This window comes from Miniopterus natalensis, chromosome 3, assembly GCF_054644295.1.
Source record: "Miniopterus natalensis isolate mMinNat1 chromosome 3, mMinNat1.hap1, whole genome shotgun sequence".
Taxonomy (NCBI): Eukaryota; Metazoa; Chordata; class Mammalia; order Chiroptera; family Miniopteridae; genus Miniopterus; species Miniopterus natalensis.
In genome coordinates this window covers 24,856,076-24,928,164 of record NC_142083.1, presented here as the reverse complement: position 1 = coordinate 24,928,164, position 72,089 = coordinate 24,856,076, and the positions used below count along the sequence as shown (strand labels likewise).

The 72,089-nt window shown below is 45.7% G+C and overlaps 1 protein-coding gene across 1 annotated transcript; it reads left to right on the top strand.

The window, feature by feature from the left end:
- The first annotated feature begins 22,268 nt into the window (after positions 1-22,268).
- UBE2QL1 (ubiquitin conjugating enzyme E2 QL1) lies at positions 22,269-61,844 on the top strand. The gene is made up of 2 exons (XM_087815062.1): positions 22,269-23,056; positions 61,345-61,844. The coding sequence occupies exons 1-2, from the start codon at positions 22,295-22,297 to the stop codon at positions 61,474-61,476; spliced, it is 894 nt and encodes a 297-aa protein (XP_087671188.1). The 5' UTR covers positions 22,269-22,294; the 3' UTR covers positions 61,477-61,844.
- The last annotated feature ends 10,245 nt before the right edge of the window (positions 61,845-72,089 follow it).

Genomic DNA, 72,089 nt, shown 5'->3' with positions numbered 1-72,089 from the left:
CAAAGGAGATGAAATCCCTGGTCAAGGGCCTTCCTAGCTCTGTGGACCTCTTCTTCCTGTCACTCAGGAGTCTGCAGCCATTGATCCCAGGGTGATTTGGTTCTTCTCTGTCCAGCGAGGACATGCCAGCTATGGGATCCCTAGGATTTGCCCCAGTGGCTGGCCTGATTATCAAGTACAGAGAGGGCTGTTTCTCCTACTCCAAAGAGCATGGGTCCTTTCTCCCACTTTGGCAGCCTCCTCCCAAAAGGTGGATACACTACACATGGAATCAAGAGTGACATGGGGAGCTCAACACCTGACAGGGAAGCTTAAAAACAGGAGTGGGAGGAAGCTGCCATTTCAGGAGGGCCAGCTGCACAGACTGGTGGGGCTGTTTGGTTTCGCTCTGCTCCATTTTGCATTGCTTTTGCTCAAGATGATCAAATGCAAACCAGGGGAAATGCCACAGTTTCATTGTCCACAGACCCCCCCAACAAGGCCTTATTTAAAGAGAATTGGAGTTCTTTCTCCTGATTTCTTTTCATCATTGACTGTACCTTGAAAATTCCTGGACAAGATTATAATCTTAGCATTTGTCATGGACTGAATTGTGTTCCCCAAAATTCATAAGTTGATACCCTAAACCCCTGTGTGACTATATTTGGGCCTGTGAGGAGGTAGTAAAGATAAATGAGGTCATAAGAGTGAGGTCTTAATCTAATAGGATTGGTGTCCTTATAAGAAGAGAGACACAAGATGCCTCTCCCTCTCCTCTCCTCTCCTCTCCTCTCCTCTCCTCTCCTCTCCTCTCCTCTCCTCTCCTCTCCTCTCCTCTCCTCTCCTCTCCTCTCCTCTCCTCTCCTCTCCCCTCCCCTCCCCTCCCCTCCCCTCCCCTCCCCTCCCCTCCCCTCCCCTCCCCTCCCCTCCCCTCCCCTCCCCTCCCCTCCCCTCTCCCTCCCTCCACACACGGAGAAAAGGCCATGTGAGGACACAGCTAGAAGATGTCATCTGCAAGCTGAGGGAAAAGGTCTCACCAAAAACCAACTCTGATATCAGACTTCCAGCCTCCAGAGCTGTGAGAAAATAAATTTGGTTGTGTAAGCTGCCCTATCTGTGTTTTATAGTTGTTACAGCAGTCCTCACAGACTAATGCAGCATTATTTACTCCTGTTTTATCAATAACCAGGTGTTTGATTTCATCATGTAAACCTGAAAAAAATAAACAAGGTGACCAACTTCAGAAAGTGGAATTGCGCAATAACACGTGGACTTGATTGTCAGCACTCCAGCATCGGGTATTGTGTGAGCAGATAAGAGTTCACTCAGTTGTCCTTGACTCTTTCTCCTTGCATAACTTGTACCCCCCTTCCTATAATCCAGTGGTGCTCCACTGGGGCAATGTTGCTCTCACCAAGGGTCACTTGGCAATGTCCAGAGACACTTTTGTTGTTATAACCAAGTGGGGTTGCTGCGGGCATCTAGTGGGCAGCGAGCAGGGATGCTGCTAAACATCCTTCAATGCACAGGACAGGATGACCCTGTCCCAGTGTTGACAGTGCCGAGGTTGGGACCCCTGCTTTAGTCCCCACACACTCTGGTTCTAAGTTGTTACAATGTTTTCAAGCTCCAGATTCATTCAACTAAGGCAATCATTGTTAGCTGAAGTATGTAAATAGTTCTATTATAGAGACCCAAAGAAAGTACAAAGGAAGGATACAGGTGGTCATTAGCATTCCAGTCAACGTTCATCAAAATTGAACAATCGATCTTATCACATCATAGTGCAAATGAAATATTAGTACCATATCAGGTGAGTCTTCCTTTTGACGCTGACTTTGTCACCTTGGCATGTTTTCTGACTTGTCTCACATTAGTAACAGTGGCAACAGCCCAGGTGACATGGCCCTGTAAATACAATGTCATCTGAAGGAGAGGCACATAATGAGACCCACAGGAGACCCGGCTTTCTCAAGCCCGTGTTTTCCCAGCTTCACATTTCACAGTTTAGCAATATCTGGTATAACTGTACATTGTTGCAGCATGTGATGTTCCGGGTGCACTCAAAACTCTTCTTCGGGGGGATTTTCCAGTGGCTGTGCTGCACCCAAACGCTTCCCAATCTTCAAGATGTTCCAATCTTTTTATAGCTCTAACTAATAAAAATAGAGACAGCAGCAAGGCAACTGCTAACACGGCATCTTTATGCTGAATGTCTGTGTCCTCACTGTACCCAGTGTCCTGGCGTTTAAGGAGGTGACACTTACCTTGCTCTGGGCATCGTGTGAATCATACAGTGAAAACAGTCCCCAACTTGTGCAACATAAGCTCAGTCTGTGCACTGAACCCCGCTTTTGTCACACCCCAACCCCCATGTATGAGTTTCCTGGGGCCGCCGCACCAGAGTACCACAAACTGGGTGCTTAGCCAGCAGCACTCTATCACTCATGGACCGGAGGCCAGAAGTCTGAGGGGGAGGGGTGGGCAGGCCTGTGCTCCCTCCGAAGGGGCTGGGCAAGGACCTGCTCCAGGCTTCTCCCCAAGGCTTGGAGATGGCTGCCTTCCTCTCTGTGCCTGCCCATCTCCATATCTACATTTCTTCTTTTTATGAGGTCATCAGTCAAATTGGATTAGAACCTACCCTGATGACCTCATGCTATGGACTGACTGTTTGTGTTCCCCGCAATTCTTATGTGGAAGCCTAAATGGTATTAGGAGGTAGGACCTTTGAGGAGGTCATGAAAGTGGAGCCTTCATGATAGGGTTAGTGTCCTTATAAGAAGAGACATGAGAGAGCTTGGTTCCCCTCCCTGCTCTCCACTATGTGAGGACACAGTGAGAAAGTGGCCATCTGCAAGCAGGTCCAAACCAGACACCGGATCTGCCGGCACCTTGCTCTTGGACTCCCAACCTCCAGAACTGTGAGAAATAAATGCTTGTAGCTTAAGCCTCCTAGTCTATGATAATATTTTACAGCAGCCCACACTGGCAGGAGACCTCACTTTGACTTCATTACCTCTGTAAAGACCTGTCTCCCAATGAGGTCACATTGTGAGGTACACGAGGTTAGCGCTTGAACATATCTTTTGGGGGGAATGCAATTCAACCCATAACACATTGCTTTTATTGGTTTGTTCCTTGATAAATGTGCTGTGGAGACCCATTTTCTGAGGGCCTTCTCAGCACCACACATCACACCAAGTTCTCTGTAATCATTCCCAAATTTAATCTGTCCACAAATTTATTCCCACTTGTATGAAATACCTGAGGGAACAGTGCATGATCTGCTATGTTCACACAGCGGGGTGTCTTAGAATCAGGCTTAACAACTGGCCTGACCAATTCTACAGGCCGTGCCCTTGCCCAGTCCAACCTGCCGCTTCCAATTGCTTCTCTTTATCCTTGTAATGAAAGTCAATTAGCTTTAATTGAGCTCTTATAAGTATCTAAGAGCCCTGAGGCTGCCCAGAGAACACCAGAAACCCTTGTGTGTCGCAAACGTGTCATCGGGAAACTTGCTTCTACTTCCAGCTTTGCAGTGATTTTTTTAAGTCTTGTTATTATAGCAACTGGAGATCCTGTGTCTGATTATTTGTTTTTATTTTTTCTCAGTACAGAATGTCTTGCCTTTGAAGCAGGAAGTGGCATTGCAGCAGCTCCGAACTCGGAGGGGAAAGTCAAGCTGTGATGGTGGTGAGGCAGCTCTAGGCCAGTGCCGTCCTCACAGGACTGCAGATGAGTGGAGACCCACGGGACCTGACTTGGAAGCAGGTGCCTGAAATCAGAACTCCAGGTGATGTCATTGCTCTTCCTTCACTGTCTCTGCTCACCTTGACCCAGTTCCACCTCCCAGTGTAGCCAAAACTGGAAGACTGTGTACTTTGCAATTTAAGACATTCAAATTCTGTCCATTTAAATATCCATGACATAATTCCGTATTGAAGGAGGAAAACCACTCTCATGCGAATCGGACGTAATTTATGGGACAGCAGCAGCACATGGAGGGCCTGTGATGTCATATGCATATACTTAGACACGTTGTGCTCACCATCTCTTTCTACGACTCCAGTCACTGTTTGCCACCTGTTTGCCACCTTCCATACAGGCATGCTTTTGAATTTTCTCTCACTTGTTATGGGTTAAATCGTGTCCTCAGAAAAGCTGTGTAAAAGCCCTAACCCATGGGACCTGTGAAAGTGACCTTGTTTGTGAATACTTTACAGATGTAATCCAGTTAGGAGGAAGTCATTAGGGTGAGTCCTAACCCAAAGACTAGTGTCCTTATAAGAAAAGGAAATACCATGTGAAGACAGAGGCTCACAGGGACGTCACCATGTGGTGACAGAGGCAGATTGGAGCCATGCAGCTGCAAACCTAGCAAGCCAAGGGCTGTTAGCGCCACCGGAAGCCAGGAGGAGGCACGGAAGGATTTTACCTGGAGTTTCTTAGGGAGCAAAGCCCTGCCCACGCCTGATTTCACGTGTCTGCCCTGCAGGACTGGGAGAGAATGAGCTGCTGTCACTCATGCGGGGCCACTGCAGCAGCCCAGGGGGTGAGTACACCTTTTAGTCAGTTGCCTTCCACGTAGGGATTCAGCAGGTCCACAGCTGAGACACAGACCAGTTAGTTAATTAAAATTCATCCCAGAGAAATTTTTCTAGTGGTAAAAAAACCCAATTCATTTTAAGGAAAAAACCACCTTTAAAAATTGCTGCTTGCCCGGCCGGGGGTGGCTCAGCTGTTGAGCGTCAACCTAGGATCCGGGTGATCAGGGTTCGATTCCTGGTCAGGGCACATGCCCGGGTTGCAGGCTCGATCAATGACTCTCTCATCATTGATGTTTCTGTCTCTCTCCCTCCCTCTCCTTTCCTCTCTCTGAGATCAATAAAGATATATTTAAAAATAAATAAATAAAAATTGCTGCTTAATTTTGCGGGCACCCCTTCCCACCCACCTGCTTTGCCCAGAGCTGGGGCCTGCCTGTGCCCAGCAAGCTGCTTTGGGGCTCCTCAGCCAGTGTGTGGCCCCAGAGGAGAGCACTGTCTACACCGGGCCAGGCTTTGGTCTAGCCACTCCGTCAGCCCGCCTTGTATGACACTGCCCACAGCACCGCCATGGGTAGGCTGGCCTAACGGAGGCCAAGCAGGCCTGGTGTCGCAGGGCTGCTGCTCACGAGGACTGCGTTCATGCAGGCCTGTGGGAGCCACGCCCTCCCCGAGCTGCTTCCCCCTTCAGGGCTGGCACTGAGTTAGAGCACTCAATGCAACAGGAGGTTTGTTCACCAGCTGTCTAACCAGGCCAGTGATCCCAACCTTGCTACTCATTACACCTGGGGAGACTTTCAAGTTACCTGTGTCTGAGCCTCACCCGAGAGGTTCTATTTCACTGGCCCTTGGGGAGCGGGCATCAGTTTTTCCTAAGACAGCTCTACACCCCCACCCAGGTGAGCCTGTGTAGCCAGGATAGAAAGCCCTCAGGTCCTTGGATTGCATTCTATTATTTTCTCTCTTCCTTTTCATTATAAAACCTAGCATGGTCTATCACATTTAATAAATGTTTCATGAATGAGTGAATGCACGAATGAAACCTTTATGTGGCTTCCTCAGGTTAAGAGGAAAATGCTGGTTCTGACTATGTGAAGGTGAAGGTTACTTTCCTGATATATTTTGATTCACTAGAATTTGTCCTTTGATAGGACAGAGGAAATGTGATGAAAAGAGAACAATATATTTTTCGCACCTGCAAAATTGACTAACAGCCGATCCCATTTGACTCAAATAAACAAGAGTAATTTAACTTTGGAATTAGATTAAATATGGCAAGTTGCAGAAAAAAGCCACAACTTGTGAAAATGGGAAGCAATGGACATGGGTGAGTAAAAGGGGATCCCTCATGAGACCACTGTGAGGGTAGCTGTGACATGGGTTGTGCAATGGCAGTGCCAAAACCTATTAAACTTTCCCATTATTTGTACAGGAAAAAGCCTGGGTAAATAACATCTCAGTTATCAAACTTCAAGCAAACAACATCTCATCCAATTCAACCCACTGGACTCAAACATTTACACAGCAGGGAAAAATAACCCTTCAGACAAGCAAGAGATTAGGAAATAATCTTGAAAATATGTAAGAAATGAAGGAAAGTAGGAATAAGTGAGGTGATAACAACCAACAGAGGAGTCCCGAATGCTTCATGGAAGGAAATCTAGCCAATATTTCTAACAACAGGTAGAAATGCAAGCGTTTATAAGTGGGTAAACAGAGGCTCAGCACAGTGGAATTGCTGCCAGGAAGAACATAGGGAAATGATTTTTCATAAGAAAAATAGCCTCTTTATTACTAATCCATCTCTTTACTTCACAGGAAAATGTACATTTAATAATGTTCTAATATTAAGTTAGCTAGTTTTTTGTAAAAATATGCTGTGCTAATTCATTCACTGTACTCCTTGGGAACAGGAATTATGTCTTCCTTCCTTCTAATGTGGAAGTTTTATACCTGATGCCATTTTATGGGGAACATATGCCTAGAGTATCTTATTCTAATTATATCATTTATAGTAATGCACGTATGTATACGATACATTAATATTGTATAATATACTACATGTAACTACACTTACATATAATTATTTCTATTATATTTAATTATATACAGTAACCATAATTTTATATTATAATTATTTATACTATATTAATTATAACAATTATATTTATATACATATATAATCTTTTAAAATATATCATATTGGAGACTCTAAAGTCCCTCTGAACTTGACTAAGTCAAATTTAGCCTCTTGCCTTTTTAGATAGGTCACCCCTAAACATCAAGTGAATGGATGGATGGATGGAGAGGTGGATGATGGATGAAAAGGAGAATTGATGGGTAGATGATGGATGGATAGTTGGATGAATGAAAGGACCTATTGAGATATATCTTGAATCAAATGACATTTGTAATATAGAAGCACTATACAGGTAATCATGCTTGGTACAACTACAGTTTATAAAATTATTTCAACATTTCTCTGGAAGCAGACTATGATTGAATGGTCAGAGGAATAAAAGATGCAGCAAATTCCCAGTGCATATTGTTTACTTTAGGGGTAGTTATAGCCTCAAACCATATGCTTTCACCCAAATCTCTAACTTAACACTTTGCAGCCACAACATCGTTCTGTGCAAAATGCCCATTCCTCTCTTGGAGGGACAAGGGAGGGAACTGCAGTGCAGGTACAGCATCTGGAGGTTTCTCTGGACTTACTACATGCCTGAAATTCCCTAACTGGAAACTCAGTCTTTTTAAGTTAAAGGAGTGGTCTCAACCAGGGGTGATTTCACCCCTGGGGAACCCTTGACAATATCCACAGACATTTTTAGTCATCACAACTGGAGTAGGAGATGCTACTGGCATCTGGTAGGTGAAGACTACCCTACTAAACATTCTAGAATGTGCCAGACAGGCCCCACGACAAAGATTTATTTGGCCCAAATGTTAACAGTATCAAAGTTGAAAACCCCTGTGTTGAATCAATAAAGTTTTAGACATCTGAAATGAAAATAAAGCTAAAGAGGAACATTATTGATGTCTTTAGATCACTTAAGGGAGGGTCTACAAATATAAATTGAGTGACTAATACATGCTGAAAATTTGGAAAATTTATATCTAATACTTATTGCAATTATTGGGGGGTAGGTATTATTCTCATTTTATTGATGAGGAAACGTCAGTTTTACAGAAGTTAAATAACTTGCCCCAAATTAAGTAACTCATGATGGTATCCATAAAACCAGCCCAATGACTATTCACCTAATGCCTCTATGTATCAAATGGAAAAAGCTTCACCAACGCACAAAAGATGCTGCAAGTTTAAGACTAAAAGAAAGACAGCTTCACATGGTTGTGACTAAACTTATGGAATTCAGTACTCACATAAGTTAGTACAAGCTATATAAATGTACTAATAAAATTATGAATGGCATACTTCTGGGAAAGTAGCCTGTTTAGGGCCCATCTCTGAACCTCACATCAGAAAAGACAATCATATCCTTCTGGAAACTACCCTGAACTACTAGGCTTAATCCTGTGTCTCTTTCACAACAGTCAATCAACAATTGCTTGTTGAATTGATCTGAAATTCTTGGGGCTCTGGTCAAAGACAAAATTCAATTGAATGGATCATGGATTTTTTTTCATGCTTGATAATTTCTATGCTTAGGTGTTCTTAGCTCAGAGAAGGGAGGGGAGGGGAGGGGAGGGGAGGGGAGGGGAGGGGAGGGGAGGGGAGGGGAGGGGAGGGGAGGGGAGGGGAGGGGAGGGGAGGGGAGGGGAGGGGAGGGGAGGGGAGGGGAGGGGAGGGGAGGGGAGGGAAGGGGAGGGAAGGGAAGGGAAGGGAAGGGAAGGGAAGGGAAGGGAAGGGAAGGGAAGGGAAGGGAAGGGAAGGGAAGGGAAGGGAAGGGAAGGGAAGGGAAGGGAAGGGAAGGGAAGGGAAGGGAAGGGAAGGGAAGGGAAGGGAAGGGAAGGGAAGGGAAGGGAAGGGAAGGGAAGGGAAGGGAAGGGAAGGGAAGGGAAGGGAAGGGAAGGGAAGGGAAGGGAGAAAAGTAAGTTAAACTGATAGCCAATGAGTTCAGCTTAGGAAGTGACAGGACATCTGGAAACACATAAACAAGTCTCAGCCACCAATTCAGGGATATGTCTTTGAAGACAGGGCAATATTTTCAGGCATGGTTTCAAGATTTTCTCCAATGATGTATTGTTAGTCTAACACTATTTTTAAATCTGAATATTTTATTACTATTCCCAAATCTGAAGATTTTAAAAATGACTATAAAATTCAGCACATCCTAGGCCTTTAAAAAATGAGTTTTCACGTGTCTTCACTACCTCAAACATGGTGACGTTTGCAAATGGTCCTGAAATGGATCCCATTTGATGCTTTGAGAGCAGACGAGTTCTGTGTCACAGGCACAGCTCTTGTGTATTACTTTTTAAAATAGCCTGCTTTGGTTCCATGCCTGAGCTGGCTCATCGTTTGCGTCTGCATTTGTTTGCTTGGAGAGGTTCCCAGGCAGGAGGGCCTGTGGAGCTGTGTGGGAGCCTGCGGATCCCAGCCAAACCTGACACAGCCAAGGCTCAGGAACGCCACAGTCAACCAGAGGCCCAGGGAACTGCTCTGGTTTCCACCTCTGAAAACTTTCCACGACAGCGGTGCCACTTACAAGCCTGTCTCTGAAACCCGTGGGGTGGATGACATCTTTTTTCTGGGCCCAACCAGCTGGGAGTATGGGAGCAGGCAGCTTCTGGCCCAGGAAGCTGGCTTTCTCCGCCCCAAGGTGCCAGCCTTCACTCAGCTGGGTGGCAACGCCTTCCTGCGCTTGTTCTCCCTCCTTGCTTCCCTTATAGAGCCTTTGGGGCTGCCTCTTCCACCCTTCAATAACAGCACTGGGGGCAGGGAAGAAAAGAGGTTTTTCACTCTCTGGGTGAGGTTGCCCAAGGAAGGGAAGGAAAGGGCAGGAGAGAAGGAGAGATCCCCTCTGCCCCTCTACCCTTCATTGTGCACCCATCAGCACAGTCCCCAGGGACTTAGTGAGACCTGCTGGTGCCAGGTGCTCTGCTGGGCATCAAGGGCTAGAGAAAAGAAGGTGAGGTCCCTGCTCACAGGCACCATGGGCGGGGGGAGAACCAAAACCATCTGTTAAAATAACGTGCTTTCAAGCAGAGGCATGAAGACAGTACTGTAGGACTCAGCCCCCTCCCCTCCTCTACTCCACACTTGTCCCAGATTCCATCTGGGGTCTTGCCCAGCACTCCAGCCCCATACCCTGGGATGAGCCCAAGCTGTAGCTGCCAGTGGTGCCAGCAAAACAGAAAGCAAGTGAGCCCTTGGAGGCCAGACGTTAAGTGTGTATGTGTGTCTGTCTGTCTGAGGGGTTGTGAGAGAAGACACAGAATGACTAGGAAATAATTCCATATATTAAGGTTTAAAAGACCACTGTGGTCTGGGCATCTTATCACTGCACATAATAGTGTTTTGGGGACAAATACAATTTGTTCTCCAGCAGACTCAAAAGTGAGCCTTGATGACACGGTGCTTTCCAAACTCACTGGAGAAGAGGGTTGAAAGTAGAAGCCACAGCTGTCTAGACAGGGCAAGGAATCCACGCCCAGGCCTATCTCCCCTATGTATTTCACAAATGCAGACTCATCGCAGTCAGCACACTTCCCCAGGAGGGTGTATTGGTTTACTAGGGCCGCGTAACAAAGTGCCGTTGTCTCACAGTTCTGGAGGCTGGAAGTCTGAGATCAAGGTGTCAGTAGGGTCAGTTTCTTCTGAGGCCTCTCTCCTTGGCTAGTAGATGGCTGTATCTTCTTCCTGTATCCTCACATGGTCTTCCCTCTGAGCGTGTCTGTGTCCTAATCACCTCTTCTAAGGACACAAGTCATGTTGGAGTAGAGCCCCATCCATGCAATCTCATTTTACCTTAATCACCTCTGTAAAGGTCTTATCTCCAAACAATCACATCTGAGATATTAGGGGTTAGGAATTCAACATAAGAATTGGGAGGGAGCACACAACTCAGCCCAGAATAGGGGAAAATTGTGAATATGTGCCTTGGGGAGAGGAGAGAGAACAGCATTCCCCTCACCCCCCCATCCATGCTCACATATACCTGATTGAACAATTCAGGTAACTGAAGAAGGTGAGCAGGGGTGTCTCAGGCAGCAGTGAGACTCTGGAGCAAAGGTGGGGTCATTTTCAAGTACAGAAAACACAGTGGACAGGGTAGGAAACAGGCTGAAAGGAATGGCTGGAGGAACTGTGCAGGAGGGAAGGGGCAACTGGGCCACGGGGCAGAAATGAAGGCTGGATCCCACCTGCTTCTCGGTTAGTCAAGAACTGGCTCTGAAAGTTGGGTTAGGCCCATCATTCAAAGTACACATTTCATGTGAGTAAAGTGACCGATACCAGTCCAAAAAGATTCACAAGCAACTTGAGTGGTTCTTCCACGTCTCAAAAAATATCATTATATTTCCAAAAATGCTCTGTTTTGCAGGAGAACACTCTACATTCTGAATTCTTCTATCCAAAAACCAAAACAATGTTTATAAAGTGAGTTTGAAAAGGAAAGGAAAATATTAGATGTTCTTCATGAATTCTGATAAGGATATTATTCTGTCCAAAGGCATCCTAATTATAAACTACACAATAAACTTCAATTCCAGCAGAGTTGCTCTTCTCCATCAGGCAGACGGTAATTGCTTTTTTAAAAATGTATATGTATAACTCATGGCTTATCTGTTTAAGTTATCTGTTTGGAGGAAGTAATAGCTATCTTTTTATATGGCCTAATTTTTTATTCTGCAGAGGCTAACTCCGAATAAAATCTCTTTTCAAGAAAAATACCACTGCCTAGATGAAAAAGCAGCACTGAAAACTTGACAATTTTTGCAGAAAAGATGAGACTGAGGAGTAATAGATCCAGAGAGAGGTCTCGCAAGCCTTTGCTTTCAAGCTCCTTGGGACAGCAAAGAACAGCAGTGCAGAGTTTGGTGTTTGGCTGTTCTGTGCTCAGGCACACTGGGCAGGTTGGGGTGAGGGCTTGGCCACACCCTGGGGGGTGGAGAGAGAAAGAGAGTGTTCCCACCATTTAAGAATAGCCTATTGATTACTCCCACAGTCTTAGAGTACCATTCCCTTTCTTTAGCAGATGCCTTTATATCGAGTGTTCCAGTCATAGCCCAGGATTCCTACCTATAAAATGTTTCACAGAGAAACATGTTTTGTGGTGTGTGGGAGGAGAGGGGATTATATTTTTTCAGTGGAAGATGTTGTAGGACAGAGTTTTAACACTGCAGATCAAAGCCTAGTTTCTAAAAAATAAAATGATAGAATAGACTAGACTGGATTACAATAAGATAAATAAGAAAGTATCCCAGTGCCTTCCTTGCACGGAAGAAGGATATTCATGGCTGCTTAAACCTTTAACCCTTACAGGATTACATGACAGTTTATTCTAGATGTTCACTCTCTAGTCGACCACCCACTGGACAGAAATGGTTAAGGCTGCCCTGAGCCAAAAGGCACTGGAAGAGTTGGAAGGTGACTTAGATTAGCAGTTGTCACAGCTTCCCTATCTCTGCTTGCATCTTAAAGAACAACAAACAGACCAATCTAGTTCTGTTGACTCAGAGATAGTTTTAATAGAGAGATGTAAGTCTGAGACAAAGAAAAAAAGATCTTCACAACGTCAATGTGCACTGAGGCACACCTCCTTTCCAAACAGGAAAATGGGGCATATTAGACATTTTCCAAAAGGGCCCACTGACTTCTACGGAATTGCTATGGGTTTTTTTCTCATCATTGTGTGTGTGTGTTATAACCCACCCACAAGTCTCATGTATCCAAACCACATAAATTTCTTGCACAAATGTTTATAATTAAAATTTACATTTTTAACCAGATAGGACAAAATGAAACCCAAAGATGGGCTTAGAAGTATAGAGGGAACTTGGAGTCAGCAGTGGCAATCCAAAAATGTCATTGCTGAAATACATATTTGATGTCCTGAACCACCGGCATCATCCCCCAAATATGTTGCTTTCCCCAGATAACAAACACCCTTGCACCCTGGGGGGTTGCGGGATTCTAAAATCACGAGGAAACAGTAATAGCCACGCACCGTCATCACAGCCTCTGCATCCCATCAAAATCGTCCTCGTGTGTGACACTGGCTCTTCCCATCCCTTTTCCCTAGTTAACACTTTCTCTAAGTTAAGCAAGGATTTTGTGCACTGTTCTCCACCCCTAGCCCTGTCTGTGTATATAAAAGAATTCTATGCCAGGGCTCTCGTGTCCTCTGATTTTCTGTCGAGGGGGTTCTTGTCACACATTAAGGATAAAACCCTTTCCTAAGACCCATGTCAGGGATTCTGAGAAAACATCTGAGCTCAGTGACCCTGTGGCCTTGCCATGGTCTTGGCTGCCAAGGAGCAGTCGCGACTCGTTCCAGTGTGGGGCCATCCTGGTGCCTCTTACACGTGTTGTTTGTGCGGTCACATCCCTCCAATCAACATGGGATTTCTCAGGGGCAGGCTGCCCAAGCTGAGGCACACTGAGAATCAGTCCCCTGCTTAAAAAGCAAACACGGAAGGCTGTGGGAGCCATATATCACTACAACCAGAACTACAGCCATAGGACGACTCAGGTGAGACTGTCGCCCCTCCTCGCCTGCAGTGCCTGCCGTCCCACACAAGGAAAGCTGCACAGGCCGTTTCCGGCGAGGCAGCCTCACCTGTGGGGATTGCTTGGATCAGGACACAGGCTTTTCTATTTCAATACTCATTCCTGGATTAATTCATTCGTGCACGTGTTCAATCACTCAGTAGGACTGCATTCACCAATGTATCCACTGACAAAGAGCAGACCCAATTGCATCTTACATTGCTCTCGAAGATATTCGCTGTGTATATTAAAATCTCTTTTTTTTTTTTTGTTCTCCTAGCTTTGTTTCCTCAGATACTGGTTCTTTGGTTAGAGTTGCTTTTCCTCAAATGTTCAGTGGAGATTTATTCTCTGTGGCTATGTGATTGCTCAGGAATCCCTGCTCGCCCCCTGGAGAGGCTGATTCTGAATTTCTGGTGCTCCGTGATTGAGGATGAGGGACATGCTCCCACAGTGAACGAAGTGGAGCTGGTCATCTGGGTGAGCAGCTTCCAGTTCATCCTGGGGTCTCTAGCTGCATCCATGCTCTCTCCTAAGTTTGGGTGCATCTTCCAGTGCGGCCTATTGTTGGCACAGCCAGAATCATCTTGGTGACTCTCTGGAGTCCCCGTCCTGTTCTTTATCTCCTTTACTCCGAAATAGCTCCCACCTCTGTGGCAGAGCCTGCATCTGTGGCTTCCCTGGGATGCTTCCTCTGACAATCCTCTCCAATCTGCTCTTGTCTTTTGGGGATCCCTCCAAATTTCACAACTACGGAGGATTCTCTTCCTTGTTGACTAGCAGTTATGCCAAGGGCACGCAGGATGGAAAAGAGTTTAGAAGTTTCTTGTGAAGTTGAACAGGTGCCTAGCCTTTGATGCAGCTGTTGCACTCCTTGTCATAACTCAGAGAAGTGAAAACGTGTGTCCAAAACAAGTCACACATGAGTGTCCATCGAAGCTGTACATATCACAATATTCACAACTGGAAGCAACACAAATGTTCTTGGATGGGAAGATGGTGAAACAGAATGTGATATATTTCTGCGATGAATACTACTGACCAATAAAAACAGATTACTGACACACATGAGACATGACAAATCTCACCGTGAAATCACATGGTGATTATATATTGATTGACAGAGCCAGATATAAAAGAGTACATACTTGCATAATTCCATTTATATGAAGTTCAAAAACAAGCAAAACTAATTTATGGTAACAGAAACCAGAACGGAGGGTGCATCCAGGGGACGGGTGGGGTGGGCTTGACTGGAAGGAACATGGGGAAACTTCCTAGAGTGATGAAAATAGTCCATGTCTTGATTGGGGTGTAATTTACACAAGTGTGTACATTTTTCAAAACCCACTGAGTTGTGCAAGTAAGATCTGTGCACTCCACTCTATGTAAATTAATCCTCCATTTAAAATAATTGTGAAAATAAGATACTACTTTTGAGTGCCAAATTTGCAAAGTTTATTTTAATAATATTTTTTAAACTGCCATAAGAACAATAAGACATTTACTGCCCTATACTGCTGGTAAGATAAATAGCAAAAAGGTTCAGAAGTTTCCATTATATTTAAACACTTTAGAAATGCATAAGATAAATATAATACACCTTCTCACTTTCAACTAATTGTAATATTTCACTCATCACCCCTCAGCTGTGCCGGGAAGCAGAATTGACTTTCCTTTCTCAGAATACTATATTTGGACCTATATTTAGACCTCATATTTGAGGTAGCACTGAATAGAGATGCCACCTTGACACGCAATATCAACTGTCATTTCACACTTCCACACAACCAGAAAGTAACTGCCTTTGCCTCAAGCAAAGATGAAAAGGACAGGGGAAATGAGATTATTATCTCTGGAAATCTCTTTAGGACCAAACAGTTTCTTCTTCAGAAAAGAATGCATGACTCATCTCATCACTCAAGCACTCCTTCAACTGCCAGAGAAAATCTATATTCCATAATTACAAGAGCCATCTCAGGTCCCATCTTCTCTGCTCAAAAAGCTGAGGATAGCCCAAGAGGAACCCTTCAGAGGCTGTCATGGTGATGGCTCACACAGGTCCTCCAGGTGGTCCACGTGCTGACCCAAGGTGGAATTGGACCGCCTGACTTTGGAGGTCATAAGTTAACAGAGGAGGTATGATGTCATGCTAGCTCCTGACAGTGGCTGCAGTGACGCAGCTGTGGACAGAGGCAGCCCCTGGGGACGGTGCCTCTGCAGCCACCCCAGCAGCAACAGCAGCTTCAGGTACAGGTTCCTGCACTCCAGCTCCGGGAGGCGAGGGTCATAATCCTCCTTTGGCTTCTCCAGCACCCTTGTTTCTTTTATTTCTCAAATACTTCAGTACCTTTGTAACCAATTATCTGGATTAAATCTCTTCCGCTGAGACACTTAGCATATTTGTGTTCCTCCCTGGACTCTGACTGGTACAGGGCCTGGCATCAGGAGTGGGTTTAAAGATTGGAATGATCATCTCTGACTCTGAGCACGGTAATGGCCTCAAAGCCAGGGCAAAATGGGAAACTGGCGGTTAGCGTAAAGCAGAGGCATCCCGGCTCTGTGATCAGCAGCACCTGTGGTCCCCTGCGATGCAGGACATACCCAGAGCAAGTAGCTGCCAGAGGAAGTAGCTGCTTCCCTTGACCATCACAGTGGGAATGATGATAGCGCCAAAGCGCAGGACGGCTGCTTCTGAGGGCAGTGGACGCTTGCAGAAGAAAAATGGGAAGCTCAGAGAGTGAAACTCTAGGCTCAAGAAGAGTCAGAGCAGGCAGAACACTCCATGGTGGACCTGAAGACCGTCATAACTCTTAAAGCTGCAGGACTGATACAGCTGAAAATCAGTCCCAAAATGTGGTGCTTGAGGCTGACAAATTGTAGAGTACATTGAATTCACAGCTATGCCAACCCTCTGGGGAGTTAGGGCATCAATGGTAAAGAAGTAACCCCCTGACACTGAAATGAGTCCATTTGGGTTGACTCAGAAAGCTTTGAGAAAACTACCACCCTAAAACCCCTGAGCATCCCCTGCCTGCAGAAGTAGTTTCTCGTCACCTGAGTGAGAACACCAGCCTTCCTTTGCCTGAAGACCCCATACTATCTGACCCAAGGAAGCTGCCTTTCAGGGAAGACGTGCTCTCCTCAACACTCACCCACCACTCCTTATTACTACCAAACCAGAGCCCAGTTCACCCCAGGAAAACAAATGCCATGTCTGACCCAATAGAAGAAAGTTTATACTACAAAGGAATTGCAAGACAGTGTTATTATGCTGGTAGAAACCTGTGTCCCAAACTGAAGGGCAGAGTGGAAATTGCTCAGGTGAAGACTAGAGGGCGCACCTAATAAAGACTGCCTGTGTGCGAGGTCTGAAATCCTTCATTTTACAGCTTTACTCCCCTATGTTGAACTGTTAAAAATCCACTGAGGAAAGTGTATGTGGCAAAGACTTCTAACTGACCCCATTGTCCATACTCTGTTCCTTCCTTGTGAATTTAAGCTGGCACCTGCTTTCCAGCAAAAGCTACATCTCCCAGACTGCTTCAGAGCTGGGTATGGAATGGGATATGAGTAAGGGTGGTGTATGTAACTTCCAGAGCATTGAATTACACTCACTTCCAGAATCAGCAAAAGGCAGCAACTGAAGCTGCCATGGCCACCACGTGGTAAGGGCCTGGTCCCGTTATATACAAGAGAATCACACTTAGTTGAGCCTCTAGATTACTTTTTTAAAGCAAACTCACTAGTGCTATAACTAACCCAAGATGTATTATTTTAAAATATAAATACTCCTAGGGAACTATGCATTACTTAAAATTTCATATGAATTAGTTTAACCAAGGTGTGTTCTTCCAGAATCCTTGAAGTTAAGTCAGAGATAGCGTGATATGTGGAATGCGGCTCACCCAGCACTTAGAGCAGACATCCTCAATCAATGACCGCATTCTTTTCTCAGCCCAACACTTATCCTTCCGAACACCACTGGCAACTTCTACTACTTGATCCGAGTTGGCAAGGAGATAAAACCCACCTGCCATCCTGAGTTAGGTTTGTATGAAAAACAGCAAACTGAAGTGGTCACTAAAGTGAAGGCTTTGAGAACTAAGAGCAGCAGGAGGGCCCTGTGAGTCAGGGAGTGGTGGATAGTCCATAATGAAAGATGCCTCAGAGCCTGTGCAGACAATATTTCCAGCAGGAGCAATCTCATTCAGATAGAAGTTGCACACGTCAGAGTTCTTGCTTACAAGGAAACATCCATCCACCAAAAGGAAAATAGAGATGTCATTTGAAGAATCTCCAGGATGGTCAGAAATTTGATTTGGAGGCTACACACCCTGAATTGTACGACTGAATCACCCCAAGGGAGACCTTACTATTCCAGCCAGGGTATTAGCATATAGGTTGAGCCATCCACTCTGAGCTCCAAAGCCCCACGAGGAGTCGCTGCTGCCTCGGAAAGCTGGATCACCAGGTCCACTCACCAGGATCCAAACTTCATTGGGCCTCTATCTTGTAACCTAAAGTTCCACTCTGGTTCATTGAATTGGATTGGCTGAGACTAAATCACAGGCTTGTGCCTGGCTGCAAGGGAATCTGGGAAAGCAAGCTTCTGGCTTCAAGGAGGCAAGTATCATCAGGAGCTGTATTGGTTATCTATTGTGGCATAACAAGTTGTCCCAAAACGTGAGGCCTACACGAATAATCTTCTTTCTTATCTCTCAGTTCCTTCAGGTGGGGAATTCAGTCAGGACATAGTAGGGATGGCTTATTTTTGCTCCCCAATGTTTGGGGCCTCAGCTGGAAGCCTCAGAGGCTGGAGACAGAATCATCTGAAGATAAGTTCATATGTCTAGTGGGTGCTGCTAGCTGTCTACAAAAACCTTAGCTGGGCTGAAGCCTAGACAGGCTTCATCTGGCCTCTTCATGCAGCTTGGGCTTCCACACAACATGGTGGCTGGGTTCCCCAGGCAAACATCCTAGGGAAAGCAGTCAGAGCCTGCCTCTTTCTTATAACCCAGCCTCGGAAGTGACATGGCTTCATTGCATGCTCTTATTGTATTTATCAGAGCACTCGCAGCCCTCACCTGTCCAGGCTCAGCAGGATGGGACACAGAGCACATCTTCCGGTGTGAAGAGTGAGAGTGACAGTAGCAAGAAGAATATGTGGGCTGGGCCCAATACATCAGCACTGCCAGCTTTGGGAAATCCAATCTACCACAGGAGGGAAATCCTCCAAACATAGGAAGGGCATGCTAAAGTGCTAGTGGGCAAAAAGCATGATGGAAGCCCTTTACCACCTACTTAAGATCAGCAGTGCTTGCCTCCTGCTCCACCCTTCTGCCCTTCTGTCTTGTCTGACCTTCCTTTCCTTGCTCTCTTCCTTCCCTCCTGCTCATCACCTGTGCAATGTGGCACCATGAGGATACGATAGCCTTAGACAAGGCATCAGGTCTGGGCTCCCTCTCTCACCACCTCTTGTGTGACTTTGGGCAAGATTTGATTGCAGTGAATTCAGATGTCTGTGCTGTAAAGTAAAAGACTGATTATTCAGTTAAACAACAAAAAATGTGTGTGTCCATTGTGTGTCTTGAACAAATGCGGGGTTGAGTATGGAATGGTTCTTTGTGTCCTCTAATTAAGTAGGTGCCATGTTTACCTCCACTTTATATATGAGTGAACCAAGGCACAGAGAGTCCGCAGAGCCTGGATTCCAAACCAGACATCTTTGGTTCCAGATGGTGCTATAACCATTCCTCTGTGAGCACTAACTGCATGCAGTCACTGTGGAGATAGCAGTGAAGGAAATCCCACCCTCCTGGAGCTGAGGTTCTCGGGAGGACATGCTTATCACCCTCTGAACCCTCCATAGAAAGATGCTCTAGCAGTCACTACAGGAAAGAGCTTGAAGAGACAAAGAAACATTCCATACTCAACCCTGCATTAGTCAGGTATTGCATGTTTTAAAAATTATTGTGACACCCTAGTGTGCCTGCCATAGCACAACAGTTGAAAACTGCTGGACTGAAGGACTGAGGAGGGAGAAAGCCTAGAATACTTACTTGTACTAACATCATACTTGTTACCATTTTAATTTTTTTCCACAGGGCCTGGAGTCTTTTTTCCTACACACAGTTTTATGTAGTCGCAGCTACAGTGTCAGTGTAATTTTGCACTCTGTCTTCTCACTTAAAATTATGTAACTCATAAATATTTTCACTTGCTATATAATTGTTATAACTATAAAGTTATTGCTGTATAATATATTCTCAAGTATATTAGGTGTAATTTACTTAACACTTCCCCTCTGGTTGTAACTTAGGTTGTTTCCAGTGTTTAACTCACATATGGTTTTAGATTTGGTCAGAGATGCTGTGTGACAGGTAGATAATAAGAGGACTGCCATCTCATGTGTGGGTCAGTTCTGCTTTGGCCTCTTGTCCCAGCATCAGTATTAATTGTGATCCTTTCACTCTCAAAAAAAAAAAAATCTGTATTCAGACAATAAATTATATTATCACTCTAGTAATAATTTCATTAAATAATAAAGGCCTTACAAACAGTTTCTTGGGATTTCAGTTAAACCGTTCCCAAACCACACCAGATAACATCCCTGAGGCTCACCCAAGGTCTGCTGGTTCTGTGGCAATGATAATCACACTTGTAGGGGCTTTTTCACCTCCACCTTGGGGACTGGGGCTGATAGCCCTCACAGACCATAGATCTGGTAATCCAGTGTGCTGCTTGAGGCAGCTGAACAACCTCCAGCACAGGGCCTGGAGGCACAAGGACCCGGGTGTAGGTGGAAGCACATGGCTGAGCTGGGTTAGCTGCTGAGCCTCTTCAAAACTCAGTTTCTTCACCAATAAAATGGGACTTTTTCATATCCCTTCTTCCCTCAGGCTAAATGAACTCACAGCACTTAAGAGACAGACATTTTCATCTTTCTTCTCAACCTATCTTTAAAAAAGAGCCGCCAAAAAAATCCGTGAGACCCAGACAAATAGACCTTCAGGAGATGGCAGCTGAGATTCCATCACCAGCCACTTATCTTGCCTGGGCCACGGCACTGCCCAGTCCCACCCGCTTGAAAACAGCCTCCTGGAAAGGCACCTTCGTGTGTCGTCACCTCTCCAGGGAACAGCACTCCAGGGTGCAGCCACCTCCTGCTCACCGGCCACAACTTGTGAGGACTGTGCTGCCACCTGGCTCTCCCGGTAGACAACCCCAGAAAACCAAACCCCAGACCCATACCAGCGTCCACAGTGGCCTAAAGAATTATTTTTCACAGTGAAAATGTTTAATAATTTGGAAGAAGTGAAAATGATGAAGGCAGTTTTAAAAAATCATAGTGGCATCAGAACTCACTCCACTGATGAACTTAGACACTCCCCATGCTGAAATCCAACCAGGAACAGCAGTGAAGTTTACAGTCGTTAGCCATTTCCGTTTACGGGTAATTTTTTCCTTTATTTCATAGGTGACCCCTACCTCTCACCATCGCGGGCTTGACCGATCGCTCTAGACCCTGCGTAGCAGCGCGCTTCCTGCGGGCACTGGAGCTTCACCAGTCCCCAGGCCAGTCCAGTTTCTGAGGCTCTGAACATGCATTTTACCCGAAATTTTCACAGATAAAAATAAGTTTCAAGGGTTAAAGACAGAAAGAAGGGGGAGGAAGGCTGAAGAAGCCTCCCTCCTCTTACGCGGGTGGTCCCAGGACTCCGGGGTCGCAGAGTGACCTGCCCCCGCCCCGCCCCCGCCCCCGCCCACACACCCCGGCGGAGCACCCGCGGGCGCCAGCGCTGGACGCGTTTCCCCGCAGCCTCGTGGAAAGGAGTCAAGCGCCAGTGCCCGGCGGTCCCCGCGTCTGGGGACCCCTTTCCAGGGCGCCCAGACCTTCCTACTTGGGGGACCAGAGAGGAGCCCGCTCGCTGGGGCAGGGGGGCAGATTCGTACGACATTAACCCTTTAAGGCTGGTTCAGGCCACCTCGGGAGACTTGCGGCGCGCAGGATGCCCACGTCCCCCGGCCCGTCAGGGCTCTTCGCCCAGCGTTTATGAGAGCGTCTCCGCCGCTGGTCCCCTAGCCCTGGTCCCTGCAGGCTCGGGGCGGCTGTGGGGGACATCGGGCTCCATCTGGTCCCAGGCAATCAGGAATCAGGCGGCTGTCCACGCGCCCCTGCACCTCTTCCCCTTCGGATTGTTCTAACGAGGTTAAGTGAGGTCGGAGGCGCGGACACCGGGGCGCAGCGAGCTCGGACACCGGGCAGAGGGCCTGGCGTCCGTGACAACCCCATTAGCGCGCTCACACGCCCCTTCGCGCGCTAGTCCCCAGCCTCGCCCGGCGTCTGCCACAGGTCGGCCTCGCGCGGGGCGACCCCTGGGCCCACACCCCGCCCGCCGGCGCGCCGCTGTCTCCCCCCAGCGGCCGAGCGCGCGTCGCCGCGGGAGACGGGCGGTGGGAGGGCGGCGGGCGGCGCGGCGCAGCCCAGCCCGCGGCTCCGCCCCGCGCCCCTCCCGGCCGGCAGGGCCGCCCCTCCGCGCCGCGCGCCGCTCAGACGGAGCAGCCGCCTCTGCAATGTCAGCAGCCGCAGCGGCGGCAGCGACGCGAGCGGCAGCGGCCGGGGCCCCGCGGTAGCCGCCAGCGCGGCACGGCCCGGCGGGAGCGCACGGCGCGAGCCCGCAGCCACCTCGCTGCCTCGGGGCGCTGCGGGCGACTCTGCGCGCCCCGGCGCGGCGCTCGGACCTCAGGCCAGCCGGGCTGCGGCCGCGCACAAAGGACCGCGGACACCGGGCTCCGGGGTCTGCGCCCAGGGACCGGCCCGGGGACAGCCGGCCACGCCGCGCCTTCTGCTCGCCTCCGCTCCCCGGGCGGCCGGAGCCCGAGCCACAGCGGGCCCCGTCCTATGACAGCGGCGACACAGCGGCCGGCGAGCGCGCCTGCTGCCGGCTCCGCTGCGCCACGGCTGCCGGTGCCCGGGGTGGCCGGAGCCGCGCCCCGCTGAGTGGTCGGCCGTCGCCGCCGCCCAGCGCCCCAGCTCTCGGGCTCCGGGGGCAGGAGCCCAGGAAAGCCCCCAGCCGGCGCCGAGCCTAAAATGGCCACGCTGCTCCGCAAAATCGGGCTCATCCGCCTGCACAACCGGGACACCGAGGACCCCAAGCACCACCACAACCACCGCGGCGGCGGCCAGCAGAGCGCGTCGCTGCGAGGCAAGGGCGGCGCCAAGAGCGGCGGCCACAAGCAGCAGCAGCACCCCCCCGGGGGCTCGGGCGACGCCAGCCCCGGGCCGGGCAAGGGCAAGGGCAAGCGCGCGCCGGAGCCGGCCCCGCGCGACAAGCCGCAGCCGGCGGGGGTGGCGGGGGCGCCGGGCGCCGGAGGCCCCCGGGAGCAGGCGGCGGGCGCCAGGGCGGGGCCGGGCCCGGCGGGGGCGGCGGCGGCGGGCGGCAGCCTGGTGCCCGCGGCGCGCCAGCAGCACTGCACGCAGGTGCGCAGCCGGCGGCTCATGAAGGAGCTGCAGGACATCGCGCGCCTCAGCGACCGCTTCATCTCCGTGGAGCTGGTGGACGAGAGCCTCTTCGACTGGAACGTGAAGCTGCACCAGGTGGACAAGGACTCCGTGCTGTGGCAGGACATGAAGGAGACCAACACCGAGTTCATCCTGCTCAACCTCACCTTCCCCGACAACTTCCCCTTCTCGCCGCCCTTCATGCGGGTGCTCAGCCCGCGCCTGGAGAACGGCTACGTGCTGGACGGCGGCGCCATCTGCATGGAGCTGCTCACGCCGCGCGGCTGGTCCAGCGCCTACACGGTGGAGGCCGTCATGCGCCAGTTCGCCGCCAGCCTGGTCAAGGGCCAGGTAAGCGCGGAGGGCGCGCCCGCGCCCGGCTGCCGTGGCGCGCGGGCCCGACCGGGAGACTCGGGGCTTCCCGGAGCCCCCGCTGCTCTCCCCAGAGCGCTGCAGTCCTTCCCCACTTTCCGCCCCGTCGCGGCCGCGCTCCCACCGCGTCTCCGCTGCTCAGAATCCGCGCTCCCGCTTCCTCCCGTCCCCCCCCCCCCCGCTTTTTCTCCCCCGCCTCTGCTCCCTCTCACCCCCTCCCCCACCGCCCCCGGCTCTACCCCCTCGCCCGCGTCCTTTGTCCGCTTTCCCACCCCTCCACCTGCTGTCCTAACAGCCCTCCATCCCCTGCCCTCACCGCCCCCTCTCTGCCTTTCCTCCTCTCCCCCCGGTCTCCCCCACTCTCCTCTCCTCTCCCCTCGCTCTCCCATTCCACCCCCCACCTGCTTCTCCTGTCCCCTGTCCCCATAGGTCCCTAACGGTGCAACTTTGTGTAACTCAGGATCCAGATGTCCAGCCTAGTTTACCGCCACACACACGCACACACGCACACACACGCGCAAAGGTTTCTTCCCCAACTTCTCAGGTGGGGGGCTCTGCAGGTGGGTGTTCTGCAGGTGGGGGGCTCTGCAGGTGGGGGGCTCTGCAGGTGTGTGCTCTGCCGTGGGGTGCGCTGCAGAGGCCCAGATGCCCTCTGGCGAATCTTCTCCCGGGCTCTGCTTGCTTTTCCTGAGCAGCAGCTAGTGTAAAGGTGAACATTTTGCTCTTGAGAAATTTCACTAGAGAGGCAGAGGTGTGGTGTGTCTCCTTAAGCGGCAAGGCCAGACTCTGTCAAGGAAATGCCTGGTACCTGTCCCTCCCAGGACCGTCACCTCTGGGGTAGTTGTTCAAGGTCTCGGTCTCTCTCAGACCTGTTTCTGCCCTTGGTCTCCTCGTGCCCGGTGGCTAAATCCTTTAGCGGGGCTAATGGTATTTTACTGAATATTGAAGTAAGGGGCAAGTTTGATGCCTCAGTCTCCTCTCCTATTGCACCAGATGGCAGCTTTACCGAAAAGAAACCCCAGAGGACTTAAGAGCGGAGAATTGAATGAATCTCCTGAAGTATGTTTCCACCTGGCTGCAGACAGGTGCACAAGGGTTTTATCTTTTATGTGCTTTTGATCATATTCAAGTTGGTTTATGTTTTCCCGAATCAGTATTAAACACTACTTAATAAAATCATATTTTCATATGGGCATCTTTTAGATTTACGAAGGATGATCGTTTTGTTTAGAAGACTCTGAATGACCTCTATTTGGTCTTTCTACAGCCAGCATATCAGAAGCGATCTGTCCCTTGTCACCTGCCTCTGCCTCGTTCACTGCAGGATCTTTCACACTAATCAAATAATGCTTGTTCTGCCAGTTTCACTGGAGCTGGCGCCCCTGGGATACCAAGCAAATAGCATCCCGACTCCAGTGGAGAAGGGCACTCAATTCTTGACTGAGGTCTGTTGTTACCAAGTAACTGTCCTGCTCGTGTATCTTTTCTGGGGTTTAGGTTCCACTTATTTCTTGAGTTAGGAATAGGACGGATGTGACAGGTCTGGAAAGACATCTCTGAGAGAGGTTTAACTCTTTAACGTCAGATGTTCATTCTGAATCCTGGAGTTCAGTGCTGGCTCTGATGTAAGGTGCCTGCGAGTTCAGACAAGCCACAGGGGTGGGAGGGGGGTCTCAGTTTATTTTTCAAGCAGAATTTATACAAATGACGTGGAAGAACATTTTGCAGAAATGCCTTTGTTATTTGTTCCTGAAATCATTGCTGATCAGAACCCTCTGGAGCAGTCTCTTCCCTGTTTTTCCATCCTTCACAGTGAATATGACTTTGGGGACCTGGGGGAAAGGAATGCCATTTTGTTTTGTAGAACCACAGAATCACATCGTAGACCTAGAAGAGATCCTAGAGGTCACCTGGACTGTGGCCTGCATTTTAAAAGATGCAGGAAAGTAAAGATCTCAAATGAGAACTAAGGAAGTGTTTTTAAAAAGAGATAAGTCTTAGTTAAGTGCTCTCCGTGTTTATGTTAATGCTGTGAAAATAGTCTTGTCGGTGCCCATGTACTTCTATTAAAATAGGCACACCCTCATGTCTATATTCCTTTTCATTGTAATAAATATTGGGAGAGTCTTGCATACAGCTTGCAAGTTAGAAACCTCAGTGTTGAAAGAAATCATTAATGAAATTTTATTTATTAATTTCAAAATCTTACCTAATTGAACTCCAGGTCCTCCACCTAGCATATTGTGTTATATTACCTATTCTGAATTCTCATGCATACAATATCTGAAATGAAGGTGAGAACTCAGCCAGTTATTAAAATACCAATTTACTTTCTTTGCTTTTTCCGTGCTGACTTCAACATCCAAAAGAGAGGAATGTAGGCTATACATAAACTGTCCGAAATGCAGTGTAAGAATAGGAGAAATGAAGTCGTTACTGTTTCAGGATTCTGTGCACAAAATCGTTTCAGGAAGCTGAGCATTATTGCACCTTTCCTACCTTTCTGAATCCCCTCCCTACATATTGCTCGCTGCAGCGCTGTAGCTACCAAATTATTTCCATAGTAAAAGTTAATCGGCTTTGGGAAAGCACCCAAAGTACCTGATTAGGCATTCCAAGAGAGCCAGGACTGCTACCAAACCTGTAATCACTTCAAAAGAACGAATCATTCATTCTGGTACATTCCTCCATCAGTTGGCATTTCTTTTTAGGATTCTTTTTTTTTTTTTTTCCTTATGTGATAAAGTCGGAAAAGCTTCCCTTTCCTGTTTCATAATTGCTAAGCTTAACTTTCTGAATTGAGGATACACCAAGTTGATTTTGTTTCATACCTATAGAGAAATCGTAAACTAATATGAAGGGTTTCATGGGTAATATGAAAAGATCAACTTAACTTTTTTGTGGACAAAAAAAAAGTTGGGGGTTATTACACGATATGATCACTTCAGTTATTTCACAAGGCCTCTACCTGACTCTTTGGCTCCTGTTCTCAAAATCTCTGGTGTGCTGCTATGTGGATGGTGGTTTCTTTCAGTTAAATCAACATGAATTCCTTATATGCTGTATTCTGTGTGGAGACAGCGACATACCTGCAGGCCTATTCATCTGCTGTCCAGGACAAAGCCTCTTTTGACTAATAGAGACATTTTAGGTAGCTCTTTTGCTTTTCTATAATTGGCTGAAAATCCTTGTACTTTTAAAATGAACTGGTGACAGTGTACAAAGTTTATATCCTTAATCATTTACTGAACCTAAAGGAAACAGTCCACAGCTCCTGTACATGATCTTTGATTTTTGACGTTCAAAGCTGTACGAAGTTGGTGTGTTTTTTTTTGTTTGTTGTTGTTTTAAATATATCTTTATTGATTTCAGAGAGAGGAAAGGAGAGGGAGAGAGAGAGATAGAAACATCAATGATGAGAGAGTCATTGATCGGCTGCAGCCCGCAACCGGGGCATGTGCCCGAGGGAATCGAACCTCGATCGCCTGGATCCTAGGTCGACGCTTAACCACTGAGCCACACCTGGCCGGGCCGAAGTTGGCTTTGAAACTAAAGTCAGGTGAATTGTCAGCACAGTGCTTGCACCTAGCGAGCAGCCTAAGGTAGAAACAACAGTGGACAGGCCCTGTGAACCCGACATTGGAGCGTCCTGCCCAGAAGTGCCCCAGGCTCACTGTCTTGTTCTCCAGGTGTGGAGTCTGGGATAACTGGAGGACTGGACAGAGACCCTCTTCTTGCAGTTGTGTCAGCATAAGGTTCCCCAAGAGCCACTTGAGGGAGCACTAACTCAGGATTCTGTTTTCACATCTGCTCACCTCCTGAGTGTCCCTTTTTTAATTAGCTAGACGTGGCCAGGGGCAGGGGACCAGATGGCACTTGAAAGACAGTTCCTCACTCCTCTACCCCCTCAGAGCCAACCACAGGACTGAATGGACCCACCATGAAGATGGTATTGATCATAATAATAGTGGCAGCCACTAACATCTACTGCATGCTCTGTCTGGGCCATGTTCTGGGCCAGCTAAGTACTTAGGCTATTTCACCTCACTTGGTTCTACTGTTTCGACGGTTACTGTACAGGTGAGGGAACCACAGCTCCACACAGGTCACGTTAATACAATTTCAAGTTCTAATATCAGCAGTGAGTGGCAAGGCTGTGAAAATCAACCACACCAGCAAAAGCTGTCAGGAATGGCAGAGTCGAGACCTCCTGCCTAAGCACCTGCACTCTCCAGGCAGTCCTCTGAATTGTGACCTGCACGATGAGCCTTTGTGTCCACAGAAAATAGATGTGCAGCCAGCTGTCAGCAGAAGACTGAGAACAACAGGACTGAAACATCCTCAGATCTTAGTGTTCAAATTAAAAATTGGTAAGCAGAGCCAGGACGGTTATGTTTGCTTGACACCACTAGTTTCTGGAGCTTTTGAATGAAGTAAACTGGCAGATGTGGCCACTTATCAGAATGTAATGAGGAGGTAAACGGCTCTGCAGGTTAACTTTGGTCACACCATGTGTTTCTGCGGTTAACTTTAGGCCTTAAAGGGGTCTGTGCCATGGGCGTCACTGGGAATCATGCATGCGTGTGCACACACACACACAGCCATCTTCAAAACTCCAACATGAATTTTGTTAGCACCCAGAGCAGCCCCAAAGGAGCCCAAACAGGAACTCCTTAACCAGCCTAACCCCCTTTCTCTAAAGGCTGTGCTGGTTTGCAAAGTAAAGAAAATGAAGGCAGTCGTGTGAACACAGGGCCACGCTGAGGAGGGTCTGGAGGGCCAACGTGGAGTGCAGCTTGGGACAGATAGATCGTGTCCCCTTTAGAGGGAGACTGGAGCACCTAGAGCGTAAACAGTGATAACCTGGGCTGAATGACCCGTGCTCTCACCCAAGGAGAGTGGACTTGCAGGGAGTTCTATGAGTCACTGGTTTGTTCTGTGATGGAGAGACTTACCCACCAGGATGACTCTGCAGCTTGTGGTATCCAGGTGCTTGACTGTTCAGAGGAAAAAATAGCTCATTCTGCTATCAAGTAGGACAGGCAGGAGAATGAAGACAGGACTCTGCTTCCTAAAAATAGTCTCACACCAACTTGGCGGCTCCACAGCTCTGCTCCCTGGTGCTGCGCTCCTCCCGGGCTGGTGGGACAGTTAATAATAGTAGTGACTTGCTTTGCCCTGAGTTGTCGACTTCTGAGAATCTAAACTTGCAAGAAGAGGAAGTAAATGCATTTGTGTTTGCTTTTCTGATTTATATTGGGCATATGAGAAGTTGGTTTTTCTTTTCAAGGAACAGCACAGTTTGGGGAATTATGCTTGTTTAGTGGAAAGTGCCAATATGGACTGTCAGTTGAAGTTCAACTTGAAGTCTGAGAGCCACAACCCAGCATGACCTTTCTCACCCCCAGGAACAGGTGTGTGTGAATTCAGTAACGCAGCCTCCATTTGGGGGATGGCTAATTTTATTTTTTTTAAAGCAGCCACTGACAGTGACTGCTTTGAGCCAAATTTCCAATCTGAATCCTAGCTTTTTGCTGTGTTCATAACGGAGTGAGGCAGAAGAAGGATGGGTGACAGGTATAACTCCTTTCCTCTCTGTCAGTGTTTCTTTCCTGGTGGTAAATCAGGTGCCCTGGGGAGTGTTTGAATTATTCCAGTGCCAGGGCCCTACCCTCAGAGATTCAGACTTCCTGGGTCTAGGAGCAGGTCCTGGTAGAGGCTGGTTGGAAAAGCTCCTCTGTGATTCCACTGGGCAGCAAGGGTGGAAAAAGCCACCCTGGACCAGTAATTCATCGTTTCCAGGTCCATCCATCTGGGATGTGTCCTCCCACAGCAGCCACGGCGCCACGGCGGGGAGCCTCGGGTGGTGGTGGGTATGACCCAACCCCCTAACCTTCCCCTCTCCACCTTGATTGAACTCAGTGTCCTCTGTCAACCCTGATGGGGACCCCTCAAAGCCCTGCCATCATAAAACCAAGTTCTGCCTCCCTGGACAGCATTCGTAGACCAAGATGGGTGTGAACCCTGCAAAAGGACATGTGCTCAAGACAGGTCACTCTCTCTTCATTAGACACAGCTGGGAGGACTCGAGTACAGACCACCCAGAACTGTGCGTAGTCAGCTAATTCACACGGCACGGGTATGGGGTGCCTGCCATGTATCAGGCACTTGCTGGGCACACAGGGGTAAATAGAGATGCATAAAATGCCTGACACGGAGAACTGAATATCCAGTGGGGTTAAGGCAAACCCATTCGCGTATGTCTTTGGCAGCTTCGAAGTTATATTTTGCTTGGTATTTGGGTAAGTGCCCATTGTTGAATATATGTGGGTTGTGCATGCACTGGGGGCTTAGGAAAGGTGGTGTCCTGGAGTCAGCAGCATCTTCAAACTTCCGTATGACTTTTCCAGAGGAACACTTTACTCACAAGTGGGTGAGACTTGACTATAATGTCAAGGGCTAAACCATTTTCTGGTCATTGTTTCATCACTAATAAATGGAAAGATCAGGCATTTCTCAAAATACACAAAGCAGTTGAAACAGCAGTAATGTTTCTAGCAATGTCTACACTTTCCTACCAGGGAGCGGGCAAACTAAGATGAGGTTTTGGTAGTTTTTCCTCATTGTCACACATTTCATTCATTCATTCATTCATTCATTCATTCATTCATTCAGCACCCATTTGCTGAGGGTCTGCCATGACTTGGGTGCTGTAGCCACGTCACTCTTGGAATTCCCGGGGTGACCCCTCCCCATTCTGTGTGTCATTTCACCCTTCTCTTGGCCATCTCCCAGACTGGGTACTTGGGGAGGCCAGGAGGATGCAAGCTGAGCTGAGCTGGAGGTCCAAAGACCCCAGATGGAGAAAGTCGGGGGGCAAAGCAGATTGGGACCAATCATGTGGCAAAGGACTGAAAGCAGGACATGGGAACCAAGAGAGGTCGTCCCCACCCCGCAGGTCTAGGTGTGGTCAGGCAGGGGGATTACCTGGGGTGCTTTCTTCTGTGTTTGTCAAGCCCTGCTTTTCCTGTCCACCCTTTCCTCCTTCAGTTGGTGCTTGTGAGCTCCTGCTTGGATTCCGGCACTGCCCCCATCCAGGCACTCTGTCTCCAGGCACTCTGTCCCCATCCATCCTCCCTGCTGCCACCTTCCTGCTTCCTCTAAAATGCAGGCTAGGCATTCTCACAGCCTTGATGGAGACCCTTACAGCATAAAGCCCAAGCCCCCGACACTGCCCGCCCATGGTGGCACTCACCCACCTCCATGGTCCCACGGACATCCCTCTCCCACCGGCCACTTCTAGTCATAAAACACCCACACTAGCTGGTTGTGTCCATCCCTGCTTAGCTCACAGATGTGCCCCCACCTGGAAAGCCATTTCTCCCCATACGCCAGGGGAGCCCCTGGCCATCCTTCAAAAACCTGCCGAGATGCTCCAACCCCTCTGCAAACAGCCCCTCACCACTCCTGCGATAGAGCAATGGCTCCCTCCTCTGAACCACCTCTGCATTTTCTGGAAGACGTTCATCTCTATGCTTATCCTGCTGGATTACATTTACATTAAATGGTACTTCCCCTTCCCCTCAATGTCCAACACATCATGTGTGCCGAATAAATGTGTTTGTCTCGAGATTGCTGGTCTGTGCAGACACCGCATCCCTTAGTTTTGACCCCTCTTGCAGAGTGACATCAGATTGTGAACATGTATCAGGTGCTGTGCAAAATTCTTTATGGGTCATTTGGTTAAATCCTTGCAATAACCTATGAGATGAGTGTTATTTCCGTCTTAGGAGAAAACTGGGCATGCTGAGGTCAAGCCTGTGCCCAAAGCACATGGCTAGTAAAGAGCAGAGCAGAGCCACCATGAGGCAGTCCATTGCCTGAGCCACCTGGTTCTCTGAGCTGTGGGACTGGCAAGTGGAAACCACCTCACCAAGTAGCACATGCAGCTTGGTCATTCCCAGGGGCCCCTATGCACCTTAGGGGAGGCTTGGCAATGATATTGTTCTTGGTTTTGCTGCAACACCCACAAGGAAAGAGATAATGCATCCATCAAATCTAACACACAGTACTGAATTATCAGCAAAGTTGGACAACTAAAATGGTCCAATCTCACCAGAAGCTGTTGTACCTATTGTGTGAAATGCAAGAATGCTTTAATTCTTTCAAACTGTAGGAGAAAGATAATTATCGCTGCTTTATTTCTTCAATACACAAAAGGGAACAGCATTTTAAAGATTATGAAAATAACTTGAGAAAGAAATGCATTTTGAACATAATGGCTACATTTGTGGAAACCACTGATTGAAGAAATTACTCCTTTAAAAATAATTTCTGTAAAATAAATACTAATTCTCTGTCACAATATTTGGCAAGCATTCTCAATATTTTTTTTTTATTAGGAGTCCTTTGATGAGAAAGATAAGAAAAAACTATCTTACAATGGATCAGATTACACTTACAGTTGAAATGTATTCAGCTCACTTGGGAATTGAAGGAAAAAATTGCAGACAAATGTTGTTAAGGGGATGCTTACCCTTTTTTTATCTTTGGAAAGACATTTCCAAAAATCGGAATATGGAGTTACAGAATTGATTACATATTGGTTATAATAGAAAGCAGCTATTACTGTTCCATAAAGTCGAACATAATTGTTAGAACAATTATTTTTGCCTTACCGATACACATGAATTAGGGTGACTTTTGAGTGTCAGACGAGGCACCCATTTTGCTTCCCAGGAGACACCACATAGAAATGGGATGTAATTGTACAAAATAAAAACAAATTGCTGCAAGGATTTATCTATGCTGAGGTCTTTCACGGTTAATGACATATCCTACTCTACTCTGTTCCCAGCCAGGGAAAAGTAGAAATATCGTGGAGGAAACTTCAGCCGAGTTTGTTACAAGCTTAAATTAACCATAGCTAGTTGACTGTTATAAGCTTTTGAATGTAACTTTCAAAAAGTCAACAAAACACTAAGTTAATCTTAATTCCTTAGTCTCTCTTTGTGACAAGGGGACTGTTTCTCTTAATGGAAGCTTATTCTGCAGCCGTGTGTGGGCAGGCTCTCCCCTGGGGTCAGGGCCGCCCTCCAGCCCGGCCTGGGAGGCAGAGCCAGCAAAGCTACAAATGTAGGGCCCTCTGGGGAAAGAAGCACCTGCTTCCAGTGTGAAGACGGCCTGAAACTAATGCGGATAAGCGGCCCAGGGTGGCCGCTGCCATCCCACCCCTCACAGACCTGCTGTTTTTCCTTTGATCAATTTTATAATGTATATGTGGAAAATCTTAGCTCATAAAAGACAGTTTCTCTAACTGTGAAATCAACCAGTACAATTACATACAGTTTAAGGAAATAATTTTAATTCATAAGTAAAACTAATGTAATAAAAAAGTGACTTTGAACACTGCTGGGTTGAATTAGGGTGATTTATTTTTAATAATTTTACTTAAAAGAGGATCCTGGCATTGTCTTTTCATAGATAAGAGAGAAGGTAGCCTCTTGGTTATTCTCAGAGGTCAGTGAGAGGAACAGGAGAGCCCAGAACCCCTTCCTGCCACCTCTGGCCTCCACAAGGCCATGTGGAGGATTGTGTGGCCCCTAGGATCTGGGACACCCGCAGACTCCTCAGAATAATGTCTTTAAGTGCCTAAGGTAAAATTCATAGGATTTCAATGGAAATGTAGTTCACCCTTATTCAACGTTACAGTCAACCTCAGTCTGACAATATTAAATGGAAAATTCCAGAAATACACACTTCATAAGTTTTCAGTTGCACGCCATTCTGAATAGGCTCCATCCTGCTCCGTCACACCTGGAATGCGAGCTGTCCTTTCGTCTTCAGTCTCCACACTGTGGACTCTCCTGCCCGTTAGTCACTTAGTAGCCGTCTTGATTATCAGATAGATACTGTCCCGGTGTCACAGTGCTTGTGTGCAAGTCACCCTTACTATACTAAATAATGTCCCCAAAGTGCAAGAGTAGTGATGCTGGCAATTCAGATATGCCAGAGAGGTGCCATAAAGTGCTTCCTTTAAATGAAAAGGTGAGTAAGATATTGTGAGACAGGCCACATTCACGTAACATTTATTTCAGTATATTGTTATAATTTTTTATTTTATCATTAGTCATTGTTGTTAATCTTCTGCTGTGCCTAATTTATAAATTAAACTTCATCATAGGTATGTATGTATAGGAAAAACATAGCATGTCTAGGGTTCCGTACTATCCACAGTTTCAGTCATCCACTGCAGGTCTTGGAACATATTCCCCATGGATAAAGGGGACTGCTGTATACTAAAATGCAGTTATAATATTTTTTAAAAAACGTGATGAGCTAAAATATGAAATTAAAAAGCACATCTTTATTAACTCAATATCAAGATCTAGAGGCAGGTCCAGCAACTCCACTAATTGGATGTAGTAACAAACACTGATGACATTTCAAGATACCTGCAACTGCAATGTGATTTCTTTAAAATCTGGAATTTCTATTGGTGATAAAGTCAAGGCATTGCTGATACTGCTGTAGTTTTTCACTTTCCATCAAAATTAAATGCAGTGCTAAATTGCAGTTAGGAGTTAGTGAAAATAAAGGCATTTTCCCACCCAGGTTTACATACCTTTACAGTATGTGGGTCCCAGGTTAGGAACTCCAGATAGCGCAGGGCTCTAAGTGTTAATTGTTGTCTTGGGAAAGATCTTAAAGCTAATTGTGATGCTCATTGCCAGCTTCACTGGGAACAAGGGTTAGGTGCCTAATATAGGGCTCAGTTTCCCACGGTTATTCTTGGGTGGGGTTGGGATAAAGCCTTGGGCCTGGAGGCTGATGCTTTCTTGCTGGACAGGTAGAAACCTCCCCAAGTGTCAGGTACCTCACCTGAAAATGAGGAACATAAACCCCACTTCACAGGTGAATCCTGATACTCAAAAGAAATGGTGTGCAAGTGTCGGGCACAGAGGAGGTGATCTGTAGATGTTCCTTCTTTTACAGAAGTAGAATGGTTATTGAAATAATTACACAGGAAAAGTATGACATAAGGCCTACTCAACATCCATTACACAAAGGCTTTTGCTTTTGTTAACTGTTAGTATTTAGGGCAATATTGACATCCACTTGGCTCCAGTTTTTTTCATACTTGACCATAATTTTACAAATATTCACAAAAATTACAGGATAGCCTCCTTTGTATCCTCTTGTCATTGTGGACTCTTGTCCTTGCCTCCGCTGTCTTTCCATGGTCAAGTCATTTTGCGCTGTCAGGAGTTGATTTCTGAGGACGGTGATCATGTTACTGTCTGGCCCTAGGTTTCATAGCTGCTTTTCACCTTTACAACACTGTTTTCTCAAGAATTTTATTTGCTAATAGTATCTTTAAATTAGCTTTATTTCCTTTGCTGCTGCTATGTTAGAAAACCACATGGGAGAATATTATTGTTTAAAGCATTTGCCTCTATTATCTCTAAGTTTATACCAAATGTCTTTGGTAGATATTAAATATTATTGAGATTCTGTCTTTATTACAGAATACCACGTCCACTTGAAAGCTTCGTGGCTACCACTTTGTTTCAAGATGCAAAGCTTGTTCAGAGGTTGAACTTAAAATTTTGTAAAATACTGTGAGCTACAACAGTTATCACAGTTCTTGCCTCAGTTACCCTTTGCCTCTGATGCATAAGAAAAGGCCTTTCCTTTAGTGACAAATCTAGTGGAAATGTTCAACCTACAGAAATTACTCAATTTTCTCAGAAACCTCTGGTATATTATACATGATATTATGACAGTTGGAGGGTAATCAACAATGGAACACTGATGCCTGCCTCCCTTCTCTTCATAGCTAATTAGGGCTTTGGGCATTGACTCCACATGTAGGGTAAAGCTTCCTACATTGGTAGGAAACTGGTCAGATGTATCCAGCATTTTTTCCAACTCTGTGGACTCGGGTGGGTAAACAGCATTCTTACTAGCAGAGGGGATGCTTTGCAGCTCATTGATCCTCCAGGATTTTTGTGCTGTTTTTGTTGTACTCAGTGATTTTCCCATAGTTTAGCAATATTGAAATCTGAAATCCAGCATCTGAGATCATTGAGGCATGAAGCATACTGTTCCCAGTGTTTCTCAGCCTGCTGTGCAGATCATTCTAAGAAGGGGTGTTATTGTCTATGTGGAAGGGAGTCTATAACAATATCTAAATCCGTGTATGGGCCTGGGCGGTGTTGCCATAACTACCACTTTAGGCTTGTAATGGCTTCAGCGTCATAGTCAGCAAATAGAAACAGACCTACCCAGCATTGCTCAGATTGTTTTCACATTCATGTATGTCTCTCTTTCTCTCCTGCAAGGTAATTACTTAGCTGTCATCAAATCTTATGGTTGAGATAACTTCAGTTGCCCTATCCACAGAGAAATATTAAAGGCCCTTAATCTACAGGTTGGTGCCAGCCACACACCATTTGGAGTCTCCGAAGCTGCTGGTTCTCCTGTTCAATAAGTCAGTGGGCTAGGTTGGAAAGGATGAACCCAGCAGGTCACCACTTGACTTTATTGCCCTTAAGGGGCCAGTAGACTACACAAGAGCAGATAACCATCGTTTACCCTTTCAGACCTATTGAAAAGAGAATAGATGTCCCCACCCAGTCACTGTGGCCAGAAGACCCTCAGGGAGCTCAGAACTTGGCCTTGGTCAGCACCCAACCAGGAAGGACACCCGAGGCCCAGGACCAAAACCCGAATGTGGGAGGAAGTATGTGAAGGACACAACCGGCAGGCAGACCTAAGAGGCTTGCATCTGCTTGGAGAAAGGAGTGAGGCAGGCTTGTGAGAACACGTCAGACCCCACACCCCAGAGCAAAGCTTGCATTCAGCTTTACCCTTCACAACGCACTTCCATACACATAGCTTTATGGAGGCCCAAGACAAGGAGGCATCCCAGCATGAGGAACGAGGCTGATGGCACACGGGGAATGAGGCAAGTACCTGCTTCTCGAGTTCCCACCAGTAACGTTATTGAACCAGACCATTATATCTCCAGCAGGAATGAGGGACTTAGTGAGAATTTCCAAGGGGCATCTTCTTCCCTCTATGTTGTCTCATGTTGTAGTATCAGCAAGTAATTGTCAAATATCCAAGTCTGAGAGACCAGTAAGTAGAGAACAGATGGCCCACCATGAAGGGCTGGGTAGAATGAGCGTGTTACAGGACTCAGGAAGTAAGAGATGGCCCTCGCTCAGCTTGCATTCAGGACAGAATACACCTTATCCAAAATTCTTGTGGATATTCCTCATAGATTCAATGGAAACTTTCATACTGTACAGTTAAATTAAGTTGCCCCGAAAACATTGTTAAGAATGCTACCAAACTGGAGAGGGTCTGACCACCCTACATTCAGCAGAGCCAAACACTGGACACGGAATTTTGCAGTGGAGAAATTAAAGCAGTTTGTTGGCAGGGCGTCAAGCTGGAGAACAGGAAGCTACCGCTTAAAATCTGAACTCCCAATGGTTTTTAATCAAGGGTTTTTAAAGGCAAAGATTGAGGGTTAGGGGTTAGGGCTCGCAGGTGATGCTGATCGGTGAGTTCTTGTGTAAGCTTCAGTGGTTTTCCTTAGTCCTATTAATTCAGTTGCTGACATCATCTTGTCTGGAGCCTTCATCACTGTGGTCGGTGATCTAAGTCCGCTGAGGAACCAAGATTCTGCAAAACATCTCCTGACTGAACGTCAGTGATGTTATCTTTAAAGCAAAAGGCAGAGACTAAACATCTTGTGATCTCTGTTATTGTTTAAGCTATTACTGCGTTGTGCTTAACTGGCTGCATTTTTCTATTATCTCAAGCAGAGTGTACTTTTAAACATTTCTCCTGGAACTTGGTTTACAGGCAGGCCTTCAGGACATGAGCGCAGACTTTCTCAGTCTTTGACTGTAAGCCATTTAACAACCAAAGCAATTGAAACATTTAGTTGAAGCCTGTACCTGTATCTCTAGAGTCAAGTAATCTAAGACCTAAAAACGTTTACTACTGACTGTCAGTTTCAATGCTTCTGACATTTCTGGCTTCTCATCCTACAGTGAAACTGCTCTTTTGTCATTGGTTTGGTCTTAAGAAGAATAATGCAATGATATTAACGAGCCTTATAAATCAAGCATAGATTGATTACCTTTAGAATCTCTAAATCATCCATCATTTGCTACTGAATATTTTCCATTTTATGTTATTTTTCTCTCCATAATTACAGTGCCTGTGGTACCTTGTACACAATCTCCATTTTCTTCATCCCCTGCCAGCCTTGTTCATTTCACTGCTTTCAGTTAATCTTCTAAGTCAGTAAGTCATAATACTGACAGGTAGGTAGCATTTGAAAAAATAGTTCAGGATATCCTAGAAGGTTTCACTCTGAGGTCGGGTGAGTAAATCCTTTAAAATGTTTTCCTTGGAAACCTTGAACATATACCACATGTTAAATTTGCAATACGATGATTCTAGAGAAAGCCTGGGAAGAGCATCCTGGTTTGGTAATGACTGGGAGGAAGAAAGAGCCCCTTGGATAGATGAAGAGACGCATAGTGTTTGCTCAGTGCAGGGCCTAGGATGGAACATCCTCTACTTTTCGCGCTGGTATAGACTCTAAAAGTTGTCTTGTGTGTGACCGTTACCTCCTTCCACACTCCGTGGACCTGGGACCGTGTCAGATCACAAAGAACCAAGAGTCGGGTCTTGATCTGAAATCCCTCAAAACCCAGTTACTTTTAACATTTGTGTTGTGATTTTAAACTGAAATTTCTGTTCCGGAATATTCTAAACTTTTTTCTTTAATTTTTGTAGAATCACATAATTAAGCAGAATTGGGAAAAGCAGACATAGTAAGCACATTGGCCTGTAAACCCAGACTTCCGTGTGTTTATTGAGCCACAATAACATTTGGCGTTCCCTTGCCATTCAGAATAAATTCTCTTTCCAATATATCGTGGTTTTAAATGCTGCCATAAGAGTAAGGAATCTGCAAAAGATTTAAAGTCCTACAGGAGACAGAAATTCCAAAGTCAAGGTGGTGAGTCATCTCATCAGTGGAAAAGAACAGGGAACCAGCTCCCAGTCCGTTCCAGGGGAACTTCTCAGCATACACATTCAGTTGGTTTGTTCGCTTGTAAGGTCCTGAAGGTCTTTGTCAGAAGCAGCTGATTTCAGTGTTGCGTGTGTGAGGGGGGTTCTTGGCCGCTTCTGGCTGCCCTTCTCAGTTAGAGGTGGACTGGAACAGTTATGAGCTCAGAGAACAAACAGGGAGGCTCAGAGCTGGAGCCATCCTGCAGGCGGATCTGGAAAGGCCTCCTTTATCTTGACTTCACCTATGGGTGCACAGCCCTAGGTACACACACACCTGCCTCAGGTAGCCCCCAGTTGGATTTTAAATGCCTTAAAGATGTTTGGAAAATAGAGATTCCTTTTGACTTGAGTGCAGCTGTTTTCTGCTCTGGGAATTTTAAGCAGGTGTAGTCAGAAGCATTCAGAGTTCTAAAGGGCCACCTTCCCTGTACCCTGATGACAAGTCTCACCTCTGATGGATTAATAATGTCATCCTCATGTGCCTATGGGGGTGGTGACCAGAATCAGGTACTTTTTAAATATGACTGCCTTTCCAGTTTTCTTAGATACAATGAAGTAGCAGACAATAATGTAATTGTGTAAGCATAGAGTGAATACTTTAATTTTGTTACAGAAAAACAGAAAATTAACAAAATATAACTCTCTAAGTTGCTATCTCACAGCTTGCTTCCACTATTCTGGAAGTACACAATGGAGCCCGTGGGAGACGCTGCATTGTCCCTATAACAGGCACTTTGTGGGGTGCTCTGGGATGCTCCTCATGCCCCTCATGACCCAGGACACAGCAGCTCAGTGTCAGGGGGAGGCCACACCTGGAGGACCCCCCAGTCCATTTCCTGCTTGAGACACTGTGGGAACCTAAGAGCTTGGTCTCCAAACGCGAGCTCCCAGCCTAAGGTATGAACCACAGTCACGCTTGCGTTTTAACCCGTATTTAGCTTCCATGACTGTGGAACCTTGGATCCTCTTCTCCACATTTTCAAATCTTTCCTTTTGCTCTGTGCAGAGCATTTACCTAAGATACCTTTTTCTTTTCTATGAATGTGTTTATCATCTTCCTGCTCACTACCAGCTGCCTCCCTCTGCTGTTCAGGCCCTGAAGTAGCTTTCCTTCTTCTCCCCCATCCTCCCTTCTGCTCCCCATCACCCCCTCTGCCCCCCCAACATTCTGTCTGTTCTTGGTCATCCCCTCTGCTCCCCACCTCTCACCAACTCCCTCCCCACCTGCCTCTGGTCCCCGGACAGCAGGGAAGCAGAAGGTGGTAAGCGCTCTGACTGTGATTAGGGAGATCAGCCCTTGATGTCTTAGCAGCAGGTCTGCCCATTCCCTCTTTTCCCCATTTCCTCTTCTGCAAACTGAAACAAGAGTTTATCCACCTGGTGAGGATTTAGTGAGCTGCCATGGGAAGATTTTAGCTTTTGCTTCAGCACCCCAAGACCAAGTCCCCTGTTGGAATCCCACCCACAAGGCCCATCTCCAGGTCATGTCCTCCTTGTAGCCCCTGTTCCTTCCTCTGCCAGGCTCCCCGTACAGCCCCCAGAGCACTCTGCTTCCAGCTTGCTGTGGCATGTGCTTCCTCTTGGAAGCCATGCCATGTCTCCCCACACAGCTGGGCTGGATGTTCCTCACAGGGGGAATAACTCCCTGTAACTGAAACCAAGGTTCAATTGCCTGCTGCCACCATATCCAAACTCATGAGACAGGTGTTGATGAAAAAATGAAAGAGGTTTATTCAAGTGCTGGTAACCGGAGAAGATGGGGGATTCCTGTCACAAAGCCCATCTTATCATCTCAGTGTAGGCAGGGGTTTTTATAGGTAGGGAGAGGGAAAGCAGAACAAAGAGATCAGGATGAGAGGCTGTGGACATGCAGGCAGTGACCTTACTGGTCCCAGTATGGATCTTTAATGTTAGCATGCTGGAACAGATCAGGGCTAGCCAAATTCCTGAAGTTGGGCAATGTGCATCAACTGAAGTCATGGTCAAGGCCATTTTTTTGGTGTGTGTGGTTTTATTTATTTATTTATTTATTTATTTATTTATTTATTTTTAAAATACATATATATCTTTATTGATTTCAGAGAGAGGAAAGGAGAGAGAGAGAGAGAGATAGAAACGTCAATGATGAGAGAGTCATTGATCAGCTGCCTCCTGCACGCCCCCGACTGGGGATCGAGCCCGCAACCCAAGCATGTGCCCTGACCGGGAATCGAACCCCGATCGCCTAAATCCTAGGTCGATGCTCAACCGCTGAGCCATGCCCAGCCGGGCAAGGCCATTGCTTGTACACACAGGAACTGGAACTAATGATACCTGCAATACACTTTTAAGGAAGCTGTCAGTGAGTTCCTTTTATCAGTTTGTTAGTACATTTTATTCTAATTCCATTTCATAGTCAGAGTAGTATAAAGTTTTTATTCCCTGTTACATCCCCACAGGAGGAACAATTTGTTGGGACTTTGGGCAGGCAGGCATTTGGGGCCTACAGGGACTAGCCCAGCTATTGCATCAAGCAAGCACTTCACAGCTATTGTAGAATGAAATTGAGTTGATGACATTCAGGTACCGCAAGGTCATGAATCATCAAAGAAAAATTACAGGTGTTGAATGCACTGTAATTGCAGTGTCAAGAAAGTGGACATTTTTAGAAACAAAATGACATTGGGTCAAAAAGGCATTGTCTGGTTGAAACTGAGTGCCAAAATAATTTCACCTCCAGCACCATAAACATCCCATGTGATTTGAATTTTCTGTTTTTATCTAAACACTGAAGTTATTGATTATAGTTTAGTAAATATGAGAATTGGTGTCATGAGTTTTGGTTTTTAATCATGTGCCCTGGAAATGTCATTGTACTATTTGCCAGAAAATAAACGATGCAGACACTGGGTGGAAGCTTGTGTTCAGAGTCCAAGAGATAGTGAGTGCAGGACCCTGCTCCCTGTCCCCAGGTCACCAATGAGCACTTTTGGGTTTGGTGCTTATTTTGTCATTTCAGTGTGAAGGGTGTTATTTAAAGAATTTTTCTGTAAACATCTTCTCTTTGGTTTCTTTGTGGTCTTGTCCTGATTGGAGGTTTCTATGCCATTGTGTTCTCAGTCTCCCTCCCTTTCTCCCTCTTCTCTTTTCTCCTCTCTCTCCCTCTCTCTCCCTCTTTCTCCCTCTCTCTCTCTCCCTCATTCCCTCTCTCCACTCTTTCCTCTCTCTTTCCTTCCATCCAGCGTGGCTTTCCTTATTGGAGCCTGTATTAGCCTGTGCTACTATTGGAAGGCTGCCAGGATCACCAGGTAATACAGACTGGGTACTTTAAACAACAGAAATTCACTTTCTCACAGTTCTGAAGGCTGGAAATCCAAGATTAAGGTGTCAGCAGGGTTGGTTTCTTCTGAAGCATTTCTCCTTGGCTTGTAGACAGTCATCTTCTCCGATGCCCTCAGGGGGTCTTCCCTCTGCTTGTCTGTGTCCTAATCTCCTCTTCTTATAAGGACACCAGTCAATTTGGATTAGGACCCACCCCAATGACCATTTTTCCTTAATGATCTTTGTAAAGACATCTTCAAATACAGTGTCACATTCAGAGGTGCTGGAGATTAGGACATCATCATATAAAAACTAGGGGACACTACTCAGCCAAAAACAGTGTCTTTTTCCCCCAGGCACGTATTAATTTAGACCATTTACTTTTCCTCTTGTGACTTTGATCTTAAAATTCCCATCTTCCTGTTGTCTTGAGGCCTGGCCCCTTGGTCCTTGCAGCCTCCAGGTCTCTTGTGTTAGTAACTGGACTTTTTTCCATTTCCTCAGCCCCTTTTCCCTACTGCAGCCTTCCTCCTCATGAACTTTAGGTTTTCCAGAATTGTTGTTTCTTAGCTTTGTTTTTCTTAGCTTTCCCGGAATTTCTTTCTTTTCTACTTTTTCCTAATAATAATAATTGCCCTTTTTTTCATGTTCTCCTTTTTCTTTGCGCCTAAAGGATTCCTCATGGTTTTGTTTGCCACAGGTTTCTCCCCTTGCTCTTAGCAAAACTAAAGAGCATGGCTCCCTCCATCTTCTCTGGCATTCTCTCTATTTTGCCCTTTTATTCCTGTGTACCCGATGACATTTTGTCCCACTTTTCCTTCTCATGGCCTCTATATTCTTTGCCCTACTCCCATGCCACACCTCTGAATTTGTCCAAGGTTGCCATAAGTATACTCTTTTCTCCTTTGTTTCCAGCCATTAGTGTCGCAAATATCCCTGTCCATGCTGGACTAGTCACCTTTCCTGTTGCTTCTCTCTGGTTCAGTATTTTCTCTCCTCAGAGTTATCTCACTCCCGAGGGGAGGGCAGGTAACTGAGAAAAGGGACACACAGTATATTTGCCTGGAGGCCTGCAGAGAAAGACGACTTTGGGCAAAGCCAGGGCCAGAGGGAGTGGCCTAGGGCAGGCAGTGTAGACATTCCAGGTGAACCAAAAGGGCTAGGAGCTGCTTAGTTGATGCTTATTTCAAACAACAGCTTGAGAGGTGATGATCCTGGAAGGCCCCACTAGTGGACTTACTGAGGTTGAAATTATTGTGAAAATGTTTTAATCCAATTGGTCTTTATGCTGATACACCCAAGTTGATGCACTTTTTAATCCAAGGTTATTTTTATCAATTTAGATGCCCTTACCAAACTCAGAAAGCTCTTTCTGAAAGCTCTTCATTTCACTTTATGCTAATTTTACTCATTAATTTACATTACATCAGAAAACAAGTCTTATTTGGTAATCTTACTGATCAAACCGAAGCAAGCACTTAACAAGAGTTTGGGTGAGAAATTAGATTCATCACAAGATTTCTGGAGAACAATTTTGTCCAGCCATTTGCATTTTGCATGCGTTCTTGTTTTATTCAACAGTAGAGGAATCCACTCAAATATCCCCAAGTATCTCCACCAGTCTGCTGCCTAGACCTGAGAACGGGCTGGCACCGCCCTGCCTGACAGTCCCTGCAGGAACCTAGCGTAATGTGTGGGCACAGCCGTCTCCTCCTCCCCGCTCCCCGGATGCCTCTTGTTCAGCTGCCGTCCGTCTTAACCCTCCCTCCTGCTTCCCGTCTTCTGGAAACCTTGAACTCTGTGGAGCAAGGACTTGGTTTTATCATCAAAACTAAAAGACGGCAGTAGTGCTCTTTGAGCCCTCCCTGAATCTCCTCCATCACAATTACGTTATGTCTGTGTGTCTAGACAAAAGCTGAGCAGATGACACTCAGTGACTTTTCCACGCCCGATTGCCGGGGCCTCCTGTTCCCAGATGTTTCATGAGTGGGGATTTTCCACAAATTTCACAAATATCAGAGTCTAACAAAATGTCATAAGACTGGGTATTAATATATATATGTGTGTGTGTGTGTGTGTGTGTGTATATACATATATATGATCCAAGGCTTTTTATAAAATAAATATAAATATTTAAAGCATTTATATAATTTTTTATTCAAACAGATACACTTAAATGTTTGCATTTTAATTTCAGGATGACATCCCTGACTTTCACAATATCATAATTAAAATGATCCATAGGGTTTTTTCTTCCACTAAATGCATTTAACCCAAAAAAGCCAATTAAATGAAAAATAACAAATGGATTTTCTCTGTTACTACCGACTTTGATCTGACCTCGGGATGATAATGATTTATAGAGAAGTAAATTGCTCTAATTCGATTTAATTTAACAACAATTATTGAGTTTGAATCAGATGTCCTTCTGCAATGAAAGTGAAAACAGGAGACGTTACAGAATAGAGGCTCAGGCAAAACCCTGTGTTGATCTCTGGCCATCACAGCAAATGATAAGTGAGCTGCTGCAGTCAGGGACCGAGTCACAGGTCTGATCTGTGCATCAACCCTGCGTCCGAATACTCGGTACTTAAAAGACAGAGCAAGGTGTGATGACTTTGCCCTCTAACTGAAAGACGGGCCCCCCCAGAAGACCTGTCCTTCCCAGAGGGCAGGTCTGGTAATGCATCTTTGTCCGTCCGTCTCTGGTGGGTCCACTCAAATCGGCGCCTGCGGTGAGCCAGTTATACGTTAGTGTAGCTTTTATCATCATGATCATCATCATCATCATTTTTGTTTTTAGATTCTTGCACGAATATCCATGGTTCAGTATTTCATGAAGGCCTCTGAAAAAGCATAGATCTGTGATCATGCACAAAATTTTAATGTCGTATGTTATTCTGTCTACCTTGTAAAATTCTTAAGAGTTTTTTCTGACTATAGAAAGTACATGCTTATTGTTCAGAATTCATGCAGTACCAAAATGTGGGAGGTAGAGAATGCAAAGCTCTATGGTTCCACCTGCCAGAGGTAACAACTGCTTTTCTGCACACACACACACACACACACCCCACTGTGCTGGTGAAACCATTTTCACAGTAACAGGATCATGCTGTTCATGAAGATATGAGGAGTTTGTACAATTTTTCTCGCCAGTGCTCTGTGGCCCTCTTTCTGGTCAGCTGATCTACATCGAGCTCACTCATAAAGGACCCTCGAGCACCCCCAGTTCTTCTCTCTTACAAACAACCTATGAGGGCCTCCCTGTACATCAGGTTTTCTCACTTGTGCCTGTCTGACCATGAAGGAAACCACCAGAAGTTGGTTACTGGATCCAAGGGTGTGGAAACTCTCTCTATAGATCAGGTACACGTTGTCAAATCGCCCTTCACAAAGGTTATGCCAGGTTACACTCCCGTCAGCAACGTGACCTGGACGCCTCCCCGGGCGTCTCCAGCTACTACTCCAATTGGTACTGCCCAGTCTCATTAACAAAAAAGATCTTCTTTTCATCTTTACATCTCTCTTTTATACATTGAATAAGTCATAACTTTCAGTACTATGTTAAACAGTATCAGTGATAGTAAGCATTCTTGACTTAAAGGGAACATTTTAATGAAAAAGTTTCTTCTTTAAGCATAATGTTGATAGAAGCAAGTTTTACCAGGTTAAGGAAGTTTCCTCCTATTTCTAGTTTACCAGTAAAAAAATTAGATTTGAACTTTGTAAAATGCCTCTTTATACTAATTAAAATTATCATGCAATTGTTCTCGTTTTTATATCTTATTTTTAAACTTACGTATGTCTTATTTTATTGAGGCATAGCATCTGTATTAGTTTCCTAGGGCTGCCATAACACAGAACCACAGACTGATGGCTTAAACAACAGGAATTTATTTCCCACAGTTCTGGAGGCTGGAAGCCCCAGATCAAGATTCTAGCAGGGTTGGTTTCTTCTGAGGCCTCTCCTTGGCTTGCAGATGGCCATGTTCTCCTTGTGTCCTCACATGGCCTTTCCTCTGAGTGTCTGAGTCCTTACCTCCTCTTTCTATAAAAACACCAAACCCATAGGATTAGGGCCCCACCCCAATGATCTCCTTAACCTTAATTACCTCTTTAAAGGCCCCATTTCCAAATACAGCCACATTAGAGGTTAAGGCTTAGATTAGTTGAGGAGTCTAAAGGTTTGATGAGGGGAGGATCTGCTTCCAAGATCACTAACACGGAGGTGGCAGCATTGGGTTCATTGTTGGCTGTTGGACTGGAGGCCTGTCTGGTTCCTGGTACATGGGCCTCTCCTGGGGCAGCTCACAACATGCCACTTGCTTCCCTTGGAGGGACCCAGTGAGACAGAGCCTCAGACAGAGCCATGTCTTTTTGTGGCTTAATCTCAGAAGTGACATTCCATCACTTCTGCCATATTCTGTTTATTAGAAGCAAGTGACAGGTCCCACCCACGCTGAAGGGGAGGGGAGTGCATGGCAACGTGAACAACAGGCAGGAGGAGCCTGGGGCCAGGTTAGAGGCTGCCCACCCCGAGTCATAGAGTCCTTGCTGACAGTGCCAATGAGGTCTTGTTCTCATTACATTTTCTAAAGTGCTGATACATAGGGAAATTACCGAATTTTCATATATACATAATATATTTATGTAGATACATATGAATTTACACCTCATTTTTATTGTGACTTTTTCTTTTGCCTCAAGGGCAGAGAGAATTGGGTTCATCACCCACCAGTCCATGTGGGGCCTTTTTTGCTCACAGGGTCTCACTCAGTTTTAAAAGACATTCTTAAATATGCTTGGATCCTTGTAAAACATGGAGCATTGTCTGAGTACATACGTGTTTTTAATTGTCACGGATGGGACTGTCCTCTAGGCTTCATTGCTTAGTGAACCATCAGTGTTGCTCTTTATGTGCCTCGCCTGTTGCTGCCACTCCTGTATTGTGTTACTCACACTGGTTCCACAATGCAACCACATTTACTCACCCACTCCCCAGGGAAGACCCCAGCATTCCCCTGCCTCCTGTGTCACATGAACATTGCAGCCACCTCATACTGGTCTTCTTAGGAGCACATGTGCATTTTCTCTGGGATGTGCCCAGGTGTGAGCTCACCAGGGCATAGGGCTCGTGTATACTGCCTTATTTTCTAGGTATTGCCAGAATTTTCCAGAATGGCTTCCCTGGCCACTTCACACAAACCCTTGGCATGAATCCTTCGTCCTAAGTTTCATCCCTCAACAGGTATTGAGTGATATTGTACTGCTGTTTTAATGTGTAGTCCTCTGGTTACTGGTAAATTTGGGCATCACCCTATATACTTGTCAGCTATTCATTTTCTCTTCTTTGAATGGACTATTCATATGATTTCTCTACTTTTCTCTGGGTTTTCTGGTTGTCTGGCTTTTTCTTGTCAATTTTCAGGAATTCTTTTGGTTTTTCAATATTAATTCTTTGTGTGGGTTTTAGACATTACAAATATTTTCTCCCAAATATGTTTTCTTTCTCTCTCTCTCTCTCTGTCTTTTATTGAAAAAAAATCTAATTTTAAACTAGTTCTTATATGTGAAGACCAGCTCCTCCCCATTATGTCACAAGATAAGCTCCTTTTTCTTCCATTTTTTGCATTCTAAGTTTAATCTATTTTCATCGTTCCTCTGAAGTCCAGCTTCATTCTCCCCAAGTGGTGAACAAGTCTCCTCAGCCCTGTCTACCGAGCCACCTGGCCCTTTTCTGCTGCCTTTTACTTTTTGTCATTTTTATCCTGTTCAAGTCCCATATTAATATGATTCTCTCCAGTTCCACTCAGCTATCCTCCTGCTTCTGTACAAATATTATACATAACTGTCTTTAGGAATATGGCCTCCTAGTCTGTTGAACATCAGATAGGGAAAGCCCTCCCTCTTTGTTTGTCCTTTTAAAATTGTCTTATCTTTTTGTAGATCATTAATGTTCCATGTAAATTTTGCAATTATTTGTCAAGAATTTTGCTCATAGTGGTGAACTCTAGTTTCCACAACAGAGCATACCCTGGAATCTCAGTATAACCCAATAAACGTTTCTTTCCTGCACACAGTCTGATGCATTTTGGTGCCTTTCTCCATCTGGAGGATGTGGCCTCCAAGTCCACAGCAACAGGAGGTAAGAATGAGCGAGCACATCAGCTCATAAATGTCCCCACTCAGAATGAACATGCTTCACTTCAGTTCGCAGCCCACTGGCTGGAACCAGCCCCAGGGCCACATCTGATTGGGAGGAAGGCAGAATATGTGAGGAAGTGCCTCGCTTAATTAAACCAACACTCTCTACCATGTCAAGTTTCTCAAAAATAGCCACAGCTTAGCTCATCAGGTTACACACATGAAATATGCTCAGCTTTTTGTATGTAAATCGGACCTCAATAAAAGTGGTTTAAAAAAAATATGTGAGCCTTTCAGATTTTTGATATAGGAAATTCTATCATCTATAAATAATAAATCAACAGAATATCACATTTTAGTGGCTCAGAAAAATTGTTAATACCATGAGAGGCAGGAAAACAAAGCTAGAACAAAACTATTGCTTTTGCCACCTCTAGTATAAAGATTGAGTAACTTCAATTTTTGCACATTTGAATCTTAATGTTAAGCCAACACAAATGTAAAATAACAAAGTCAAGAAAATTAACACCTACAGTTGTTCTTATGATATTTAAACTATCACTGCAAAATATACCTGGAATTAGCATTTCCATTTCTAGGGAAAAGGCAGTTTTAATGATTTACTTCTTAACTCCCTTGACAACTAATTAGTGCCCATCACAATAGACCTACAGAAAATTATTGACTACAAACTTAACAACATACATTGCATGAGGTATTTTCAGTAAAAATGAAAGATTTTACTTTGAAATAATAGTTTTCTGAACATGTTCACCTTATTAAAGGAAGCTAGATCAGAGCTTGAGTGCTGGTTGAAGTGTATAGCCAGCAGGGCTAAAATGATGTTGGCCTGAGCACATGTAATCTAATAGGCACTGTCCAACCCTATAATCTATGACTTCATGGAGATTCCCCCCCAGAAGAGGACACTCATTTTTAGGCTGTGACTATTGACTGCTGCAGGCCAAAGATGGCATGGTGGGAGCAAGGTATTCTATCATCAAATAAATCTGGGATATCCTGCTTTTCGCAAAGTCATTAAAAATTCTTAGAGCCAACGACATGCTGGTATTTCTTGTGAATGTTCAGACACAGGTTCTACAATGCACCATTCCCCAAAATTTTGCATCACAGGGTTTCAACTATAATTCCAGATAAGCCTGGGTTGTTAAGGGACAGTACCATTCACTACCGTTAGCCACTGCCACAAAAAAGTGATTTGCCCTTTCATTCTTTACTTGATCATTTGCAAAATTGCAACAAGTGTGTCTACCTCTTGGCTGAGGATTAGATGAGCTAACATATATGAAATACCACGTGGGACACGTTTTGGGAAATGGTGATATATGTATACTACCTTTTCTTTGGAACATTCTATCTGGGACATGAAGGATACTTTATATCAGTGTCACTAATTCTGCAAGATTTGTTATTCATTCCTTGGGAGGCTTGAGCACCCACTGTGTGCTGGGTATGTGGTTATGTGATGCTTGAGATAAGGATTTGATAAGTGAGGACAAAATGGCCCTGAGTTTTCATCATGACACATAATAAGAAGTGTTTTTATTCATCTTATGCTGTGCCCTACATTCAAAGACATGAAAATAGATGACTGGGAACTAAATAATCATAGCCGACCTGAACTTGCCATATAGAGTAGATCCAGCCATTATTTCTATAGTTAAAATGAAGTATCTAAAATTGAAATATAATTTCCTTTGTTTATAGAACTGACAGCCAATTAAACATTCTCATTTCCCCAGAAATTTGAAACCAAGAATTCTTAGAAATGCTTGATGTATGATATTACTTAATCAAAAATCTTATTTATATAAATTGCTCCATTTAATTTTTATTACATTTTAGATACTTTGAGAATATATTTGTGTTCAAATTTAATAGTTTCTATTAGGCTTAATATCAAGTTCATTATTTAAATAAAGTTTTGTATCAGCAAAACATGCTGTTAATTGTATTGTGTGTCCAAACATCTCCAGAATTTATTTTTCCTTAAAGACCATGTCTTTGTAGAGGAACCATTTGGCCGTCTGTACCTAAAAAAAAAATCAGTTTGCTTGGCTACATTAATTGTTATTATGTACAATAATATTGACCAAATAGTTACCCAACCTGGTCTTAATAAAGAAAACTAAAGTATTCAACCATCCATTCTGCAGTCTTGATATTGAGATTATGTAACTAATAATGTATAAATTAGATGTTAATTTTGGTCCCACTCTTTAAATTCCTAATATCTATGGGATTTGGTAGAATCTAGGAAGCTACTACTTAGTGTCTTAGATAACGTGGAAGGAATGTGATTGTGTTCCAGTTCAAATCCTGACTCGTCACCTGCCAGCATCAGTTTCTGCTCCTGTATCAGGGAAGATGATAGTTGCTCTGCCTGCCACACTAAGGAGTGAGATGTAAAGGAGAAAGGTGATTTGAAAAAGATGTAGAGCCTTGTCCAGGTGGCTCAGTTGGTTGGAGCATTGTCTTGTACACCAAAAGGTTGTGGGTTCAATTCCTGGTCAGAGCACATACCTAGGTTGTGGCTTCAATCCCCAATTGGGAGGCAATCAGTTGATGTTTCTCTTTCACATCGATATTTCTCTATCTCTTCCTCTCTCTCTAAAAAATCAATACAAAATATCCTTGGGTGAGGAAAGAGAAGAAGAGGAGAGGAGAAGGGGGGGAGGGGAGGGGAGGGGAGGGGAGGGGAGGGGAGGGGAGGGGAGGGGAGGGGAGGGGAGGGGAGGGGAGGGGAGGGGAGGGGAGGGGAGGGGAGGGGAGGGGAGGGGAGGGGAGGGGAGGGGAGGGGAGAAAGCACAGGTAGAGCAGGAGTAAACTTGGCAATTCCATCTCTACTCTCTGCCTGCATTGGTGCTTTAACACACTCATTCACAGCAAGGATGTGTGACACCCATGTCCTTTTGGGGTCTGTGGCTGCCATTTTCAGCCCTCACCTGTGTTTTGATTAAAGACAAGCTCCTCCCATCTAATCAGAATCATCACAGAAGACACTGGAGAAGGGAAAACACTTCTCCCTCTGGCCCCAAGGCTCAAAGACCTGTACAAAAGAGGAAAATTAATTTGAGGAAATGATGAAATGAATCAAACATAATCCTGACTGGGAGGGAATGTGGGGCAGAAAGGATGGGTCTAAGAAATGATCTGGTAGTCTGATATAAATAAATGAAGTGACTTCCCCCCCCCCCCAATTGGATATATTGCTTACAAATCTACTTAGTATTTAAATACAATTGTGAAATACTCAATTAAAAATTGCATCGACATTGATAATCTAGGCACATATGGGCGTGGGCCACTATAGTGGGCCCCCCAATATTTATACTTTCATCATTTGTTACTTTGTCTAGTATGGCCGAGTGGTTATGGGCAGGGACTCTGGAACGACTTTGTGAGTTCAGATTCCAGCTCCCCCAACTACTTGCTGCATGACCTTAAACACTTTAATTCTGTGCCTCAGTTTCCTCATCAGGAGCGCGGTTATGGCAGTCCTTCCTTAGTGAGGACTGAGTGCGCTTATACACGTAAAGTCCTCAGAACAGTGGCTGGACACACTTGACCTGTACTGTATTATAAAGTATGTATTGTTTGAAGATTCCCAGTTATGTTTATAAAAATCGCTGGCTGAGTTTGTTTCTCTATTTATTATAATTCTTAAAAAGAAAAGGTTCTGTAAGAACACACTTATACAAATAATAGAGTTGACATCAGAGCATCCCCAAAGTAATGACCTCAAAGTAATAATAGCCATCCCAGTTACTTATAGAAAATCACTTTTTAATTTTTATTAGGTCAGTCAAAATCAGTCCCTCAGTTTCTATGCTTTTCAGTTAGAGACAAGAAATTTGAATTTAGAACCAACTTCCTTTCTATTTTATGGTAACAGAACACAGCCTGTTTCAGAAACATCCCCACCCCTTGTTTCTCAACACCAAGTGAACTATTTCATGCCATATCTTGGCTCTGCATTGTCTTGCAAACAGGAAAAGCATGTAATGGGTTCCATCTACACTGGAACCATCACCTGGATGACACTGGCAAATTTGGGAGCGGGGATGACACTGTGTAGCCCTGCAATGGTTGGGATCCTTCACTTTATCCAGTTATTCATGGCACACAGCCAAGGGGCTCTCCATGCTCAGAGCTCTTGATTTAACAAGAAAACAGTGTAGGTGCAGGGTGGGGGGGGTGGGGATTGAAAGGCAGGGTGTGGGGTGATGGAGGAGTAGGAGCAAGGGGGCAGAGGAGACAGGGTGTGACCCAGGGAGCAGTAACTCCAGGCATGGAGGCGAAATGCTGCTCTGCTGCAATACACGCCCACGGAGCAGAAATGAGCTGGCTTCCCGAGCAGCCCGTTATGGGTGCTGAATTTCACCACAGATCCTCCAGAAAGTTGTTTTATGATGCACTTAGTTTTAAAAGTAAGGTGCATTAAGGTTGGTTGAGCTAGGATAAGCCACCACAGCCCTGAAATGGCCCGGAACGTGGAACGGGTGGGGCCTGCTCCGGTGTGGGCGAGTGCCTGGCAGTCTCCAGGGGAGAGGGGTGCTGTCCTGCTCACGCTCCTGTCTTCCCGGCAGGTGCAGTCTAGTGGCCCGAGGTGAGGTCTCTGATATGCATAGCGGTGCCTCCCCCCACATCTACCACCCTGGCGCCTCATTAGCGCCTCATTAGCAGCTGGTGCACAAAACAACCAAAAGTGTGTTCTCTGGCAAGTGGAGCAGGCACTGTCAAGTTTATTACAAGGTATTTGTTATTCAAAGTTTTCAGCACATAGAGGGGCCAGTTTCTCCACAGGGGGAACATCCCATTTGAAGACTGTCCCGGCTGGTCCCAACCCCGCTGGCTGGCATTGCTGCAGTGAGGAGCTCGTGCAGGGCCCCGGTGACTCATTATGGAAAGCCCCATGAAGCAGAAACCCCGGGGGCAGCCATGAAAGAGTCACACACAGCATTCCTTAAGTGTGCCAAATCAGCCCTAAAACTTAGGACAGTTTCTATGAAAGAGATACAGGAAGCAGAAATGCTCTGTGAACTCATAGCCTGTTCCAGGTGATTCTTTTCAGTGTTTTCATATTTGCTAATTAGATTCCTCAGCAGGAAAGCATACTTTGGATTTGTAAAACCAAACCACAGGGCAGGAGTGGCCCCCTCTTGGGCTAGAGAAAAGTGAAAACTGGTCACCCCAACTCCAGGGACTCAGAAATCCCCACCTCCACCCATCCTTACCCGAGTGGCCTAACCCATGAGCTCTGGGACCACCAGCTCACGTCAGTGCTGAAGGTCCATGGTCACATGAGGATGTCCCACTCCCTAGGGGGACGGGGCCATCAGGGCAGACCCTCCACAGCCTTCTGCCTCAGACTAGTTGGGCATCTGCTCACCTCCTGTGCATCTCTACCCAACCTCTGTGCACCTACCAAACCTCAAAGAGAGCTTGGTTCCAGTCTGTGGACCCTCCAGTCAGACTGATGCAGGAGGAGCTGCCATCTTAGGAGCTCACAGTTTCAGCATGGCAAGGGTTCCTGGTGCATTGCACCCGCACCCAGCCCTCATACCAGAGGCAGCCTGCTGTGAGGTTTGCTGCAAGTGTGATGGGCTTAGATGGGGGACTAGTGCCCCACTTTCTCCCCTCCAGGACAGGTGTGACTGGAGTCCTCACTCACCACCACCCCCACCTTCGAAATCCCAGAGACTGGTTCCTGCCAGCAGGTCTCTTTGACTGAGGGGCTCTTGGTGATGTTCCAGACTTTGAAGAAATGGTTGAGTAGGAAGTTGAATGACCTTTGTTCAAAATAGGGAGGCAAAAGAGAAACTTTGGGGTAAAAGAGTTTTATCCTAACAATCTCCACGCAGAAGCAGCAGTGACTGGCCTGGTGGAAGTGACTGGTAGAAAGGGGACTGACATTTGGGAGTGAGGTAGAGGCTGATGGTGAGAATTCCAGAGTGAGTCAAAAGTGGAGTGGACTGCTGACTGTGGTTCTTGGGAGACAAACTGGGTGTTCAGGGTGTTCTAGGAGGCTTCATCTAAGCTCTCATAACAATGGGCTCCATCTTTGCTCAGCTCTTCAGGAAGGAAGACCAAGCCAAAGACAGACCTTGGCCTCTCCTCAGACCTGTCCTACTAAAACAACGGGAAAGGCAGGAGTGAAGCACTGCCAGTGGCCAGAAGTGAGATTTCACATCCTTTGAGCATTGCTCCTTTGTAAAGAATCAAAAAAGTAGTGAAGAAAGGAAATAATCCATGTAGAGTCTTTGTTATTGCTGTTTTTAGAGCAAAATAGACTCTTCTCAAAAGCAATATATATTTTAGAGAATTTGTGTCTAAATCATAACATTTTTACGTTTGAATTTTTCCAGAAAATATATCTTAAGATTTCCAATGATTCCAAAATCCAATCAGCTTTATTTACTCAATGTTGCAGAATTTCCTTTCGCATTTTAAGATTCCTATGTTAACTGTGTCATGGTGGCCACTTTCTCTGTCCTTATAAGTCACACCACTTGGAGAAGATAGTGAAGCTATGAAATGTTGCCATAAATCACACAGACAGATGGACATGCTTCCTGAAACTAGAAACCATCTCGAGGGTAAAAACAACCTTGGTTCTCTGTGAGAATCTCGTGTTACTTCTTTTTTGTTTTTAATACATTTTTATTGTTGACAGTATTACAGATGTCCCCCATTCCCTTCCCAACCCCACTTTGCCCTCCTTGTGTTACTTCTTGATGCAATTTTCCTAGAACAACCCATCATTTTGTCAAACTCATGAAGTCTCTGCTAGCAGAGGCGGAGGGGGGGGGAGTGGCTTTCCCAAACCCCACACAGAGGCAGCTAGAATCAGCTTGTAAATAGAAAACATGGAAAGAGTGGCTGCTTTGTGCTAAAGAAGTGTTTTAGGCATGGAAACGGAACACGGTGTCCTTGGCTTGGCCTGTCACAAGCAGCTTCCCTTGCATTCTGCGTCTAACTAAAACAGAACCAGATTGCCAGTTGTCCCAGGGAGCAGGACTGTGAGTGACTGAGCTTCCCAGGAGGGAGGCCCACCTGTTCCCATCACGGAGGAAGCACACGCCTGGGGTGGGAGGACCAGGCTCTTGGGGTGGAGGCACATTCAACGCACGGATCAGCTCAGGGCTTAGACAAGCTCTGTGGTGAATGGGATGGAGGCCAGGAGCGCCACGCTGAGGGGAGGGTGCGGAGGGCCGGAGGGGGTTCAGTGGTCGCCACTCATCCTCCACTGGGGGGGAACCAGGCCGGGCAGCATTTGTGGAGGGCATGGTCAGCATCTCGTTTTTCTTCTCTTACTCCTGCGACCCATCTCTACGTGTCTGAGAGCCAGCTGCGCCTTGGGTTCCAAGCATGGCCTCCCGTCCTGCGCAGGAATCCTGTGTGACTTGGAGCATGTCACTGAGCTCTCTGTCTGTTTCTTCATCCATAAATCAAGGTGGATGTAGCAGAGCCACTTGGTAGGGTTTCAAGGAGGTTTTAACGAGTGTGTTCAAGCCCCATCCTGGCACACAGCACGCGCTAGACAGAGCCACCGTGAGTGCCTTTAATAAGTAGGTCTGGCTGTCACTTACTGAGCTCCAGTGCAGCTAATGAAACCCGCTGGGACCCGGCTGCTTAAGCAGAAGTGTAAGTATGAGTGGAATCTCCAAAAAATATTTTTGAAATGATTATCTGATATTTAATTTTTTTAGCCAAAAAGTTCCTTTTTCTCTGCTTGCTTCTTCCAAGAAAATACAGTATGTCTCAAAACAGAATTAATAATTGTTAGAACTTTCTTTAAAATGTAGAGAAAAGAGATGCTTGTGTTTCGCAAGCATCAAAACTATCCACGAACTGTGCCTTTGGTGCTGCCAGTGGCTTGAGGGTTTTTTAATGATAATATGGAATATTATCCAAGTTTTTACAAAGCTAATGCTGGCTTTGTCATCCTGAGAGTTTTCACAAATTTAAAAGCAAATATCTGAAGATGGTTATTACCTAATACTTGAGAAAATATTTTAGAGATGTTAATAGAGAGTCTGCAGTTACATAATATTTCTCAGTGGAAAATTCTAAAATATTCCACGAAGGCAACATTCCTTCTTGAGTGAAGTGTCTTTGCATCTCACACGTTATTCATGTACTTTGCCCCAATGAGAGTCATTGCCACAGGGGAGCTGGGATGGGGTCTTTGCAGATCTAAAGTGAAGATGAAGCTATCTGGGATTAGGATGGGTCCTAATGCGATGACTAGTGTCCTGGTAGGAATAGGGAAATTTGACATGGAGACAGAGAGGGACACACAGGGAGAAGGCATGGGAACATGAAGGCAGAAGTCAGGGTGACTTGTCTGGAAGCCGAGGGACATTGACAATTGCCAGCAAACCACCAGAAGCTAGGGGGAGGCGTGGAACAAATCTTCCCCTAGAGCCTCTTGAAACAGCGCTGCTCGAACCTTGGTTTTGGACTTCTGGCCTCCAGAGCCCTGAGACTACATATTCGTTGTTTGAGGCCACCCACGATGACACTGTTCCAGCAGCCCAGGAACTAATGTGCCTCCCATTCCTGCCTCCTCCCTCTCTCTCCTCCCAGGAGCACCTGGATACAAATCCCCAGAGCTTCTCCTGGCTTCCCGCTTTCTGGCTGGATTATTCCACTTGTCCTTTGAGTCCAGCTCCAGAACAGCCTCTTCCAGAAAGTCTCCCCTGCCTGAAAGGAGCCCAACAGGTGTTCAAAACCAACATTGCAGGGGTTAGGGTTTGTGAATGCTGTTAGACTAACAATTACGCTTTCCAAGACGTAGAAAATAAATAGCTGTTCTGTAAATCAGCCCAGGAAATGAATGAAAGAACTTCAAAACTTTACATGAGTTGTTTGGAAATTTTATTTTTAAAGGAGCAGAAACCTGTAAGATTCATCAGTAAATGAAACACAAAAATGCTGTGAAGGTATTTTTGCAAAGAAAAAAATAGTAAGAAGAAAAATCTAATTAAGGGAGAAATAAAGAATGAATGCATTTGTGTCAACTTGTTAAAATAGACATTATTGAAAATGCTAAGAAATTAACCACATACATTCCAAGTATAGGATTTGCCTAAAGACATTTTTGTGACCAAATAAACCAGGTCATACTATACACAATAAAGCAAGAGATTTTTGTGTATGTTTTTTCTTTTTCAAGAGGAAACAATGAAACTAACTTTGCTTCCTAGACCCTCTGATAGTTTAAAAAATAAAATGTACCTTTTACTGTGTTCATCCTGTGCCCGGCACTGTGCCAAGCATATCATATGCTTTAATATATTAAGTCTTTATAAAACTCCAGTGTTATATAATACTATTATTATGCTTGTTTTACAGATGAGGAAATTGAGATTCAGAGAGGTTAAGTAATTCATCCAAGGTCACACAGCCAGGAAGTGTTGGAGCAGGGATTTGAAGCCAGGTCTGTTGAATTCTGCACCCCACATCTCTACACACACACACACACACACACACACACGCACACACCACATGCACATGCACACACACACATATACTCTGCCCCAGCTTTACCAAGTGCCCATCATTCTCTAAATATAGCTGACTGTTTCAACCTCTGCTTTGGGACCCCTTATCCGCACCACCATGGCCTGGTAAACACCTACCCATCCATATTTCAAGGCTCAGCTCAAGTGTCACTAGACATAGATATGATTCTGGATGCACAGACAACTGGCCCTACCCCTCTCTCTGCCTTTTTCTTTTTCTCTCCCCACAGGAGACTTTATGCCCCACTCTGAGCTGTATGAGGACCAGAATCATTTCTACCTTGGACAGTCCTGTAGTCCAAGTAACCAGCACAGTGCCTAATGGGGAAGACTTGTAGCAATTATTTGTTAAACAGAGAATGAGCTGACTCCTTGCTCTGGACCATATTTATTCTATGCACCAGTGGTTCCCATTCAGGGGTGATTTTACCTCCAGTGAGACACTTGGCACTGTCTGGAGACAATTTGGTTGTGATAACTCAAGGAGTACTGCTAGCATCTAGTGAATGGAGGCCAGGGGCACTGCTAAGCATCTTACAGTGCACAGGACAGCCCGCCCCGTCACCAACAACAAACGATTCTCCAGCCCATGACAGCAGCAGTACTGAGGCTGAGCAACCCGGATCTGCACTTTCTGTCCCAGCAGCTGCAACACACCCTATTATCTCCCCGTGATGGACTCTAAGACGCCAAGGGCAAGGGCCTGAATCACTTTGCCTTTTAAGCACCCAACATGATGGATGAAGGGAGGGAGAGAGGGAGGGAGGGAGGGAGGGAGGGAGGGAGGGAGGGAGGGAGGGAGGGAGGGAGGGAGGGAGGGAGGGAGGGAGGGAGAGATAAATGAATGAGAGAAATGCAGAAGTGACAGAGCCAGACTGGGATTCAGTGTGCACATTGGGGTAAAGCAAACCCTGTAAGATCAGTTGGCTGAACTGAAGACCTGAGTTTGGGGAAAGTTGTTAGCTGTGTAGAGATGTTTTCATGTTGACCATTGTGATTGGAACCCCAAAAAGGTCAAACCAAAGCACCAATTAATGGTTTTGTTTGACACATGCAACCCCAGAGAGCTGTTTTCTCATTAGCACTGTTCTGCATCCATATTATGGTGAGATTTTCAGATTCTTGGGGCAAAATCCTATGTTGTTCATAATTCTACATTACAGTCTGTGGCTCAGGAGAGTGTTTACTTATCTAACCTCCTAATAACAACAAAGCAATCACAGTGGGTTGAGTAAATTGTCACATTCAAGTATTTCAGCATTAAAAATGAGTAAGTGTTTTAGAAGAAATAAGAGTTATTTTAAGGAAAATGCCCAGAATAGACTCTTTGATTATTAGTTAGGTGGAAACAGATAAGGGAGAAATATGTATGTTATGAGAATAAAGAAAATAGTTCTTAAATAAATGTATATACTTTAAAATTCTCAAAGTATTTCTAAATTCATTATCTCATCTGACGTTCACAGTGATACTGTGAAGCGGGTATTGTTCCCCACTTTATAGAGGAAAATACAGAGAGTCAGAGTAGTTAGGCTGAGGGTTTCCTCAAAGCCCAGACTCCAGGAGACTGGGCCCTGGAAGTGAGAATGGGAACCAGTTCAACAGCAGTATGGCCATGGGATGTCAGGGATCCAGGACGGATGGAGAAGTCCTCCCCTTCCTGGCACAGTGGGCACCTCGAGGGCATTTTAGCAAAAGGCTCAGTCACCCTGGCGAAGCCAGGAAATGTAAGTGTCCGTTTTCAAGCTCTGTGTGTCACTGGGTAATGCTTAAATAGTCAATCAGTGGAGGGCAGGAAATCTATGAAAAGGTATCTGTTTACTGTAAATTGGGGTGTAGGAAACAGGAGAGGAGAGCAGAGTTCTTTGTGTACAGCTGAGCACAGTGAAGGCGTGGAGGCTTCCTACGAGCTGACAGCAGGCTCTGTCTCCTGGTTGCTGAATGGACTGAGCGCTGGCACTTTATGTTCATAATTCTTCCCGAGAAGAAAAGGCTACAAAGAGTGGTCTGTTCATTGGGGTTTTGTCTGTTGTTTTTTGTAACAATTGGGACTTTCACAAAGAACAGGCAACGTAAATGTTCATGCCAAAAGTGACAGAATACTCCAAGATGATCATAAACCTGTATTTGGCAGCTTTTAGTTCAGAATTCTCAAATCATACCATACATTTTCGGTATTATAGAAAAGAATCATATACGTGATTAGAATTTTCATTTTATGCAAAAAACACACACACCCATAGCCCTTAATATTTGCTCTCACTCTTGATGAAATTGATGCTGATATTTCCACACAGTGCATTTGCATATGTTTAATGAAATAACTCTGGACTTTGATCTCAGCCCATGATGATGATTATAAATGTATTAGCTTTTGGTGGTCCTCTTTTATCAAGTATAACTATACCACATAAGTAGCAGAGGAAATTATAAAACTAAAACTAAGAGTCATGTCCTGGTGAGAGGTGGGCAAGTTTCTAGAACTCAGTAAGTGGCAGTGCCAATTGATGTGATCAAGCAGATCACTTGGTGTGAACTAAGCAGGAAATTAGAAAAAGCAGTGCTGCCCTTGATCTGCAAATGGACAGGGTCATCCAGGAATTTCCAGGGGAGGGGGGTGCAGGGGATATCTGTGCCTCTGTATTTCTGACTCTTCACTGGGGCGTTGGTCCGAGTACCCACTGTTGAAAGGAACCATAAGCACTGAATTTAAGTATGTGGGGCACTTTTCCATTCCCAGTTTCTAGTGATCGGCTGCTATTTTCCCCGTGGAATATGAGGCCAGTACAGCTCTTCCCACCGGAGTTACCAGTGGGTTTTCAGAGAAAGCTAAGACGGTGGAACTAGCCCATCCCACAGAACCTGAGTGGTGGCTGCCCTCTGTGCCTGTCCAAGGGAACAGGTGAGGCCCAGCTCTGATTCAGGTCACCATGAGACACAGACAGTGCCTGCCACAGGTGTGCTATAACAAAAATATTACATATCCGAATGCAGAGGGCCCATCCAGAGAGAATTCTTGGGAAAAGTTTATGAACAACCGGAGAACACTGGGAATACTCTGCATGCGCTTGCTGGTGGAGGAAACTTAGCCAAGTTTTTCTAGGGTGTTTCCACTTATGGGACACTGAGAAAGACCAGCAGGTCTTGCAGGAGGGCCTAAGGGAAGTCAAGTGCAAGGAAATGTGCCCGAGAGTCTAAGAGCTAGTTTCAGTTGATCTGCCACAGAGAGGCGTGATGAAGAATGGCTGAGGTGGGAGTAATGGGAGTGACAAAACCTCTGTCTGCTTGAGGGTCCAGCACTGCCACGACTTCTCACTGTCTTCAGCCTGCTTGTTCCCTCTGAGGCCAAATAAGCCTCATTTCACAGGGCTCTCTGGAAAGGTAATGATGGCCTGAGACACATCACACTAGCAGTCTTCTGGCTCCTTCTCTCTTGTCGGCTAGAGCCTCCTGTGTGCATCCTAAGATGACTCTGACCCTCTTTCCACTGCAGACCCAAATGTTCCATCTTCAGATCAGAAACTCCTGGTCACTGTAGGTGGGGTGTGATCCTCTCCCTGGGCGCCCACCCATCTCCTGAGCTTGCGTGAGGAATCCGTGGCCCCTCAGCTTTACCCCTCACTGGGGACTTGAGGACAGACCTCCCTTCCATGAAAATGTCTCCATGGCTCCCCAGTGACATGATGCATAAGAAATCCACTGATTGCTCCCAAGCCTGAATTTTAAAAGTCAGATTTTTAAAATGTATGTGCGAATATATAAATATGCCCATCTATATATAAATATAGAAAACTCTACTGCTATTGAAGAGGAACTGAGAGTTATAATTAAAGGCCTGCTTTGGTGGGAGGGAAGGAAGTTAGAATGGTCTCTGCCTTGGGGATGGCGCGCCGGTTCTGCCTCGATGCTTCTGGTAAAGCTGGCCCTCCTCTCGGGAACTGGCCGAGGCTGCTTTCCAGCCGTGGGTTTGCGAAGACAGAAGCCACTGCCTCCCCCCTCCCCTAGAAGCTTGCCAGCCACTGGACCAAAGCCCCAGTGCTCCCTATCTCCCCTTAAGTCACACCGATTCAGACATTAGGAGTGACCACAACTTCGCCTGTGTGAACACAGATGGTGGGAAACCGGGTTCCTGCCGGGGTTCTAACCTGGCTTCTTTTCCCTCTCACACAGGGGCGGATCTGCAGAAAAGCAGGCAAATCAAAAAAGTCCTTCAGTCGCAAGGAAGCCGAAGCCACCTTTAAGAGTCTGGTGAAGACGCATGAAAAGTACGGCTGGGTCACCCCGCCCGTCTCTGATGGCTGATGTTTGCGCCGGGCCTCTCCGCACACACAGACACCCGCCATCTCCTCCTCGACGCTGAGCATCCTCCATTCTTTTTTACTCCAGCCGGAACTGAATCCTGAATGCCAAGGAGACATTTAAGTTATTTATGAACAGATGTGTTTACAGAGAGAAAGAGGGAGCGAAAGCTGTTCGGGATTAAGTTTCGATCATAAATGAATGATCATCTCTAAGTCACTTTAGAACAAATGTTGAGATGGTGACATTTCCCAGCCCACCTGCCCCTCCACCCCGGCCCCATCGCCCTTAGCTTCTTTCCATAACAGCAGCTCCAAAGAGCAGGCAGGAAACTCGACCCCCACTGCTGGACCCTGTCGGTGTCGGTGTCGGTGTCGGTGGCGCCGCGCATTGCATAGGAGCGGCCCGCATCGCCGGCACCTGTTCGCTGTGCCCTCCATCCCTGTTCCTCTCCCTGGCAGGGCAACATCACTTAAAGACATGTCTTTCTGTGGCCCCTGTGACAACACGTAGACCTCATTTGTGCTATGACCTTTGGCTCATGAAAACAAAAATTTAATATTGCCAGGTTCTAGTGATTTCAAACAACTGCCCTCTTGGTTCAGATGTGCTCTCTATGCTGGGGGGGGGGTGTCCGCAGAGAAGCCAGCGGCCTGAGGCGAAAGGCAGGGCTGCTGTGGCCACAGCGGGGCACACGACCCTGCAGACGCCAGGTGCGTGCTCCCTGGGGCTCAGAGCAAAGGGTGAGGACGTGTGGACAGTCTCTTCCAATATCCTGAGATGCTCCTCCGACAGCCAGTTTCTGTTCCTGTTTTCTCTCTGCTGGTCAACCCACCACCAAAAACAAAAGACAATTTTCCACTCACTGAAGTCACCTGACTCATTTTACCATGTGTGCTAGTGACAGGGAATGCCAGAACTGCCAAAGGATACCAAGTGATCGTACAACGACTTGCATGACCGGGTTTAATTCTTCACCTGTAGTCACTTGTGTGTCCCCCGAGGCTGGGATGCTGAGCACCCCGCTGTGATATAAACTTCCTGTTATTTAATCTCCCCACAGTTTCATTTCTCTCTTCTGTTAAGTTACTTAGAGCTTTCTAAGAAACTCCATGAAATGAAGAAACACTGTTTATAATCATACGTGGGAAGAGGGAAAATGTTCACCCCAAGTGGAAAATCTTACTGGACACATTTTAAATAAAATCATGCATACCTGACACGCTGCCTCAAGGATCCAGTCACTGTGGGCTCCACTTCTGTTTCAAATATTTAACCTATTTTAACAATTCTAATAGTTCAAATACCACAAATAGTATGACAGCCACCTGCAGTGAGATACAGGAGATGAGTCTTAGGAAGCCGTAGTCTTTGCAAAATCCAGTGCATTCAAATGGTTCCCCAGAAGCAACTAGGGAGATAACTAGACACTGGCACAGAAAGAGGTAATTTAGCTAAACTTGAATGTTGCCAATTATATTTTACCCCTCTGAAGGAAGAGAAATCTATACTGATTACAAAACATTCTTTAGGCAGCCTTGTCTACTCGGGGAACTGCCTGCTCTCTGTCCAAGGTTGTCAGAGATCTAACCTCTCTTCAAAGGGCAGTCCTCTCAACACGACTGGCCACTCACCAAATCTGCCCTTTATTGCTACGTTTATTTTTTTTTTAACCAGTTTTTTATGTGCCCCCTAAACACATGCAGCTCTGTTCAGCCAAAACGACAGTGTATTGAGAATGCCTGACCTCCTGCTCAAGTTCCCTCCGAGTAACAATAGTCACGAAATTCGATGACAATGAACTTAAAGCGTTCATTCATCTGATCCTCGCAGAGGAATTCTCCATCCTGGAAACAAACACTGAGCAGGCGGTTTGGGACCCTTGGCTATTTGTTGTAATGGAACCACACTGTGGACATTAAAGAGCTAGGACAGAAACAGCTTACCAGGGAAGTGCCTGAGTTCATTTCTTTCCAGGTAGTTTCCTCTTTAATGTAAAATTAAAAGTGACTTCCTTTAAGGAACTATATGTGTATTTGGAGATATTTCTATAATCCAAAGCTGGGTCGCCTCGGTGCTATTAGCTGGTGGAAGAGCTTTGCATGTTGTTTCAGGGGACACCACCTGCAAGGAGCAGCCAGGAAGGTGGTTGCAACCTAAGGGTGGGCTAAGCTACTGCCAACAAAAGCAAGAGATACTGCCTCAGTTTCTACTCTCTTTACAGCCTGAATTTTATGCCTTTTCATTAGGTTTGTTAGAAACTGGAAGTGACAGACGAAACATTCTTCAGTGAAAGAAATACCGATTTTCACTTAAATTGGCAAGACATTCTCAACTTAAAAGCAGTAAGGAATAATTGAAAGCTTGACTATTGCCTTGACCTTGAGTCAGAAGCAAGAACTCCCTTCCTGCTGTCTGGAGGTTCATGGGCAATCATGACAGTGTTTATAGCCAGCCCAGCCTGAATGTTCCTGATGACCCTGTGGTGGGTGGTACCTACTGCTAGGCATGTTCCACTCCTCTGAAGTGGGCATCTGCCTGCAGGGATGGGTGTGGGAAAGACTAGACCCAGACCAAGCAAGTGGGCTGGCTGGGGCACGTTCCCACACATGCCGAGAAATCCATCTTTCTTCAGACAGACAGAAGCAGGGGAATCATTAGACCAGGGTTCAGATGTCCACATCTTGCCAGTTCCACATCCCTCACTTATTGGTGGGAACCCCAATCCACTCAGAGGCCACAGAGCCAAAAGAAGGAAAAATACAAACTCATGTGCACTTCTTATCAGCCCCAAACCCTTTTCCATCTGGTGGTTTTCCTGGCCTGACTGCCCTTGTTCCCTGGTGCCCCCTCCCACACCCCACTGCAGGCCAAGGGAAGTGGTTGAGACCTCCCCTTGGTTTATTGGCTTTTGGGAAGATCAAGATCATTTATGGCTTAAGTTCTATGTAAGCAGCTAAGCTATTGCCCAGTCCACACTTTCGTGTACACACTCAAGGCATGCACGCACACACACACACATATTTCCTAGAGATTCACAATCTCTACAATCAATTTCTCAGAAAAAAACAGGGTTTAGGCCTAAATTTTCCAGCTCTCAAGTTCACTTCATGTATCAAATTTTGACCTTATTTTTAGAGAGAAATCCATGGGCTAGTGAAAAAGACAGGATGGAAAGTCAAATGCCCACTTTACCTACTTAAGCCTCGACTGTAAACTCCTACAAGGTGGGTGTGAGAACTGACTACACAATGAGGGAAACCCAAAATTGTCAAGTGGACTTTATATGTCATTTTTACTGTTACTTGGAAATTCACATGGCAACAGGCTTTAACTAGAACACACTTGGATAAAGGCTCAGACTGAACAATTACAATGGTTCAGATTCAATTACCTTGTAGTCAAATACTGGCTTTCTGTCTCCAATCCCCTTCTTAAAGTCAATGAACAAAACTTCAGATGTAGAGAATGCAGAAGTGTAAGACACGTCTCCTTCCATAGAGGAACTCATAAGACAAGAAAAACACACAGGAACTAGCAACAAGTGAGAGGAGACCAAAAACACCTAAATGCTAAAGCAGGGCAGACATTGTGCAAGCAGAGGATTTCTAATTGATAACCAGGGAGGTTTTCAAGGAGTAAGTCAGTTTTGAGCCACAGCTGAGCAAGACTGAAGGAGAGGTGTAGAAACAGGGGAGGGCTTCAGTCGCCTGTGTAAAGGGCACAGTGTTTGTCCATCTTGGCCCTGGAGGGAGAACTGGGCAGCTCCTTACCACTTCTCACCTGCAGGGGCCCTGTCTATAGATCTGCAGGATGCAGTCAAACCTCACAACTTAACAGCAGTGGGTCTGGTCTCTTACCTAAAAATTATATTCCAGTGTTTTATCTGAACCCTTCTAACAGAATGCAAAATTTAAATAGAATTTGCCTTCTGGAGAAGCAGAACTAGCTTGCTAGTTCAGAGGAGGGTAGAACCATCAAATTTGGAAAGCCACTCGGTCTAAATTCATACACTTTACAACGGAGGAAACAGGTGCAGAGATGTTGAGTGGCTTTTCCAAGTCAACTGGAGAAACTAAGCCAGGGCCTCTGCCCTGCTGTCTGATCCTCCGTGATGCCACCCACGGACCATTTGGCACATGGTCTACATCCTTAGCCCAGTGCTGGATGGAGCCACAGGTCTTCCAAGCTGGCTGGGAAACACCCAAAGTGATCCATTATATGTCAAAAGCAAGTTGGTGCAAAGGGCAGAGTTTCCACTCTTGACTGCTTCGGGGAAGCTATGGCAACGTACTTAGACCTCAGCCCAAGTGATCACAATCAGTATTCGTTTTTTCCTCCAAAGTCATTAAAATAATATACAGCCCTGTTCCTTAGCTTTATGCTGGGTTCTACCTTATCTTTCTGATTTTGGCAGGCTTCAGTTTACACAGTATTGAATATCATTCAATCCCAGGGCCCATCTGACCTGCAGGATGTGGGCAACGAACTGGAAAGGCCAAATAAACACAATTGACATCCAGGAAAGCAATAAGCAAGCTTAGCTTCAGTCCAGAAGAACCACAGGAGCAAAGTGTGCTGGCCAAAGAGACATAATCAAAGCAATGTAGTTGAACAGAGTGTAGATCCAAAGGGAAGCAAGATTTTATTTCAAGGTCGTAACAGAGCTAGACAAATAGAATGAACTGGGGGAGTCAACCTCCAAGGTCATCCCCTTGGGCCAGTAAGACATTATGTGGTGAGGGAATAAATACCTGCACTGCTTCCCACTGCTGATGAACTCTGGCACGGCCCTGTTCCTCTACTGGAGGCAAACTAAGTGGCTGTCCTCCTTCATAGACACGAAATCACTTTGCATCTGTAGATTGCAGGTGACCACTGCTGATGACGCCAAGTAAAATAGAACTGCTATAACCTGATGTGCGTGGTTTCATTGCTGCTTGCCTCCTCAACTGTTGTGACTTTACGTCATTAACACTGTTGCCATATGACCATGGTAGCATGCTGATCTATACACCATGGGTTACTGTAAACTTTCAGACTATCACCACAATTCACATAATTCCTTTGGTGTATACCCTTCCCAAAGTTTTCCTATTCTGTGGTCCTCAAAAGGAGAGGGCAGAAATTGCATATGCCATAAAATAGATGGAAAGAAATGTTTACTGTTGGAAGAAGGTGAAAGTACAAGTCAAATAGTCTAGAGGCACTGTCCTAATGGGGGAAAAACAAGGATTCGCAAAAGCGAGACTTTAAAACCAATAAACATCTTTCCATAGAATGACTGTTGTGTCCTTGCATGGTCTATGTTTAGTATTTGTCAGAATTTCTCATGGTTTCCATATGCATTATCCCCTGTGGTCCATTGTGGGTGGCTTTCTATCATTGTGGGTGGGGTCCTCTAATCTTTTGCTCTTTGATTTATTAGTGTTTTAAAGAATGTCATGGATATACTCTATAAAAGTCAATGAAATGTAACTGAACCAAATCTAATTAAGCATCAGTGTGATTTAGAAGATTTCTCCTTCAGCTTCCATTTGCATTATAAAGATTTATTAATGTGTTTGCCAAAGATCCCCATTAAAGTTTCTCAATGTAATTGAAACTGTGTGCTTAGCACAACACTCCAGCCTAAACTAATACTGATTTACAGAGATGCTTCTCTGGAAACTGTAATAGAGCAGTAATTCTGCAAAGTGACAACTTTCACATCCTTGAACTCAGTCTACCTAAAGGGTACCTCAACTAACTTTACATGAATATAAAAGTTGGCTTTCAGTTTTTATTTGAAATTGTTTATCAAAGGAATTTCTCCACCATTGTGTCACTATTTAAGATTTTTTTCCAATCAAGAGCCGATTTTTCATTTAAAATCTGAGACTGTGATGATTTTTGTATTGAAGACACAGGCTTTGAAATCAAACAGCCTTGAATTCCCTTTGCCTCTTATCACCTGTGGATAAGGAACTTAAGCTCCAAGACACTTAGTTTTCACTTTCCAAACAACTTACAATGCTAATACCTACTGTTGAGGGGTTGCTGTGCCAAGACAGGCAATGTGTGGGACTCATGAAGTCCCATGCCTGGCATGTAAGTGATACTCAACAAGTGATTTTGGAAATAACAATGAGATTGATCTGGCATGGTCAAGATGACAGTTTGAGTTGGCTGTTAAGCTTTACTTCAGTTCATTCATGTCCTGACCCGTGAATCTGCACCCTTTTCTTTGGTTGAAGACATGGAAGATCCACCATCAACAGGGCGCTGGCATGTTTCACTCTCACATCAATGTTTCTCTCTTTCTCTCCTTCTCCTTTCCCCTCTCTCTTAAAAAAAAATAAAAATTTTAAATTTTTTTTAAAATCTTTAAAAATATGAGGCACTGGCTCTGAATTTCTCTTGGGCGATGGAGATGGATGAGTGCCCAATCACTCACTCTCCCCAGAGCACCTCCTACCCTAGCTGGCTGGGAGCATTGACTGCGCTGGCTTGGGTAGTCTGTGTAATGAACACCTGAGGGGAGATGTGTGCTGACTCACCAGCCCAGGCACCAGTCCTACCACTTGGTCCTGCAGATGCCTCCTCAGGGTCCTGACTCATTGCCCTCCACTGCCTGCCACTCCTGGCTGTGAGCAGACATCTTCTGGGACCATTAGAGCATCAGGAGAAAGAGAAAGGAACATCAATTTTGGTATAAAAAGGTAAATCTTCTCCAGGAAAGGAAACTGCCAGCCCTGTACATCCATCACCAACAACCACGAGGACATGTGGCTGCCCCGCTTACTGCCCCTCCGGCCCCCGCAGGCCCACCGCTAGGGCCTGAAAACATAAGGGACCTCCGAGCCTAGAGAGCAGGCTGCTCACTTCCTCAGGCTCTCCTGGCCACCTTGGGTCCTTGCTCCTCTCTCTCCACCAACAGCAGGCTCAGTCTGCTCCCAGAACAAATCCATACAGGATTTGCCCCCCACACTAAACAGCCCCCATATTTGTCATTCTCTCAGCCACTGCCAGCTCCCACCTGTCCTCCAGGATTCTGTCCTGCACCCAGCTCTGCTCTGATTGTGCATAGTAGGTGCTGTAAGGCTTGGTGAAGGGTTAACTGGAAAGAGAACATTTTAATTAGAGGGAGACAGGAACTGAGGACCAGGAAAGAGCGAGGCTCAGCCTCATGCCCTCTTCTAAGGCTGGCAGCTTCTGAACGGCATGTGCCAACGTGTGGGTGGTTCTGGGAGAGTTGAATTACTTTCTTTCCCAAAACTAATCCAGGCCAGGACTACCGGAGCCTCGGAGGGGTGTGTGAGATAATCAGCTGTGGTGGGATCGGGCTCTCCCACGGGCATGAGGAGGGGCAAACGTGCCTCTGCACTTGGACCTGGTTCTGGTGGTTCCCACTGGGAGGATGGTCCTGGAGACCAGGCTGCGCAGAGCTCGGGGGGTGGCCTGGTAGGGGGCTGCTGCTGAGAGCCGCCCACGGGATACATGCCTTCCGCTTCCCAGCCTAACACAGAGACGGCCCTTCCCCACAGCAAACAGAACAGGAGCCAGCCACGCCAGCAGGACCTGGGCGAAAATATCCGTCTAGAGCTCACCCTGTAATTTACTTTCCCTCTCATATGGAGAATTATATATTTTTTCTTTCAAAAGCTTCCTTTCCTTCCCTACAATTCTGAGCATTGGACAGAAGTAAGAGATGCGTCAATAAAGGGTTCCTGTCCTGTTCTGGGCTCCTGGTGGAGATCTGCCTTTCACAGGGACCCAGCGGGGCCATCAGAACAAAGAGGCCCAGCTAGGAGCACGCTGCGTGGGCCCCAAAATCACAGAACTCTCACAGAATGGGCCCAAATAGCCCACCTGAGCTTTCTAACATTCTGTTTGTATGGGTTCTCTTTTTTAATTTTTTCCATTTTAGTAGGAGAAAAATATATCTATTTCCTGTAATTTTTACTTTAAAAAAGTGATGAGGGAATCGTGAGAAAATAGAAAAGGAAAATGCATGGTCATGAGCTTCCAAGAGAGTGTCTATGTGAGCAATGGGGAGGGCGGGGGCTGGAGGGGGGAATTATAATACTTAAGGTGCTATTGCTGTGTCAGGCAAATAAAAGGGGATAGGGAATTGGAGATGCCAGATTTATGTTGAGGCTGATATAGGGGGATGGAGAGGGAAACAAAGGAATAAAGGAAGTTTCCAGAAGATTCCAGCAAGATCATTTCTCCAAGTTTCCCAGTGGCTCCTGCAGGAGTATAGCAGCTCTTCATGTGCACTTTGCAGGGATGTGGGATTAACCTGGGAAGGTCTCCTGAAGTCCCTAACAGAAGGCTCAGACCAACCTGGAGAACCGTCCTCTGCCCATTTTGTGCTGTGTCCAGAGGTGGTGCAGAAGCAGGCAGAGTGCATGTAGTTCCCCAGCCTCTCATATGACCTGTGGGCAGGATTAGGGACTAAGGAGTGGAGAGTAGCATCATCCAGTGGAGTTAACCCACTGGACAACCGTCCCAAGAGTGTTGTATTACCTATATCATGTTGACACAAAGAGTCTACCAGTCTCCCAGAAAGTCCCCTATTCCTTTCAAGGGGCATCTCCATCTCAACGCCAGGATGAGATCAGGATACCTGGTGGGTGAATGGAACTCCCACCCTGAGAATAATCCCTGCAGTTCTCTCACCCAGCGACCAGGTGAGCTGTGGCTGGAATGCTAGTGAGGTTTGCAGAAGGCAGGCATTTGGCGAGAGAGCTCATTCCACACATCACTGAATGAAGGCCTGGAGACAAATTCAGGAAGCTGCAGTTCTGGGCCAAACCATGCAGGGCGAAGTCTAACCCACACACACCTAAAATCCTGGGTTTGAATTACAGGGACAGTGGCTGAGAAGGACAAGACCCGGTACCCAAGAGAATGACACCCTGGCTGCTACCAATGCATCCTCTCCATTTGTCCTCACCGATTTGGGTGGTACAGTTGCCACGACTATGTTGATGGGACCACATGAGGTGGATTGATTTTAATTCCAGACTCTGCTTCTCTTCTCGACAAAATCCAGGAGAGGTGAAATTCTGAACACCCTCCCATTCCAACTCACCTAAAAGACCTGGGTATGTTATACGTATATAAATGTTTAAATGAATAGTTGAGCTCACAGGGAAGTATGGAAAATTCTCAGAAGAAACAAATAACCACAGAAGTTTGGAGGACCTGACCCAGGACAACTCTTTGAAGCTTCTGTAAACTGCCTCTTTGTACCCTTTGCTCATTTTTCTACTGGGGTTCTTGAGTTTGTCTTGTTAATTTCAGCATTTCCTTGAATAACTTATTTCTCAGTTATTGGTTTTAGGCATTACAGGTATTTTCTCCCAACCAGGAATGAATAAAAATCTTTACCATGGTACTACTAAATTCCTTAATAGTTTGTTTTGTCTTACAGTTTTCCTGGATTTTATTTAATGCGTCCTTCCCCACCTCCGTGTTGCAAAGATATCCATTTACACTATCATCTGTTCCTTTAAGGAGATGCCACCTTTACTGCCTATAATATTCCCATGTGTGTAGGGTCTCCCTCTGAGCTCTGTCTTCTGTTGCATTGGTTCTTTTTCTCCTTCAGAGTATCATACTGTCCTCATTGCTACATCTTTACGGAATGTCCTGATATCTAGCTTGACAAGTCCCCCTCTTACTCTTCTTTTTCAGAGTCTTTAGAGAGTCCAAATAAATTTTATAGTAAGTTTATCAAGTCCCTCAAAAAAAAAAAAAGTCAACTATAACTGTGTTTGGGCTTGCATTTGGACGTGTGCCTTAATTTAGAGAGAAGTGTCTTCTTTATGACCTTGTCATCACATCCTAGAGCATTCTATTTACTCACATCAGTTTCTAGGGTCATCACTAGAGTTTTAAGTGGTTGCCACAGAAGTTTCATATAGTCTTAGATGATTCCTACACACTTCATAGTTTTTGTTATCATTGAAAGTAATATCTTACTTTTTATTGTATTTCCCAGTCTATTATTTCTAGAATCAAAAAACACTGTTGGTTTTTTAACTTAATAAGATATCCATCAACATTCCCAAGCCTTCTTATTATTGTAATCATTTGTTGAGTCTACCGACTTTTCTTGAAAAGTGATCATATAACTTGCAAACACTGATCTTATATTAAAGTTATTCATGTATCTGACTCCTTAGAGAAGACAGAATACATGCTTGACCTATTTTTTATCACCATGGTACCAAGTGAAGTGCAAAGATGTTCAATTAATATTTATTGAATTCTTAAATGAATGATGAGTCATCAAAAGAATGTGGTGATCATATTGAGGCCTTTGGGAAGTGAGAAATTCAGTCAAATTGGGTTTTGAAATTGGGTTGACTGTCATGGGTGTCTGATTGAATTTAATTCAGAGACTCTGTCTTTGGGGACTTATTATCAAAGAGAAACCACAGTTGAACCCACAGACATAAAGATAGTATGGATGCATGAATAAAGGACAAATGATAAATAAACAAGTGACCTGCCGGAGTGGCCTAGTGGTTGAGTGTCGACCTATGATCCAGGAGATCTCGGTTCAACTCCCAGTCAAGGCACATGCCCAGGTTGCAGGCTCAATCCCCAGCAGGGAGCTTGCA

What these genes read in the sequence shown, in the direction of transcription:
- UBE2QL1 (XM_087815062.1), top strand. Translation starts at nt 22,295, where the DNA reads ATGGCCACGCTGCTCCGCAAAATCGGGCTCATCCGCCTGCACAACCGG. An exon ending in CCAGCCTGGTCAAGGGCCAG is followed by an intron (nt 23,057 to 61,344) that starts GTAAGCGCGGAG and finishes CCTCTCACACAG; the next exon opens with GGGCGGATCTGCAGAAAAGC.